Consider the following 60,551-nt stretch of genomic DNA (forward strand, 5'->3'; position numbering starts at 1 on the left):
TTTTGGATGCTGCAGACGGAGGGAATTGGCTCTTAGAGCTGCTCTGTGTGAGGTTCTTGATCTTTATACCCCAAATCCAGCAACTCACAGCACAAGCCACTAGAGATTTGTGTAGTTCTTTCTTGGGACAATATCAAACCCTGTTAAAGTCACGAATGGGGCCTACTTCCTTCCGCCTTCTCTTTTAAGCCTCCCGCCTTCTGCTTCTGTCCCGCCCCTTCCTCTCTTCTTCTTCGATGGCTCTCCTCTGTGGTGACAGCTTGTTCTGTTCGTTCTGACAGTTGATGGCTGCTCAGGCCTCCGGCTCCAAATGCATTCGCTTGTTCCCCGTCAGTCGTCTTCTTCAGCTCTGCGTAAGGCTGGAGCACCCAGTCGCAAGTAGCCATTGCGGCTGGGCATTCCGTCCTTACCCTCTGCTGGTGGAAGGCTTGGCAGTAGGCTTGAACGGACTAAACCCTGTCAGAGCAGAAAAAGGGCCTGCCTGGGAGCTCCTTTGGAGAGCTCAGCTCTCCAACTCAGGATCGGTGTCTGTTTCAACACAGGAGCTAGAAACCTTCTGTAACCCCTCCCCGACCCAGCTCAGTCAGAAGCCCAGCATTAAAGTATGTGGGGGAGAAAGGGCTCCGGTGAGCAGGGCTAGAGGAAACAGCCCTGGGCCTTCTGATATGAATCTGCGTGATCCCTCCTGCCCACTGGGAGCGGGGAATAGCACTTGCTGTCCGAAGGCACGTGGATCTCATCTTATCTTATCACCAATCAATTGAGGGCAGAGAGACATGTACAGGGAACAGAGGGGCCCTTGGTCAGATTCTGCACTCTTCTATCTCAGCTCTACTTCCCCTGTCCTCCTCCAGACCCTTGGTTGCAGATGACTCCCTTTCCACAAACTGATCCCTAATCTAGGTCTCAACCTCCCGTATCTGTCTTCTCAACCACAGGTTAGGGGAAGAAACCTATACCTCAACCTGGACCCAGACCTGGAGCAAGAGCCGGACCTGGGCCCAAGGGCATGTCAAGTAGGGCTTGCTGCTCAGGGTTAAACTGAGGGCTTCCCCAGAGAAGGACCCATTTCTGCAACCTCCAATTCAGCCCTCACCTGGAGGAATCGGCCTTTCACCATCCCCTTCTGTTTCCTCTTTCTTTTTCTCTTGCATATGCAGGAAGTCCTGGAGAAGATCTGCTGCCTGACCTCTACTTCCTCCCTTGGACTGAGCCAGGTCATGTCCTCCCTACCTTTCGTGGCTCGGAAGAACATGAAACTGGTCACGCATCCCCCAGGTTCAGGGTTTCTCCTGCCCAGGGAAAGACATGTTCCAGCCAAAAAAGCACACCCCCTGCAGTCTTTCATAGAGTCACTGGCCTGTTTGGGCCATGGTCCTTCCTTTAGGCCAGGCATGGAATGAGCCTGTAGTCCTCTTGCTGAGCTTCTTGTTTCCGCAGGATCAAAGGGACAGGGAATTCTGGATTTCTGGCTGCATTCAGTGGAGAAGCGGGCTTTGAAAGAGACAGTGGTGTGTTTTTCTCCCTCCTTTCCTCTATAGGTCACCTGCTTCATCTGAATGGCAACCTCCTCACTGGAGCGACAGTTCCCATTCCACCTACCTTGCTTGTAAGCAATGCCTGTGCAAAGTGACAAGAGGAACATCTTCTCCCTCAGCTTTCCTTATGGGCTGGTGGCTGCCCTCCGGCTCTTGGCAGCAGGCTGTAGGCAGCAACAATACCCCCCTGAGTGTGAAGGCCTTTCCGGCTGATGGACTGGTGAGGGAAGCTGGGTAACAGCTGCCCAAGTGTGGGATGGAGGTTAATGGAGGGAAAGCAGGGGAAGAGGGTCAGGGTTTTCCTCTGATGGGAAGGGACTTACTGTGGCCTGAGTCAAATTTGTTATCAACAGCTCTGGGGTGGGGGCCAAAAGCAGAGGACCTTCCCATGAAGGGAGGAATGTCCACTGATGGGCTCCTTCCAGTTAAGTTAATAGCAGTTCTGAGTTTCTTTTCCCTTTGTGCCCATAGAGGAGTCATTGTCATTCAAAGGATTCCCCTGAAGAAGTTGAACACACCTTGGAGGATGTCCGCAGCTTGAAGGAGGAGACCTGGGACCCAAGTCTCATTTCGAAGAGATGCCCTATTTTTCAGCTGTACAACCCTTCCTCAGAATACATGGCGGGAAGGCATCAGGTCTTTTCTGCTCATTTGTTTAAAACAGTGTTTGGTGGAAGCCTTGCAAGTTGGTGGCTACTGCAGATAGAAATGCTTCTCTTTTCTCACAATGGAGCGAAGGACCTATGGGGAAGCTGGTGCACTGCGGGGGTGAGACAAAATGTCACCTGATCAATTGAGGGCAGAGAGACCTGTCCAGGGAACAGAGGGGCCCTTGGTCGGATCCTGCACTGTTCTATCTCAGCTCTACTTCCCCTGTCCTCCTCCAGACCCTTGGTTGCAGATGACTCCCTTTCCACAAACTGACCCCTAATCTAGGTTTCAACCACCCGTATCTTCCTTCTCAAGCACAGGTCAGGGGAAGAAACCTATACCTCAACCTGGACCCGGAACTGGAGCAAGAGCTGGACCCGGACCCAAGGGCATGTCGAGTAGGGCTTGCCGCTCAGGGTTAAACTGAGGGCTTCCCCAGAGAAGGACCCATTTCTGCAACCTCCAATTCAGCCCTCACCTGGAAGAATCAGCCTTTCACCATCCCCTTCTGTTTCCTCTTCCTTTTTCTCTTGCGTATGCAGGAAGTCCTGGAGGAGATCTGCTGCCCGGCCTCTACTTCCTCCTGTGGACTGAGCCAGGTCATGTCCTCCCTACATTTTGTGGCCCGGAAGAACATGAAACTGGTCACGCACCGCCTCTTAGAGGAGTTAGGCAAGAGTGCGGGTCCTTCCTCCCTTGAAGTGCAAGGAAGTCCAACATCAGGCCGACCCTTCTGTATTTCTCCCTGTGGCACTGGGACAGGCAGAAGGGTCCAACCTGGTATCCTCCAGATTTTCTTTGCAGCATCTGAGGCGAGTTGCTCTGGGCTGTCATCACCTCGTCATACCACAGGGGGGATAAGGTCCTGTCCCTGCTCCTGGCCAAGGTGAAGGAGGGCCCTTGGATACCTCAAAGAGGAGAGGAACAGTCCACCCATCCTCTTCCTGCAGCTATGGTAAGGGGTAGAGCTTGGAAGGAGGTGGTCCTCTTGTACTCTTCCACCACATGAGTCTTCAGCTCCTCCTTCCTTGGAAGAGGAGGAAAAAGTCAATGGAAACCTTAACTGGGAGGCTACATGGGACCCATTCCTTTCAGGGAAAGGAAAAACAGCCTTTTTCTTGGTCTGTCCTAGGAGGCGGCAACCATTCGATGGGCAGCCTTGAAATACATCTGGCCTCTTCTGCAGCACCGGAAAGATCTTGAGGGGACAATAGCCATCTACACCCCCATTGCGGTGCTGATGCACGTGGAAGATCTTGAGAAGGAGGTGGCAAAGGTGAGGGCCCAGCTTGCCTGGGAAAGGAGGGTTGCAGCTTGGCTAGCTGACTCACTCGAGGAAAGCAGTAGAGGAATGGCACCAGCTTTTTTCTCTCCTCTTTTTCTGAAGGCAGCAAAGGTTACCCTGTAGCACCTGGCAGAGGCTCTCCACTGGGACCTTTGGGGCACCCTCCTGGCGAGGGGAACCTACAGCCTGCAGAAGCTTCTTCATCAGATCGCCAAGTGCCTGGTAAGAGCCCTTCTCTGTCTCCCATTCCCCTCTAGAGGTGAGAGTCATGGGTGGTGCATGCAGCCCTTGGCGGTCTACCACCTATGACTTTTCTGCTTCTTTTCCTAGATTCAGTCCCCCATCTTGGAGGGGCAGTTGGAAACAGAAGTGTTCACCTGCCTTTCATACTTTAAGAGCAAACGCTGGTGCCATTCTTCTACTGCTTTCCTTGAGTGAATCAGCTAGCCAAGCTGCAACAATCTTTTCCCAGTCAAGCCAGGCCCTCACCTTTGCCACCTCCTTCTCAAGATCTCAGGTTCTCTCCCTCCTTTCCCTGGAACGCCAGGAGAAGAGCAAAGAGGGGAGGGAGCTGCAGAGGGACCTTTCTTCTTCCTTGCAGCCATTGGCCACCAAATGGGAGCTGCTGCATCTGTGTGAGTTTGTCCCTCCACCCCACACCAAGGGTGTTCTGGAAACATCATGGAGGTCACAGATTCCATTTTCTTTCTTTTCCTTAAAGCTTCAGGACAGACCGCATGGGGAAAACAAGGCACCGAAGGTGTGAGCACTATGTGCTTGAGAGCTTTTTTTCCTGGCGTCTATGCAACACCTGGGCTATCTCAGAAGAGGACTTGCTGGGCCAGAAGGGCATTGCTAAACCAGAACTGCTGCTTGGATCTGTGAAGGGAAAAGGGGGAGGAACTCAGAGGCCCAAGAAGGAGAAGGAGGTTTCTCCTTCCCAGTGCCACTGCTTACTCCAGAGGCAGATGGTCCTCTCCTTCAGATGATATATTCTGCAGCCTGGCGCCATTCATGATGACATCTAGCAGGCAGAGCAGAATTTCGGGGAACCGTGCCTCTAGCACCACAGGGCACTCCTCAGCCCGGACAATCCTCCCTATGAGCCTTGTTGCTCTGGCCTGAGGAGAGAAGAAGAGTCTGCCTCACCCACAGAGCTCCTAAGGAAAGTTGCCGAATGCAGCCCACCCTGCCTCTTGGTAGCATCCCTCTCTCTGCCAAGACTCACTACCCAGAGGGCCTTCCTTCCTTCCCAAGCAGGATTCAAGAAGTGCCTTCTCGTTTGCCTGTTGGGAGCTGACAGACACAGGTGACACGATGGCATCTCCAAGAGGGAGACGTTGAAGTCTGGGCGTACAAGAGGACCACCTCCTTCCAAGCTCTACCCCTTACCGTAGCTGCGGGAAGAGGATGGCTGGAGTGTTCCTCTCCTCCTCGAGGCACCCAAGGGCCCTCCTCTCCTTGGTCTGGAGCAGTGACAGGACCGCATCCCCGCTGCAGCACGGAGAGGTGACGATGGCCCAGAATAGCTTGCCACAGGTGCTGGAAAGAAAATTGGAAGGAGACCAAGTCGGACCCTTCTGCCTGTCCCAGGTCCAAAGGGAGAAATATGGAAGGGTCAGCCTGATGGTGGACTTCCCTGGAACTCAAGGAGGAAGAACCCACACCCCTGCCTACCTCCACGGCAGCTCTAATAGGTGGTAGGTGACCAGCTCCATGTTCTTCCGGGCCAGGACTTCTAGGGAGTGCACGACCTGGCTCTGTCTGAGGTAGGGAGGAGAGTTCAGGCAGCAGATCTTATCCAGCACTTTCTACATACACAGGAGATGGAAGGGGATGGTGAAAGGCCAATTCCTCCAGGTGAGGGCTGAACTGGAGGTTGCAGGAATAGGACCTTCTCTGGGGAACCCTCAGTTTAACCCGGAGTGTCAAGCCTTACTTGACATTCCTGCAAGGAGGTTGACTGGGTCCGGGTCCCTGTTGTATTCGAGGTCTCTTGTTCTGGGGTGTGCTGTTGAGAGGAGAAATACAGGATGATTAGATCTAGATTAGGGGTCAGTTTATGGAACAGGAGTCATCTGAAACTCAGGTTCTGGAGCAGAACAGAGAAGTAGAGCTGAGATAGAACAGTGCAGGATCCGACGAAGGGCCCCTCTGTTCCCTGGACAGGTCCCGCCGCCATCACCTGGTCGGGTGACACTTTGTCTCACACCCGCAGTGCACCAGCTTCCCCGTAGGTCCTGTGCTCCACTGTGAGAAGGGAGGAGAGAAACATTTCTATCCGCAATAGCCACCATCTTGCAAGGCTTCCACCAAACACTGTTTTAAACAATCGAGCAGAAAAGACCTAATGTTTTCCAGCTGACTGTTCTGGGGAAGGGGTGGCAGTCCCTCAGCAGGTGTACAGGCCAAAATAAGGCACCTGTGTGAAATGAGACTGAGGTCCCAGGCCTCCTCCCGCAGGCTGCTGATGTCATCCAATGTGTCTTGGCCTTCTTCAGGGGAATCCTATGAATGACAATGACTCCTCTATGGCCACAAAGGGAAAAGTGCCTCAGAACTGCTATTTCCATGGGACTTGGGGGCTTCAGAACAAAGACAAGGCCTATCAAGTGCAGGATGCATGACCAGAACGGTGCTTCTCTTGCATGATGCATCTCCCGGTTTGAAGGAATCCCTCGCCCCACACCACACATCCCACAGAAGAGGAGGCTTTCTACTGTTAAAGCCCTGCCTGGAAGCAGCGGGGCATTGGAGAGGATGAAGCAGAAAGAGGAAAGGCGTGGACAGGGGGTCGCACCCATTTAGGCCACCAGTCAGGAACCTGCAAAGGGCCCTTCCTTACTGCTTTGCAGCGAATGAGCCAATTGCACGAGAACTTGGGTACCAATTTCAAGCCTATGTAAATTGCCCCAAGGGTCAGGTGTTCTCTCACCCCAGGTCCCCACAGCAGCCCTGCATGGTACCCGCAGGGTAGGAGAACTGAATTGAGGCCCCCCTCCCCAGGGCCCTCCCTAGCAGAAAACTGCTCGCCCTTCTTTACCCATGGGTTGGAAAAGATGTGGGCCTCCAATGCCTCCTCTGCAGCCTGTCCCTGTGTCTTTTCGGTCCTAGGAGAAATGACCCAAAAGAGGGCAGAATGGGAGGAGGGATCTGGTTCTTCCAAATCATCAGCCTGTGCGTGCCCCAAAGCCTTTGAACCCTTCCCCTTGGGGAAGCTGCCACAACATCTTCACCCACCGAGGTGCCGCCTACCTCGATGGATCGGGATTGTTTCCCACTTCATGTCCCCCAGGCTGCTGGTCTTGTCCGAGGGCAGGGGTTCTTCTGATGAATCCTAAAATTACAACCCAAACGTTCTTCAGCTGAATACAGGGCTAAGGAGGGTTAGTCCCTGTTCGGGAAAATAAGAGAGGATTTCAGGGGCTCACTTTCAGTTTGTTGAATGACAGCTGGCTAAGGGGGGCAACTCAAGGTCCGGGGCATCTGGCAACCGGATAGGAAAGAAGATTGTACCAAGTGGCAGGTGCAACTGTCCTCGGTTTCCCCACATGGAGCTTTCACTGGAAAGAGGAGTGGAGAGGACACTTTGCTTGCTCTCTGCCATCCCCTTTTCCAAACCCATCGGTGAGCTAAATCCCAGCCTTGCAGAGTTCCCCATCTATCTCGGCTGGCTGAAACCACCAGGCCTCTGGCAGCACTGGGCAATGCAAAGCAGCAGAGGGAGGATGAAGGAGAAACAGAGGGAGAAGGAGCACGCTTCCAGAGTGTGTCCGTGAATATCACCCCGGCCACCGCCACCGTTCCATCTGCTGACCTATCTTCAAAGCTGCAGAGACAGGGCTTCTGCCATTGCAAGAGTGAGGAGCTGGTCACAACTTACTAATGCAATGGAGACTTCCTCTATCATGTAGAGCCCCTACCTCTTCTGCTCTGGTTCGTCATCACTGGGGAGAGATTGAAGGGCCCAAAGATCAAGGCCAGCCCTGGGCCATTTTTCAAGAGTGGCCACATGGATGCTCTAAAAGCCTTTCAGCTGGCCTGCCAAGGGGGTTGACCTGGTAACTCTCCCTTTTATCAGAAGCAGGGTTAGAGAAAGAAAGGAGGTGAATCTCCCTGAGGTGGCTGCTGAGACTGTCTTTGATCCCTCCTCAGTCAGCCAAGCAGCAGCCCTTGCAACTGGGTGGGCCAGAGGGTAGGATAGGAGGGTTCTGGTTTTCCTTTTCCCAGCCCTCCCTTTTCCTTTTCTGCTGGGTCATTTTCAGTTAGGATTTGGACATTCAGAAACTTGCTTACTTTACTCTGCTTTAAGCATGCGCTCCCTGCCCAGGTGCCTTCATCGTCTGTCCCACCTTGGGCCCATATATGGCCCCTCATCCCATTGATTAAGGAGAGAAGAGAAAGGCTTCCTGTCCTGGGGTTGAGCATGCATCCCAGAGAAATCTATCCCTCCCCTCAGCAGACATTTCCCATAGCCTTTTTTCTCTGGGTGGTACTGGAGCCATCTTCTTGGGGGCTTCAGAATCCCTCAGCTGAGAGCAGGGACCTTGCCAAATCAGGAATGGACTCCACATCTTCCAGGCTGGGGGTCCTGGACCCCCCTGGACGTCCATCGAATCCTGCAAATGAGATTTGTTCGTATTAAGACATAAATGCAAAGCCCTCCGCATACCAACAGGTTAGCTAAAGCCTAGGGCGCAACTCCCACCGGCCGCGTAGCCAAACCCTCCCTACCCCTGAGGTAGAAGCAGTGACCCCTTAGTGGGATCTTTCCTGCTCCTTGATTCGTCCCTGTGCCTCTTGGGTCCTGGCCGGAGGAAGAAGGTGAGACGTGGAAGAACATCCAGGTTGCTCAGCCTCCCCTTTCCAAAACCAACCAGCCAGCCTGTCGGTCTTTTTTCTCGTGCAAGCCCCTGGTGAACGGGAAGCGGTCTAGGGAGGCTCGGGGTTCCTGCAGACTCTCACGGCCTGTCAATGGAGCCCCACCCAGCCGGGGGTTTGGGAGAAGACCTTGGTACCTGGCAGATGGCACAGGAAAGTCTTCCACCCTGGTGCCCACGTAGCAGGAAAATGGACACCTTTTCATGACCTTCTGCCAGGAGAGCGGAGCACAGAAAGAGACCTGAGCCAGGGAGAGGGAGTCTTTCTCCCCCACTCCCGGTTTCTGGTTTCCTGGCGGCCGAGAGCAAAAAAGGTGGGTGGTGTTCTTGTTGCCTGGAATTTTAGGGCTCATTATTAGCCTTTTAATAAAGGTGATATTAGCATTTTAGCATGGCATCCATGCCTTCTTTTGAGGCCCACTGTCACAGGCAGTTTATAGGCGGGCTCAGAACCTCGCTCCCTCGGCAACTGGGGAAATATCCCCAGGGGCCACTTTTTGAACCTGCCCAAGGATGGCGGCTCTCTTGGGGCCAGGTGTCATGCGCTGCCTCCCCCTGAATAACATTCAGACACTGTTTTGCGAATCAGGCTCTGGTTTATTGCAGGGCAGGTACAGCGTTGGTAGAAAAAAGCTGAGAGTGACAGGAGCGCGCCGGTGCGGGGTTTAAATACCCCGCGCCGGTCAGCGCCCCCTCGCTCACGGTCACGTCACCCCCCTTTGTCCCATGCGTTGCCCTGCCGGTGGGTGAGGGTTTCCGGGATCGCCCATCATCAGGTTTCCATTCTTCTGCTGATTGCTTTCAGCTGGGCGATCCCCGTTGTATTGCCGCTGATGGTTTGGGTGGCTCCGTGATTCCTTTGGCTATTGTTTGTTGGCCGTTAGTCGTTGTAGGTTGATGGCTACTTAACTTGTACCCCTTCACCTATTTCCTTGTCATTGTCATGAGTGCCATTGCGCTGATGACTTTAGCTCAACGGCACTCATGACACCAGGAGTGGCCGGGCAGCCCAGCGAGAACCCTGAGATGGGGAAAGGCCCTTCAGTATTCTGGGCGGGGGAACAATTGGGTCCATGTGCCCACAGAAGGAGCAACTCTCCGGTGGATCTGAGGCTCTTTCGAACCCAAATTGCCTCCTTTTCAGAAAGGTACCTGTAATCAAATCATAGGAAGCTGGCCTGCTAGCCATCCAAGTACCAACCGCGGGCGGCCTATCAATTTCCCATAGTGCCTGTGCACTCTTCAAAGTTCCCACAGGAGCTAAAAAAGCAATCCTGGTGTTACCTGGAATTTTAGGCTTCATTATTAGCATTTGAAAAAGGTGATTTTAGCATGGCAGTCTAGGCTTCTTTTCTAACTTTAGGAATACATACTTTTCTTCTGAGCCAAGGCCATTTCTTTTGGTATGTGAGAACTTCCCCTTTCAGAAACCAAACAATAGGGAGCATATTCAAAAAGTGCTTGAATACACTTGCATGTTTTAAAGATACAACCCCTGCTGGGAAAGGGAGTGAGGTAACTTGTAAATTTGCCACTTGTGGAATGGTATGTAGAATCAACGTTTTCTATTGTTCAATTCTCATATGTAATCAATGTTTCTATTGTTTGATTATTTGATTTCTGACGTATCGTTTGATACTGAATGTATCAAATACTGAATATATGTATCATTTGTTTCTTACCCTATAAAAAGAATTGACAACACTCCCACCCCGCAATAAATGCTTTTGCTTTGCCTGAATTACTTTGGGATTCATCTTTTCGGGTAGGCAAAAAGCCACCTTTGCAAAGGTAAAACTACTTTCTCCCCCAAATTCAGGGAATAGGTCTTCAGCTCCACCCCACTGGGGGTGCCTGAGTTTTTAAGGCAACACCGGGAGTCATGAGCGGGTTGTTCATCTACTGGCAAGTGGGCTTGGGGGATTCCTACGCTGCACTGTGTGAATCGCCAATTTCCCATGGCCGTCGCTTTGGGAATGCACCCTTCGACTCCCACCACCCAATGGCAGACCTTTGGAGGGTGGCAGCTTGCTCAGTCTCTGGGTGGGCAGCAGCATCAACAGCCCAGGGTCACTGACTACGTGGGCAGCCCTAGAAATATGCATTAGCAATAAACCATCAAGTTACAATCTATGTTACATCTGCACTGACACTGGAATCGAAAAACAAACACAAATATAGAACACTCTTTCATTGGTTCATACAATGAAATGAACCCAATGAATACAATGAACACATGGTTTCCTTAACAATAGTTTATTGAACAAATCACAGTTCCTTGATTCCATATTATGTGAAGCCATAAACTATGGTTAATAAATCACAAGCGATTGTATTCACGCAAAGTGCAAAATGAAAAATACCAGCAGTCCCAATATTACGTATATTTTGAATCAATGTGCTACTTGAAGAAAATCCCCAAAATATGAAAATTGGTTTGTAGTTATGATGTTTGCCATAATTATGAATGAATAATTGCTTTCATTTTGTTATGGGAAGTAATAACTCAGAAAGAAAAACATGCAGCTTGCAGAACACAAGAACCTTCTAAAAATATGGTTAAAGCTTATTCAGGAACAGATCTAATTGCTTAATAGGTTCAGCCTTAGGAAATACATATAGAATTGCAGAAGCCTATTTTGAAGTGGTAAAAATATACAAACCCTTCCATTATTTTTCCTAACAGGAAATGTATTTATTTGACAAGATTTAAAGTGATGTAGACCTTCCCCAGAGGTAAATTAGCAGCACAGATTTTACATTATTATTATTATTATTAACCGTTTTGTATGGTCACCCAGTTGAATGACCTCATTTCTAATATTAGTTGTAACAGTGGAATTTGTTTGCCAACCAGTAAACAATTGATTAAGATTTAGAAGGCACTGTTTATATGTCCTGTACAATCAGTCTCTTCTGATTTATCTCCCTTTCCATCTTTAGCAAAAGAATATTGGTTATTTTAGTGCTGAAGGCAGCTATACAAATGAAGGAGTTATTCAGCACAGACTGATGTAGAGAAGGAAATAACCTAGGTATCTAGAGTTTTGAGGCAGGCATAAAAAGGAAGGAGTCGGCGTTTAGCTGGGGACATGCTGACTTTAGCTTTAGCTAAAAAGAGGAGCTAATTTTTCATTTCATACATTTTATACCATATTTATACAGTATGTAGCTTTGGCTGTTTGATAGGTCTCTGTAGATCATACCAGCCCATCACACAGTGGCACGAATGCAGTCCCTGGACACCTTTTACGTATGTCTATGTAGACATTTTGAAGAGGTAATCCCAACAGATAACCGAAGGCGCTTAGTTCCACTATTGATGTTGTGTGAGTGCTGTAGTAGGCTGACCATATTTCCTTGAGACAAAAACGGGACACTGGGATGGCAAAACGGGGCAGGGCTGGGCAACGGGCTGGATCAGCAGGCAGGAACTTGCCGGTTTTCTTGGGCTGGGAATCATTGGATTCCTTCGTTTGCGAGAGGCAAGGCTGGGCTGGAGAGTCTAGTGAACGGTTGACCCCGACAAGCCGTTCCTCCTCTGGCTGTGCTGTTACGTTCTTTTCTTCCAGCCGTTTCAAGACAGGAGGCAATCAGCTCAGCCTTTTATCACCGCCTATCAGCTGATCCTGTTTTTTTCTTTTTAGGTTTCCCGACAGGTTGAGCTCTGCGGCTTTTTTCCAGATGTTTCTGCTGAGCTCCCCCTCCTTCCACTCAAAGTCAGACTGCATTCTGACAGGTTCACGGGAACTTTCAATTTTCTAAGTAAGGTTTTTAAGAAAACAGGACAAAATGGACATTTATATTAAAACGACGGACGGTTTGGAAATGTTAAAAAAATGGGATTGTCCCGTTCAAAACGGGACGTATGGTCAGCCTAAGCTGTAGGCGCTCCTAGAGTTAATGGCTGGTAGAATTAATGTTGGTAGTTGTGGACAACTACAACAGCCCTTATGATACTCACAGGTAACGAAGTTGGAATTAAGCAAGTCTTTCTGTTAAAGCCATTCAGAATACCAGAACTGGCTTGGATGTTGTCTACAGAGCAAGGGGCTGCTTGAACAGTTTGGGATTTGCTTAATTCTCTTCTCCCTATCATAATCCCAAGAAAAATCCCAACGCTTACATTATTTCCATTTTCAGGAGTATTTGATGAATTCCTTGAAACAGAAGTAGCAGCTGCTTCAAGGATGCTCCAACTCTTCCTTGGTTGATGCTACTATGAAGGGCACATTATTTGCACTGATGGCATTCACATAATGGGTCCGTTTTGTGAAACAGTAACACAAACACATTTGCAGTCTCTCCTGGATCTTTTGTTCTTGTTTTACTGCTTGGTCCTTGTTAATTCCCTGGAAAGGCAATATTACTCTCGGTTACTTTAACAGGCTTTAATCATTAATAAAGCCCTCTAAATTTCAGGAGAAGATCCAGTAGCTGTGCTGAATTGTATCCTTTGGAGAGACGTGGATAAAATCCCGTTGCTATTCCATACAGCCCCAACCAAAGTGCTCTTTTGTTGATACTTGCTTGCAGGATTTTGCAAAATAAAATTAAAATCCACCAGTTCTATCTGAAGTTGATTTATTGAGACACATACGTTAATTACTTTTAGGTAGCTCGATTAGGAAACGGTTAGAATAAGGAAAGAAAATAAAAGAGGGCATCTCAGGAAATGAGATGTGACCAATAGAATCCATCACTTTTGTGAGTGTTGTGTACATTCTTCCAGCTTTTAGGAACATCTCAGGTAACCTTTCCCTGAACCTGCATGGAAGCCAACCAATATTTTCCATATCCTTGTCTTCCAGCCCTGTGCAGGTGGCAATCAAGACTGGATCAGTGTGTGGAGGGAAATGACATTTGTCCACCACTCCCGTCTCCCAAACAATGCACAGTGCAGAAATGCTCATCAATGATGATGGTCTGGTGCTAAGGACAGTTCTTTTATTACTGCGTTTTTCTTACCTCGGTGCACTAATACCAGCAGCAGGGATTTCCAGAGAACCGCCGCCTGTTGTTGTCTTTCTCTTTCTCCCGTGTTCTCTTCCCACGCAAGTGTGCAAATGTCCGCAACCGCTCAGCTCTGTGCAGACCCAATCCATCGTCGATCATTCATCTGGCTCCCCTTCAGCCGCAGACGTGACCAACAGAAGGTGTTCCGCTCTCCTGTCGTGCGCGCAGGGGAAAGGTTTCGATAAGGCAGCAGGTGAAGCAGCCATTGCACCTTCTATGGCAAGGAAGGTCCCTCTGTGCGAGTTAAGCCCAGTCCGGAAGCTACCTGAAAGATCTACAAGTATCAAGGAGTATGCGACTCAGCTCTGGGGGGCACTTCAGAAACTCACAGGGCTCAACCGGGCTACCAAACTCTCGGTCAGAGTTTCTCAACCTTGGCATCTTTAAGACGCGTGGGCTTCCAGGGCTAGAATTCCCCAGCCAGCCATGCTGGGAGTTGAAGTCCGCGGGTCCTAAAGCTGCCAAGGTCGAGAAACACTGGCCTGGGTGGAGGGAGAGCCGTTTCGTTGACTCCGCAGGGCTTAAACGCTGAACGTAAAGCTCACAACCTAAGACTGAACCTTAAGACTCCCCCCTCTCTGATTTGTTGGATTATTTGGCCGCACCTCCTGAAACGTCTGCCTGCACAGACACCACCTTCCAAACATACAGTCAAAGCCTTGTTACTGTATATTAGATATCCAGGAGCCAGAAGCGTAAATTAGGGGCAGAGTCTTCTCAAATCACCTTAGTAACATAATTATTCAACTGATAAGTGATCTTTGTAAACAAACTTTGTAGTTCCTTCCCTTATCTTCCATTCGTACCATCTTCCAACTTATACCTGTCATGTACTTGTCAGCCCCCCATATTCCAACTTATTCTTAGGCATCCGTATCCCCCAGGAGAGCCTTGGAGCTCTTGAGGCAAGGAAGCCATTATCTTCCATGATATTTACAGCTTACACAGTTAGCTGAACACGTACATTCCTTATAAGAAGGATGCTGGTAAACTTCTGTCTCCACACTGTCTTTAAGCCTAGATCTTGCTGAACGACAACTCCAGCAAACCTCGCTAACCTGGTCGATCGTTAGGGATGCGCAAAGGTAGTTCTGCAAGGAATGGAGAGGGACACATGTCCATCCCTGCCCTAGGCCTTTCCCTGCCACACTACATCTTACTATAAGCAGGTTTAAGATTGGCTGGCAGTCCAAAGCCTAAATATAGTCCTAAACCTATATATTGCTATATAGCGATGTAGGAGGGGTTCAGAAAAATGGGCAAATGGATAGCTTCTTTTTGCTTTCTTTTGAAAAGATCCCCACGTAGCAGAGGGAAAGGGGATTGTTTTTAAACTCAGGCAAACATCTTCTAACCTTCATCCCTACCAGTGCTACCAGGGCTCCAGCAGACCAGTTCCTTTGTTCCTCTGCAGTTTCTTCTAGCTTCTTGCTCTCCACTTCTCTAAAAAAAGAATTTCTACTTTTCATTCCAGCTTTGAAACTCTATCATCACGTCCCTGTCCTCCCCTTTCTTTGATGAGGCTCTAACATTCTGTGTTCCAGCATTAAACTCATACTTAGATAAATCTTATTCAGGTCTTCAGATTATCTGTGTATACTGAACACGTGGAAAAGGCCAGCAGGAATGCTTATGACAAGCCCTGAGAGGGGGCAAATGTTGGAAGTCTTGGCGAATCCAGAATGCCTCATTAGCATGTGAATTAGCACATAAATTGAGTTGTTGCCACTCCCACTTCCTGTCTCTCTCTTTCCCTTTCTTCCACTGATCAAGCAGGCAGCATGGATGTTGCTCTCTTCATCAGGGCCATGTGCTTGGGCCTTGATGAGGGATTCTGCCCCTTTCTTTCACACACCTCTTGGCAGGTATAGGGCTGAGAGTTTAGGGCAAACTATGTAATTTAGAAAGGGAAGAAGAACAAAGGAACTTCATCTGTTTCACCAAGATGGATGTAGCAGAAGCAACAATAAAGTCAGTAAGAAATTACTTTACTTAGCTCAACCTAATGTGTCTAAGCGTGTGATTCTTTATGCTTGGGAGGGCTGAATGTGTAAGAGCAATAACCTGTGTTTCTCTGGCATGCTCGTTGAAGCTATCTAAGATAATTCTCTTTTTCTGTCCCAGCTTCTAAGCTGTGTTAAGCTCTGCTCCATTTCAGTGGTTCTAGCAGGCCACTGAATTGGCTTCACTGAGAAAATCATGACATGAGTTTATAGGTATTGACAGAGAATGGGTATCCTTCCAAAGTTGCACTTTTAAAATAATTGATTTATTTGCCATCATAAACTGGTGCAATATCCCTCTGTTAATTTTCAATATAATCCAAGATAATTCGAGAGAGCATGTGTATGTGTGTTTGTGTGTGTGTGTGTGCCAATTTACAAATTCCCACATTTCTTGGAAATTTCCCTAGTACCGAGGAACCAACCCTTGATTTTTATTTTTATTTTTGTTGCCCAATTTTCTTTAGAGTGGAGGAGCCAACGACCTGAGTTTGGAACTGGGCAGAACAAATGCAAATGGTAAACTGCTACGCTGCAGAGGACTTCTGATCGGGATTCCAAATACTCCGTCCTCCCGTCTCGTTTCTGGTTGTCCCCTAACAGTCAGGCAGCATTCTGGGCCCACTAAGCAAGCTCTATTGGGGGCATTTCTTCCCACTTTTTCCCCTTTCCGGAAGGGAATTTCTTCATATCTTGAGATGGTCCCAAATTGTGCCAAATTGTTACCATTTTGCTTACAAACACAGGCACTTTCTGTAAAGAGCATCAATGCAATGTAAGAGGAGGGCAGTGGAAAAGTGGCACGTGAAATGGATTCCTCCAACAGGGAGCACAGAATTCTCTTTAGTCTCATCTCCTTCTTAAGGATGCACTGTCTCTCCCCCTCAGATTTTTGCCCCCTGCTAACAAGTCAGTGCTTTGTGCCCAGTGAGGCTGTCTGTTTTTGCAGGGCTACTGGGAGGATGCTTCCCCTTGAGTCCTTTATTGTTTTCTGCATTTGGCCACTGTTGCCCGGCATCATGAGACTCTCTTCATGTGAACGGGTGGCTGTTTTGGCCCTGGGAGAATTGGTTAACTCTCAGTGTGGACATGTAGGTCCCTCGGGGCCTAAGCCAGTGTCTAAAAAGAAAAAACGAAAGCATCAAAGAAAGAAAGCATCAAAAACAGGAGTATTACTCTAAAGTGGACCCTATTTCAGGGGCAATTACTTGTTTTAAACGTTCTAAGCATTTACAGGTGCAGCCAATCTGCATGCAAGTCCTTGGAGCATGAGGCTTTTGCATGGCATGGCCTGCTAGGGTTGGTCTGAGAAATCATCCAGGGAGGGTCTTCAGCAGCCCAAGCTTTGGCCTTAAATGAACAGGGAGCAACTCTCTCTCAACACAGCCTTCCAGCCTGCAAAGAAATATTATTGGGAATGCTCTGCAGGATTTTCATGCCCTATCCTCTAAGCCCATCCTGAAAAATTGACAAAAATGGCTGATTAACAATAGAAAGGTTCAACCAGAATTAAGCTAATTGACCAGAAAGCTATGAAATAAACAAACAAACAAATATCCTAAATTTACAAATATAATCTGTTACCATTAGTTAAACCATAGTAACATTACTTCGACTAAAACAAACCGTTTAATCGCTAAAGCCCAAGAACAAAATTTCACTTTTTTTACCACAAGCAAGTACTCTAAAAGTGGTCGCCAAATAGATATAAATCCAGAAACAGAGTGTTCCCTTATTAGTGCTGTTAGTTTAGCCATTTGAGCCAAGTCCTTTAATTTAACAATCCAGTCTTCAACGGTAGGTATTTGTGGATCTTTCCAAAGTCAGTTTTCAAAAAGTCTTGCAGCCGTAATCATGTATAAAAGCAAAACTCCATGTTGTTTCTCTAACTCCTTCTCCATCAAGCCCAGAAGAAACATTTCTGGATTTTTCTGTATATTAACTTCAAGAATCTTTCGAAGAATGATACATATTTGATCCCAGAACCTTTTAGCCTTCTCGCAAGTCCACCAGAGACGACAGACGGTTCCTTCACCCTTACATTTATTCCAGATTCTCAGTATGGCACTCCTAGCAAAATGATCTTTAAAATCCTTGTTAACTTTAACTTTATCATACCATGAGTAGGCACGCCACCCGAATCTTAATTCACGTCCTTCAAGCTGTAGTAATTTCTTGTTCTCCAAAGTAAACTTTATCTATATCTGTACTGGAGAAAGTCGGAAGCCACTTTCTGTCTTTGTTTTCTGTCTATTGACACTTTTGTAGTTGTTTTCTTTTTTCTTTAGTTCTATTCTCTATCTTCTCTATACTTTCTACTTTGTATTTTAATTCTACTTTGAAACATAATAAAGCTCTTCAAAAAGAAACAAACAAATGCCCTAATTACTACATCCATTATCATCCGGGAACAAACCCCGACATTCTGACAAAGCCTAACTGTGCTCTTCCCCCTCTAGTGCTTGGGAAATTGGTAACACGCGAGGAAGTGTGAATGATCCAGATCTCATGTTTCCTTCTCAAATATGCATTCAAAACTCTCCTGTACGACATCAAGTTAGACGTTATTTTATCCGTCAAGGATATGGCCAGCCTCTAGGTAATGGCGACTGGACCTCTAAGATACAGAAGGGGAAGGTATCTTCCATAGAAAGTCCCCATCCGGTCTTCACTAAAAGATCGGCATTTGCTGATCTCAGAGGTACGTAAAAAGTGGGATTCTCGGCCTTCTCAATGATATCTAACCTGGAGGCTGGCTGGCTTGTGTTTTCAGGGCAGCATCTCTGCAATGCTTTGAAAGCTTAAGAGACAGCTCACCCTGGTAAGATGTAACTAGCTGATTTTACTGATTTCATATGGAATGGTGTCTTCCTTAATGCTCCTGTCTCCCCTCCATTTCCAAATAAACTTGTTTTTATATCTGAACATTTGGCTCTATGGTTTAAAAAAAAAGCCTGTTGCAAAGCATTGGCTCATTCTAAATGGCTGTACGAAATCATATCATAGAAGAAATCATAACCAAATGGCAATAACAACGTTTATGGACCATCCCTAATTCAGTTTTAATATATTTTGGAACTACAGCATGCTCAACTCACTATACTGTACGTATTTCAATGTCTTACTAGCAAATGTCAGCAGCAGTTACTAAAAACAAAGACGTCCCTCCCTCTATTGGGATGTGATGTGGCAGGTTTCTTGTCATAGGGCATATTTAAAATTTTCCTTGAGTAGTCACTAAGCAATGAAGAGGAGGCGGTGAATTATGAGTACTCCCAAATTTGTAAAGACTCCCTTTAAACAAAAACTTCCATTTCTTTCAAACTGGGCAAGTCTTTTTCTCCAAAATAGGAGCTCCTAACTATGCAAATCATCTCTGTAAATTCTCTAAATACCGTACTGTATGCAAGCAGCAGAAATCCAGATGATGACAGAACATAAGAAAGAACTCCTTGTGCCATCTAGTAGCTGCATGGATTTTTACATCCCAGATATGAGCACTGGTTTCAGACACTTAAACAAAAGCATTCGTTTGGCTATATCTTGGCTATATCTCCTGCACCCATTTCTCTGCCACCCAATGGCCCATCTCCTCAGAAGTCTCTGCTGTGCTTGCAAAGTACACCCACTTCCGTAGATTTTTTTTTGCCATGCCACTCAAGGGGAGTTGATTGTCTTTACAGCTCGGCCACAAACAAAGCAGACGCCCTCTGATTTTGCCTGAGATAAAGTGGACTATTGAACTGGACAAATTCAACCACTGATGTCAGCATCTGCCTCTAGTACAGCCTTTCTCAACCTTTTGACCCTGGAGGAACCCCTGAAATATTTTTCAGGCCAAGGGGAACCCCTGCACATTCAGCCTCAAATATCGGCCACAAGTTACAAAATGATTATATTCGTTTCATGTGTAGGCCTGTATATATGCACTAACAGTGTTCTTAAACTAAACATAAAGGATGAAACTTGCCTCTTTAATGTGAAGTTGCCCAAATTTGAAACGATTTTTAATATAAATCCTGATCTCCCAGGGAATCCCTCGGGTTCCATGAAACCCCCCTTGAGAAACCCTGAGACAAGGCCTGGAGTTGTCTAAGCTGTGGTGAATTCATCCTTGATTGACTGGGTGGTCCCAGTGTCTTGCGTCCTGTCCTCAGGAGGCCATAGCTAGACTAATCCAATCTCTACAACCTTTCCGTTTGGATAAGAAGGTGGAGAAGGTGGTGGGACTGCACTCCAGAAGGCCCCGGAAGAATTGGATGATCTGGGCCCTTTTCAGCTAGCTTTCAGGCCCAAGTATAGTGCTGAGGCAGCATTGACTGAACTTGTGAAAGACCTCTGGTAGGACCAGAACAAGCGCAACCCTGCTGGCCAAGGATTGATTAGTTTCAAACGCATACTGTAAGTCTTTCACCCCAAATGGGGAAACCTCCTGGTGTTTAATTTTTCTTTCCTGTTAGGCTTCTTTTGAAAGGAGAGGCAGCCAGGCCAGAGCAGGCAAAGGACCAGATGCAGCAGGCTTTGAGTCACAGAGGCGAGAGGACGGCAGGTTTTGTCGTGGCACCCCCCACTCCTGCCATTACTCTGCATCTCTGATGAGCAACGGTGGCCTTTGTGGGCTTCCTACACGACGACCAATGTGCAGGCTGGCCAGCCGAGAGGGGAGGTGGCTTTGAATGACATCGGAGAGGCCGCCCTGCCCCTCTTTTATGCCCCCCAAGCTCTGTCGCCTCTTTCAGACCCCAGGCCCCCATGCTGGGGAAAAGAAGGGAGTTCTCCCCTGAGCGGACAGGACTCGGACCCTGCTAAGTGGCGGGCAAGAGATACCAGGCTGTGCGGGCCCGAAGGGGAAAGTGTATCAATAGGTGGAACTAAGTGGTAGAGTCAGGAGGACAAAGTTGGTAACACAGAGGAAGGACTGAGATTGAGGAAGCACACCCTCTGCTGGATGTACAGCCTTTGGCCCTGGGAGTAGTTCGTTTTTATCCAACAAATTTGTTAGAACAGGAGGCTGTATGTGGGAGTTGTGACCTAATAAAGATGTTTCGGGTAAATGAACCTCCGACTCATTATTATTAGAAGAGAGTTTGAAACAGAAAGGAAGGTCAGATTGCCCAAGAGGCCCAGCAGAGAAGCAAGTCGGCCTCTCTGCCCCTCTCGGTGCTTTGTGCCACGCGTGACTGTGCTTACGCGCTGCTCACGAACAGGCAGCTTCCCACAGAAAAGGCAGAGGCCAAAGGCTACCAAGAGAGTCGGCCACAGGGCTGCCAGCCACTCCTGGCCAGGAGACAGCAGCCATTCTTGGGAAGGTACAAAAGATGTCCAATGGGGAAGTTTCCCCGGTTGCCGAGGGAACGAGACTCAGCTCACCTCTGGAGCCACAGGCCAGCCCCCAGGCTGCCCACTCCCATTGTGGATTGGCCTGCCAGCTGGCAGACACTCCTCTGGGCCTCTCTTGCGGGTTGCCAATCCTTGCACCACCAATCTCGTTCCCTGCAGAGCCATCCAGCCTCTGCTATGGCGCTAGGACGGCTGTTCAGAGTAAGCGAGGCCCCCTCGGCCGCCTAGAAACCGGGAAGGGGGAGAAAGTCAAGGCCCCGACTCTCTCTCCCTGGCTCAGGCCTCTTTCTCTGCTCCCCTCTCCTCACAGAACTTTTTGAAGAGGTGTCCATTTTCCTGTTTTGAGAGCAACAGGGTACCAAGTACCAAGTCCTTCTCCCAAACCCCAGACTCAGCGGGGCACCATTGACGAGCCACAAGAGTCTGCCGGAGCCCCCAGCCCCCCCAAGACACTTCCTGTCCATAAGGGGCTTGCAGGGGGAAAAAGCACCAACAGGCTGGCTGGCCAGTTTGGAAAGAGGAGGCAGAGCTAGCTGGATGTTCTTCCATGTCTCATTTCCTTCCTCCGGTCAGGTCCCAAGAGACACAAGAGAATGGTCAAGGAGCAGGAAAGCTCTCACGATGGGGTCACTGCTTCTACCTCAGGGGTAAGGAGGGTTTGGCAACGTGGCTGGTGGGAGTTCACGCCTCAAGCCTTGGGAGGCGGAGAGGAATTCTCGCCTGTGAGGCCCGGCCAGGCTGGCAAACTGCAGGACAAGAGACCCTTGGATTCCTGGAAAGAGCTTTACGGCTTGGAGGGCGAGGCAACAACCTTTGGAGGGCCTTTCCAAGCAATCCTCCTGCCCCACTCATGTAATTCTCCCTGATGCAATGAAGGCGCAGCTGCTCTGAACCTCCTCCTGATACTGACTCCCCTTCCTGGGTTGAGGAGCCTCTTCTTCCATGGTCCTGCTTCTTCCTCCTCCATTTTCCCCACCATCTGGAAAGGGCATTCTAGTGTAGGGACTGGCAGTGGACCCATCTGCCTCTACTCTGGCCTCTGTGCCTGGCTTCTCCCCTGCCTCCAGTGCAAGATTCCAGATGGGTGGTTGGTAAAATAGCTGCCAGATGTCAGGTCACGGCTGGTGGAGGGACATCCATTGACAAAATGGTGATTGAGGAAGGGGCTGAGTGCCTAAGCGTCATTCTTTTCCTGACCCCCTCCAAGGCAAAAAGGGGGAGGGATGCGACTTCCAAATAGTGCAAAGTCTTTGTGAAAAGTTGCCAAGCGCCCAGCCATGAGCATAGCCTGTTTGGAGAATGGCCGGTGCTTATTCTGGAAGCAACATCCCCTTAACGTAAAGCTTCTGGAGGCCTCTTCCCAAGGGGCTGAACCTTGCACCCTAGGCTTTAGCCTGAAGCCAATTTAGTGGCCTGCTAGAACCACTGAAATGGAGCAGAGCGTATAAGACAGCTGAGAAGCTGGCACAGAAAAAGAAAAATTATCTTACATAGCTTCAGTGAGCACATCAGAGAGACACAGGTTATTGATCTTACACATTCAGCCCTCCCAAGCATAAAGAATCACATGGTCCCCTGTCCCCAGTGCAAAATTCTGGGGGTAATATTTACAGACACACTCTGGAAGCATGCTCCTGCTCCCTCTGTTTCTCCTTCATCCTCCCTCTGCTGCTTTGCATCGCCCAGTGCTGCCAGAGGCCTGGTGGTTTCAACCAGCCGAGATAGATGGGGAACTCTGCAAGGCTGGGATTTAGCTCACCAATGGGTTTGCAAAAGGGGATGGCAAAGAGAGAGCAAAGTGTCCTCTCCACTCCTCTTTCCAGTGAAAGCTCCATGTGGGTAAACCGAGGACAGTTGCACCTGCCACTTGGTGCAATTTTCTTTCCAAACTGGTTGCCAGATGCCCCAGACCTTGAGTTGCCTCCCTTAGTCAGTATGGCCAGCCCTCATTCAACAATCTGAAACCGAGAACCTTAAATCCTCTCTTATTTTCTCAAGTGGGGACTAACCCCCTTTAGCCCTGTATTCATCTGAAGAACATTTGGGTTGTAATTTTAGGATTCATCAGAAGAACCGCTGCCCTCGGACAAGACCAGCAGCCTGGGGGATGTGAAGTGGGGAACGAGTCCCAATCCATTGAGGTAGGCGGCACCTCAGAGGGTGAAGATGTTGTGGCAGCTTCCCCAAGGGGAAGGGTTCAAAGGCTTTGGGGCCTGCACAGGCTGATGATTTGTTTCCAAGAGGCTGGGATACCAGATCCCTCTTCCCATTCTGCCCTCTTTTGGGTCATTTCTCCTAGGACCGAAAAGACACAGGGACTGGCTGCAGAGTCGTCATTGGAGGCCCACATCTCTTCCAGCCCATGGGTAAAGAAGGGCGAGCAGTTTTCTGTTGGGGAGGGCCCTGGGGAGGGGGGCCTCAATTCAGTTCTCCTACCCTGCGGGTACCATGCAGGGCTGCTGTGGGGACCTGGGGTAAGAGAACACCTGACCCTTGGGGCAATTTACAGAGGCTCGAAATGGGTACCCAAGCTCCTGTGTGATTGTCTCATTTGCTGCAATGCAGCAGGGAAGGGCTCTTTGCAGCTGACTGGTGACCTAAATGGGTGCGAACCCCTGCCCAGGCCTTTCCTCTTTCTGCTTCATCCTCTCCAGCGCCCCGCTGCTTCCAGGCAGGGCTTTAACAGTAGAAAGCCTCCTTTTCTGGGGGATGGGTGGTGTGGGGCGAGGGATTCCTCCAACCCGGGAGATGCGCCATGCAGCAGGAGCACCGTTTTGGTCATGCATCCTGCACTCGATAGGCCTTCTCTTTGTTCTAGAGCCCCCAAGTCCCATGGAAATAGCAGTTCTGAGGCACTTTTCCCTTTGTGGCCACAGAGGACTCTTCGTCATTCACAGGAGTCCCCTGAAGACCAAGACACACTGGATGATGTCAGCAGCCTGCAGGACAGGGGCTGGGACCCCAATTTCCGTTCAAACAGGTGCCCTGTTTTCGCCTGTACAACTGCTGAGTGACTGCCAACCCTTCCCCAGAACACAGGGCTGAAAAGCATGAGGTCTTTTCTGCTTATTTATTTAAATCAGCGTTTGGGGGAAGCCTTGCAAGATGGTGGCTATTGCGGATAGAAATGCTTCTCTTTTCTCTTCTCACAATGGAGTGGAGGACCTACGGGGAAGCTGGTGCACTGTATGAGAAAAAATGTCACCCAACCAGGTGATGACGGAGGGACGTGTCCAGGGAACAGAGGGGCCCTTGGCCAGATCCTACACTGTTCTTTCTCAGCTCTACTTCTCTGTTCTCTTCAAGAACCTGAGTTTCAGATGACTGCCTTTCCACAAACAGACCCCTAATCTAGGTCTAATCATCCGGTATCTCTCCTCTCAACATCAGGTCAGGGGAAGAAAGGTACACTTCAACCTGACCTGGACCAAGAGCTGGTGCAGGACTCAGACTCGGACCCGTACCCGGTCAACCACCTCGTGGGCATGTCGACTAAGGCTTGTCACTCAGGGTGAAACTGAGGGCTTCCCCAGAGAAGGAGCTATTCCTGCAACCTCTAATTCAGACCTCACCTGGAAGAATCAGCCCTCCACCATCACTTCCGTTTCCTCTTCCTTTCTCCCTTGCGTATGCAGAAAGCGCTGGATAAGATCTGCCGCCTGGCCTCCACTTCCTCCGTTGGACTGAGCCACGTTGTGCCCTCCCTACATGTTGTGACCCGGAAGAACATGAAACTGGTCACGCACCGCCTCTTAGAGCTGCCATGGAGGTAGGCAGGGATCCAGGTTCTTCCTTCCTTGAGTTGCAGGGAAGTCCAACATCAGGCCGACTTCTGTACTTCTCCCTGTGGACCTGGGACAGGCAGAAGGGTCTGACGTGGTTGCCACCTGATTTTCTTTCCAGCACCTGCAGCGAGCTGCTCTGGGCTGTCATCACCTCATCATACCGCAGCAGGGATGAGGTCCTGTCCCTGCTCCTGGCGAAGGTGAAGGAGGTCCCTTGGCTGCCTCAAGGAGGAGAGGAACACTCCAGCCATCCTCTTCCCACAGCTACGGTAAGGGGTAATGCTCGGAAGGAGGTGGTCTCTTGTACTCACAGACTTCAACGTCTCCCTCTTGGAGATGCCATCGTGTCACCTGTGTCTGTGGGCTCCCAACAGGCAAACGAGAAGGCACTTCTTGAATCCTGCTTGGGAAGGAAGGAAGGCCCTTTGGGTAGTGAGTCTTGGCAGAGAGAGCAATGCTACCAAGAGGCAGGGTGGGCTGCGTTTGGCAACTTTCCTTAGGAGCTCTGTGGGTGAGGCAGACTCTCCTTCTCTCCTCAGGCCAGAGCAACGAAGCTCATAGGGAGGATTGTCCGGGCTGAGGAGTGCCCCATGGTGCTAGAGGCATGGTTCCCTGAAATTCCGCTCTGCCTGGTAGATATCATCATCAAAGGTGCCAGGCTGCAGAATACATCGTATGAAGGAGAGGACCATCTGCCTCTGGAGTAAGCAGCGGCACTGGGAAGGAGAAACCTTCTCCTTCTTGGGCTTCTGAGTTCCTCCCCCTTTTCCCTTCACAGATCCAAGCAGCAGTTCTGGTTTAGCAATGCCCTTCTGGCCCAGCAAGTCCTCTTCTGAGATAGCCCGGGTGTTGCATAGACCCCTGGAAAAAAAGCCCTCAAGCACATAGTGCTCCCAGCTTGGGTGCCTTGCTTCTCCCATGAGGTCTGTCCTGAAGCTTTAAGGAAAAGAAAGAAAATGGAATCTGTGACCTCCATGATGTTTCCAGAACACCCTTGGTGTGGGGTGGAGGGACAAACTCACACAGATGCAGCAGCTCCCATTTGGTGGCCAATGGCTGCAAGGAAGAAGAAAGGTCCCTCTGCAGCTTCCTCCCCTCTGTGCTCTTCTCATGGCATTCCAGGGAAAGGAGGGAGAGAACCTGCGCAGGGAAGCAAAGGATTTCTTTTGCCCCTCAGACTACAGGATCGTTCCTTGGTGACTCTGGCCTTCCTTCCTCTGCAGGGAGACAGTTGACATCATCCAGGTGGTGCTGGCCAGGGAGGCACACCTGCCCCTGAACAAGACCTGCAGGGAGATGTTGTGCCGCCCCAGCTGCTGCCTCCATGGCATGGCCATGCTGGTGTGGGCAAAGGGCAGTTTTCTCCCCAAAGAGAACCTTTCTTTGGCTCTTCAAGGCCCACCTGGCCTGTCCGTCTGTTGGCTTTTTCTCAAAAGAGCTTTGGTGTGTTGCAGGGCCCTCGTGGAGACCTCCTGTCTGCCATGTGCAGCCTCCAGAGACATCTGAGCTCTGTCCTGGAGAAGGAAGAGGCAAAGGAGCATTCAGCTGCAGCAGTGGCCTTCTTTGTTGAGGTGGAAAAATCCTTTGATTGGGCTGTTGTTTGCTGCTTGGTTGATTGCCTGAGTTAATAGTTCCTTGATTATGGTGTATTGTGCTGTTTGCTGGTTCATCTGGTGTTAATCCTAGTGTTGATTTTTACATATCTGGGTGTTGACTGCTGGCAAGGGAGTGTACTGGTCTTTTGGCTTTCAACCAAGCAGCAAACAACAGCCCAGTCAAGGAACTCCCAAGGAGAGAACAACACCCCTACCAACACAAGCAGGGCAAGCCACGGTATATAAACTGAGAGCAAGGCCCACTCCCCCTTCGCATTGAAGATGTTGCCTAGTCTGGCAATGAAACGTCTGCAAGAAAACAAGGCTCAGAGAGCACCAAGGACTCCACAGTTCAACCCTGAGCTACAAATATTCGCTTCAATTGGAATCATCTTTTTGCCAAACTTGAGAAATGTGAATTTGAGAAGATGACTACTGATTTCTTGGGTCACTGCATTTCTTCAGATGGCGTCACCATGGACCCTGATAAAGTAAAAGCACTTCTGACTTGGCAACCTCCACACAGACCTAAAGATTTAGTTCAGCGTTTGCTTGGCTTCATCAATTATAGAAATTTTATACTGGGCTTTGCAGATCTCGCTACACCTTTGATTCATCTATTGTGCAAGAAAACACCTTTCATTTGGGATGAAGATGCATAGCAGGCTTTTGGAGCTTAAAGACAACTTGTGCATCAAAACCCATCCAGACCATGCACGACCCTTCATTGTAGAAACTGATGCTTCCGATGTGGCCATAGGGGTGCTGCTACCACAAGCTGGCCAGCATTCAACCAGTTTGATCCCATGTGTGTACTAGTCACGGAAACTTACAACATCCTAACAGAATTAGAGATCAGGAAAACCTGTAAAGCGTAGATACAGGTAGTCCTTGTGGTAGATACAGGTAGTCCATGCTTAATGACTGGTCGCTTAACGACCAAAGTTACAACAGCCTTGGAGTGGGTGCTTTACAGCCTGTAAAGCACTTCTGGTCATTGTGAAATGTCACACCACCCCCGTGATCATGTGATGGAATTTCTGGTGCTTGGCAACCAGCTTACATTTACGACCGGTTGCCAAGCGCTCTGCGATCATTTGATCACCATTTGCAATCTTCTGTGCCGGCTCCCCAAGAAAGTCAATGGGGAAGCCAAGAAGGAAGGTTGGAAGTGGAGTGGATGGAGGGGAGGAGAAATCCTTCGTGGGGCTGCAGGAACACAGCTAAAATCTTCAGGATTTGACCTCTGTTCCTGCAGCCTGCCGAAGGGTTTCCCCTCCCCTCCTTGTATGGAGGGGAAATCTGTTTCATGGGGCTGCAAGAACGAAGCTCAAATCTTCAGGATTTGAGCTCCCTCCCTTCAGCCTGCCAAAGGGTTTCCCCTCCCCTCCATGTACAGAGGAGAAATCCTTCATGGTGCTGCAGGAACAAAGAAATGTTCAGGATATGAGTTGTGTTCCTGCAGCCAGCCAAAAGGTTTCCCCTCCCCTCCGCTTCCAACCTTCCCTCTTGGCTTCCCCAGTGACTTTTGGGGAAGCCGGCAGAGATAGCAAATGAAGATGACATGATCATGGGACGCTTGGCAACTGGTCGTAAATGCGAGCCAGTTGCTAAGGACACAAAATGCAGTCACTTGACCACAGGGAGTATGTGTGACCTTTTGCAATGGGTGGAAGTACTTTACAAGCAGGTAAGGCACCCCCTCTAAGGCTGTCATAACTTTGAATGGCTATTAAGCAACCAGTGGTTAAGCGAGGTCTTCCTGTATCTACCGTTTACATGGTTTACCTGACCATGGTTTCAGATTGTGGCCCACAATTCACTGCTAGGTTTTGGCAAGAACCTTTCTAAGGTCTAGGGGTTCAGATCTACTGATGTTCTGCGCATCACTGGAGTCAGATGGATCGGATGAACGGGATTGTGCAGCAATATCTCAAATGTTTTGTTATCTCTACCAGCAAGACAACTGGGGAGACCTCCTAGCACAGGCAGAGTTTACTTATAATAACGCTCAACTTACCTCCAGCCAAATGGTGCCATTCATGGCTAACTATAGCTTCCACCCCCGATCCTTTCCACTGACTTCACCAGCTTCTTCTGTTCTAGCCTCGGATGAGCTCTTGCAGGAACTACAAGCAATTCAAGTTTTCTTCTGTGGTGTTCTTCAAAGCCACGCACCCAACCATAAGGGCCTCAGAGCTATTCAAGTGACCTAAGCATAGGCCAGACTGGAGCCTGAAGGTAGCAGAAAAAGAGACCTGACCCAGGGAGTCGGGGCCTGTGACTTTCTCCCCCCGTTTGTTTCTTGGCGGCTGAGAGGGCCTCGCTTACTCTGAGCCGCCTGTGTAGTGCCATAGCAGAGGCTGGATGGCCCTACTGGAAAAGACATGGTTGGCGCTGTTGTGGCCTGGAAATTTAGGCTTCATTATTAGCATTTTTAAAAGGTGATATTTGCACGGCAGTCTAGACCTCCTTATTAACTTTAGGAAAACAAATGAGCCAAGGCCATTTCTTTTGGTATGTGAGAATTTGCCTTTTCAGCAGCTAAACAATAGGGAGCGTATTCTAGAAGTCCTTAAATACACTTGCAAGTTTTAAAGATGCAAACCTGGGTGGGAAAGGGATTGATGTAACTTGTAAATTTGCCATTTGTGGAATGTTATCTAGAATCAGTGTTTTCTATTGTTCAATTCTCACATGTAATCAATGTTTTTATTGTTTGGTTAATTGCTTTCTGACGTATCACATATACCAAATGTATGTATTATTTGTTTCTGTGCCCTATAAAAGGATTTGAAAGGAATTACTGTGTGATTCGTCTTTTCGGGTAGGCAAAAAGCCACTTTGCAAAGTTAGTCTCTCTCCCAAATTCAGGGACCAAGTTTTCATCAGCTCCACGCCACACTCGGGGTGCCTGAGTTTCCAGGCAACAGTTGCTGGCCAGGCTCCTCATGGTCAAAACTGCTTTTCTCACAAAGTGATCTCCTATGGATTGATAGTTTACCTGGAGCCACTAACACTTGAATATTAGGAGACCCCTCCTCCACTTCAGCTGTTTACCTATGTAGTTCTTGGTAGCCTTAATTAAGTCACTTAATTCAACTTAAATTGGTAATGAGCAGTACAAACTGCCTACTTTAGCAACTGTAAGTTCAATTCCAGGTAGAGCATTTGAATCATAAAGAATAACATTCTACTACCTATGATTGGTAAGCCTCAAATAGGACAAAACCAGTGATCTGGTCTGCCTCCTGTCGTCTAGGCTGCTTCATAGATTTGACCATTTAACCATTCATATATTTTAGATTCAGTTTCTTATAGAGTTTTGAATATTACGAAAAGGCAACCTGAAGACGAATTCATATGCTTTGGTGTTTGTTTCACATTATTATCATCGAATTCATTCATAAGCAAAAGGCAAGCAAAGAGCCAATTCTGTTTATTATCTATTTTTATTTTTATACAAACAATAGGAGGGAACAAAACAGATGCTATGGCAAAGTCAACATTCAATCCATTTCAAAATTAGAAATCCACGCATTATTCCATCCCAATCACCCAGCAATCATAACTAGCATAAGGCCCCTACTGCCCAAAGTCACCCCATTCAAGCACTGCGTAGTTTATCTAGGATAGCACAGTTATCGTATTTTCAGATTAAAAGATTTTGTTTTCCTTTCTTATCAAAGTTTCCATCTTAAACTTAACAAGATGAAATTAAGTCCTGTACGAAAAAAAAAAGTTACTCAGCCCTGCAGTGCACAGAACTGTTGAAATACAGCCAATATGTGATGATCCAATTCTGCTGTAAATAGAAGGTTCTCCAAGGTCACCATGTACTGTTGGATGATCTGATGATGCTACAGACAGAAAGAAGCATTTCTGTGAAGCTTGGAAATGGTCTTGACTTAGCACATTAAACAAAAAGCATTGTATCTTTTTTAAAGTGATAATCTCTTCTTTGTATTTGCCACTTGTGGCTTAGTATTGCAGTTTCGGTATGTACGATAGCTACAGCACAACGATACTGACAACGCTATGTGCGACTCAAGTCAACCAGACTAAAAACAGAACCAGGATTTCAACTGTTACAAGAGTGAACAATCTTAATTATGAACTCCAACGCCATGTACACGCAGGAGGTTTTCAACATGCCAACTGCTTTTACACAGAAGTGAAAGGTTAAATGTCATTGTAAAATATTATCTCCTTAACACCTGTTAGGGTACCACTTCCAGAGCAGTCGACAATGAAAACAATCACATCAATAAAAGCACTGTCTAAAATAAGCAGAACTCGTAAGATTCATACTTTTAAATCCAGCAATCCATCTCCAGCTACAAACCTGTACAAATAAAAAGTCTTTACTTGACAAGCTTTGTTTGACGGGACTTTCCATAACCATGCCAGCACCACTCTCCAGTGGCCACTTACCTAATTTTAGATGAGAGGACATGAATCTTGTGCTTACTACTTAGTTACTTACTTAAAATCTCCAGTGAAAGACCAAGGGTTGGGAGGCATATTTGATAAAAGCCAGTCCTGATACATAAAGGCTTTAGAGACAATGATCACAGTTGTACCCAGAATTCAATGGCAGGAAGTATGGCTGCTTAAATACCAGCAAAACAAGATCACTAAGGTTCTAAGGAAGGAAAAGTCTTAAGTGCCCAGTATCAATCTAGAAAGTGCCGTGACTTAATTAGTAACAGGCACAACATGCCAATGATGGACACATAATTATAGTCTGAAACATACATGATAGATTCATCTCCGGGAGGTATTCACTGGCTCCTCTTCCGTATCTGAATATGGAGCAAACTTAGATAGGTTGTACCAGGATAATCTCGTTTTTAAATAACCACATGAGTTCTGACACCTGTAAGACTTACCTGTAAGAAGATTTGCTGCAGCCTCTCTATACAGTTCTTGTACCAAGGTGTAATTACATCAGTCCCTCCTGTTTCACATCGTACCAGATGCTCTGTTAGGATCATAATGAAACGCTGGAAGGAATAAACCAAGTGAAATTGTTGGCTTTGGATACCTAGACGTTCCTTTTGAGTATAGGTTAAAAGACATGTGCAAAACGGCCTCTCTGAATTAAGTAGGGCATAATCTAGCACAGAACAGCAACGTCAGCAAACGTGGAACCAGCTGCTATTTCCAAGAACTTGCTCTCAAAAGCACAGAATTTTAATTTAGAAACGTATGAAGCTGAAACACTTGTTCCAGAATTTTGCAATCAGCCATGCTAATATTCTAATATTGCCCTTTTCACTGGTCCATGACTATGTCTGCTTTTACCTGGAATATCACAAGGAAGAGGTTTTTTTGTTCGCTTTGAGCCGATTCAACTTTTTCTTGCAAGCGTTCAATCTGCTCTTCGAGGGGCCAGTTTTCCCTCTCATTGCTTCGGGCATCATCACGCTGGAGGGAAAGAGTTGAAATGTCAATAGGAAGCACAAATGTGCAGAAAGCAAACACAGGGTAAAAGACTCTTAAGAGGAGGCGGAGGAGGAGGAGGAGGTTAACGAGATCCCCTCAGTTGTTGAAAGTTTGTATCTGCAATTTGAAATCAATTAGAGACATAATTTAGCAGATTTGCGAAATTGGTTAAAGCTATTCAAGACTGAAAACGCAACTAAAAGAAAAAGGCACTGCTGCATAATTTGTCAAAAAATAGCACGCAACACAGTTTTCTAGTAGAAGTTAAACAGGCATGATTCAGAAAGTCACTTCTTTGTATAGAGTGGTTTGGTTCCTCGGCTGTTGTTTCAGATTATGCTGATGTATTGTTTTTAAACATTGTAAGTCTCTACTGAGAGACAGAAATCAGCGATATGCAGTAAATCAGTCATACTCAACCAAATAGGGGAGTTGATCACGTTTTATCAAGCATCGTGTCCATGCCATGGGGATTTAAGAAGTTAAAGTTATCCAGCAGTACAAAGTATTCAAAGGCAAGACTGCCTGAGCCATGGGCGCTACAGATTGATAGCCGTCACCAGCTTTCGGTCCTGCTGCCCATCTCTGACTAGCTCGGCAACGCAAAGCAAATCTTAGGTTCTTGTAGCTGATGAAATGTGCTTCAAGCCATATTTCTTCATACAGGCATGGAAAAAAGTTACCTACTCTTTTGTGCTGCTTGGCTAATTTTTCCTTGGCTTCTTCTAGCTCCTTTTGGATCATCATCACATGCTTGTTCATCTTACGAATGGTAGAATGTAAGATCTCCCAAATATAAAATCTAGCAATAAAAGAAGCAAAGAACACCCTGGTGTTCACAGAAAACACTCTGATCTTTGTCAGTAATAAGGCTGATGCACACTTGTAAACGTGGGTTCTTCTCAGCATAATGAATAAAATGGCCCAAAACACAAGGACAATTACACAGCTTGCACCTCCTACTCCTCCCTCTGAAGAGGAATTGCAGAATCAGAATTCTCTAGGACTGTAAAAGAAGCATGCAAGTTTCATAAAGATACACAAAAGACTGCTTGTTCTCAGCAATTATTTTTAACTTAAGCAGGATCCCCCTTATCAAGACTTTATAAGAAATTTATCAAACTTTTACTAGAGATTTTCGAAGCTCAACCCAAAGATGTTTTTTTTAAAGGTTATGTGGTGGTTTACGTTTATTTACCTTGTAAAATCATGAGCTAGCTCTGGAGAGAAAATCCAGTTTGCCACTGCAGCACAGTCCACAATCTGTGTGCGAATCATCTTATCCACCAGTACAGCAATCATCTGAACAATGAGGGAAATGCAGAAATCTTTCTCAGTTAATCAGAAGTGTGTGGTGTCATCTGGGCACAACAGTCACCCCAGAAACTCACAGACCAAGTTCCTGGTAAACTGAATCTACAGCAGGTCCCCCAAAGCACGCCCCTCCCTACAGGATCAGTGCCTAAACTGTCCAGACCACAGTTACCTCTGTTAGGAGGGCCATTTATCGTAACTCCCCCACCAGGAATTACAGATGCCGTTACGTTCACAGACTCTGGGGAAGTCTGAACAACAGAGGACCTTTAAATCCTCCCCTTTTTCTCACAGCAAAGCAGAGAACAGGGGAAGAGGGAAAAACAAGCTCACAGACTGCATCTCTCTACCAGTATCGGAGCAGGAAGACCATTCCGAGAGACACGAAGGTCACATTGGAATATCCCTCCTGCTAAAAGGCACAGAGATTTCTGTCAGCATTTCTGTCTATCCTTTCCTCTGACTGAGCAGAGAGGACGCCTGTCCCCTGCTCTGGGAGGAGAGTAAGAACTGCATCTATATCGACGCAAATGTCTTCTCCAGTGTTCGTCATATGAAAGAACAGATTCAAAAAGAAGAAGGTTTCAGGTTCTGCTCAACACCATAAACTAAATCTAACTCAATGGAGATTTAAATTCAGGAGGGAACACACCTCAACTGGAACACACAAGCAGGGGCCTGTCTGGGGGAGGGAGGGGGGAGGGAGGACTCTATAAATATTCACTCTTACCTGAGGATGATTCTTCCATACTTCATACATAACTCTGAGAATGTGGAGCTTCCCTTCATCATTTTCAGCCAGAGTTTTGAGGACTTCTCGAAATCTTGTTGGAGCAGAAATGAAATAATCAAAGGATGTTAAGAAACACAACACATCATTCATTCTTATAGATCAGTCCTTATGCAACCTTGTGATTCAACTTGGATCGAAATGGCAGCACTGATAGGGAGGGGAGAGTGAAAGAGAAGTGGACTGGTCTGTCTCCCAAGAGCCTTCTGAACTCTGGATTTCTAGACTAGGAGAGTGTCATCATGTTGACAAAGAGCTCTGTAGCACAGCAGTTGTTCCTGCTACCTTGGCTGGCTACAAATTTAGCCTGTGGGTAATCAGCAACTGAATTATGCATCAAATCTCTTCCTCAAAATCAATACCCACGTTAGACCTCTCTCTCCCCCTCTCTGTAGGTGAGACAGAGATAGGAGAGATCTATTACCAAAACAACGAGGCAAAAAACACGGCTTAAGCCCAAGTCACTCAGAAGGTATGCAAAAAAGACTCAGACAGGCACCTCCTTCATTCACAGGAGGAGAAGAGGTAAAACACAGACTTGCAAGATTCTGTTACTATAACCAATCTTAACAAAGGTAGTTTATTCTTCCAGTTGAGTTGATTTCTTGGCCTGGTCTACATCGTGGGGCTGACATTCTCTCATTGTATAATTGGACCCAGTCATCAGCTTTTTCTTCAGAGAGCTTGTTTTTAATTTTGCCTGTGTCCAGGCTCCATCCAGCACTGCACAATCTAATGCACAAAGGGTTCTTCTTGTCCAGCAGCAAGGTTTTTGACTTTCCCCCTCCCCGGGCCTCCACTGGTCATTCTTGTTAGTCTGTATCTTGGGGCCTAAATGTACACAGGGACAATGTTCTGCTGTGGATCACGAGGTGAGAAAGGACTGAGGAACTTCTTGTTGTGACTGAGATTCAAGACTCATCGGGATGGATGGATGGATGGACAGAGAGAGAGAGAGAGAGAGATATCAGGGATCAGAGACTATACAGGAATCAGCCTATTCTAAATGGCAAGTTAGATAATTTTTAAAACAGTCATTAAATAAAAATCCTTTTTGCTTCTGCCCTCTTTTTCATAACGTTACAAGTCAAATAAAAATAAAATGGCAACAATATGAAAGTACTGACAGTTTAATGATACTTAATGATAAATACTTACTTTCCCAGAGCACTGAAAGAGTGACTGAAAGACTTTGAGGCTAAGTGCAATAGTGCCTGGACAAAAACCTCGATTTTTAAAGGATTGAATGAGAAGCCTTCATCTGGAAAACAAAGTTACAAATAAATCTGAATCCCTGTAAGCAATGTGAGCATTCAGTGAAGGCTGAGAAGGACTGAGAATTTTTACTTTTCTTTTCTTAAAAAAAAATTAAAGTGGTGAGGACTTTTCTTACAATTACACTAATACAAATGAAATCGTATATATAAAATGAATGGATTTCAGACACATACTAAGGTCTATGGATAAAACTGAATTTTAGCTCATGGATGAAGTCAATTCTCAGTTTATTTTAATAGCTATATGGTAGCTGGTATTTGAAAAATCGTGGCTTTTCCCACAATCTCCTAGTCTCAATCTCCTACTTCATCCGAAACGTTCTTCTTCCTACCTGAGTTGCAGTTTCCCCCTTTTCCCACGCGGCTTCTGTAGTGTGATTCTTTTTAAAGTACCGTAAAACTGAAGGCACATTTGCTTCTGCTTGTGTGTGTGTATGGAGGGGCGTTGGACATCAACAGCCCCAGATAAGTAACATTCTGCTGAGCCAGCACAAATTCTTGTGTGAAAATAGGAATTGGAGCCATGTACCAGATTTAACTGAAACCTAGCTAACTTCTCTGAGGTTCTGCAATCTTTCCATAACTAGAAATTAGGAATGGGACATGGTAAGTATCAGAAGGGCTTACCATCATCATCATCCTGATTAGGATTGGGCACCTCCTTCAGAATGGTGAAGATTTCATCATTACTTGCTTTATTTTTAATGGCAATGCTTAAACAGAGTGCAACATTGTATCCGGGAAGAGATTCTACACACAAAGATAGAAGCAAAGTTACCATCTTTGAAAATTGGGCACTTTTTAAATACAAAGTTCACACTGTAACAGCACATTAAATCCTTTTCCCCAGAAACCAACCATTTCAGAAAATCTTCAGGACCCAATATAAATGATTGCATGCAAGAGACTAGAAGGCATTACATACAAGGCATTACATTGAGGAGTGTTTCAGAAGAGAAGAGGCCGCACCTTTAAGCAATGTCCCCTTATGTCATCTTGCCCACTGGGGCTTCGGATGGTCCTTGGGTGACACTATGTTCCTCATACCTGCACATGGCTACAGCAGCTTTCTTTAGATGGATTTACTATTGCCTCCCCCCACCCCACTCCCAAGTTAATAGAGTTGTTGGCCTCCAACATAAACAAATGCTTCTTGTCACAAACAGCCCAACTATTTTTTTAAAGCATAAATTATATAAGTATCATCCTCTACATACTGTTACTTTCATCTCCATATTTATAAATACATGTTGGATTTGCAGGAGTCAGGACTGAAAAACTAGCAGGAACAATATCTATTATTCGCTGATGGTAGGAAAGCCTGAAAAAAGAAAAAAGAAAAAAGATTTTGCAGAAGGTTGCTCTTGCCACAGACTAGAACTACAGGCATAACCCAACCAATCATTCATAACTTGGTATTCAGTAAAAGGCACATTCATTTATTTGTTTGTTTGTCAAATTTTGCCACCACCCATCTCCCCTGAAGTACCCCAAAGCCAGTGCCTGTACCCTGAACCTGAATGTTCAGAAAAAGTTCCTCGTAAGAACTAGGGCTGTGCCCATGCTATAACAGACAAACATAGGGAAAAGATAGGGCTTCCTCAGAATTGCAGTGCTTTTTTCTTTCCTTTTCTTCGTTTGAAGAAAGCTTGTTGCCAATTTCTGTGCTTAAAAAAGGAAGGACAACAAACTCTATTGAACTTTCAGAAGTGGAAAAGGTGAAAAGAGTTATTCAAGGTTTTAATTTTCCTGTAGCATACAGTCAACTCAACAGATACAAAGGCATGAACAGCAATTTGATATAAAAGCTCCCCTTACTGTCTTCACAGTACGTCATTTTAAAAAATGTATCCTCAATGGATATCTGCGCAGGGAGAGAACTGGAAGGGAAAGTCTTATAGTAGTTGAAAGTGAGTGTAAGTTAGCTGAATTGGAGAAGTAATGCCAGGTTTTCTGGGAAACAGCAGTGAGGCTGAAGGAAACAAAGGGGCAAGAAAGAAGCGTGAGGTGACAGCTTGCATAGCAAAAAAGGCATCTGACCTGGTCAGATGCCTTTTTTGCTGTGCAAGCTGTCACCTCACGCTTCTTTCTTGCCCCTTTGTTTGGGGCAAGAGGCTGAGATCAAAGGACTGAAGAAGTTCTCTGCACATGAGATCAGAGGGTGAGGGGCTTTAGCGTGTGTCAGATTGCAGAGGAAGAACATAAACAGTGGGAGTGTAACTGGGCATTTCAGTTGAATTGCTGCCATTTGCTTGAGACTTGCAACTGCCATGGCTGGGTTTATCCACCTGAGTTACTGCCATATAATTGTCTGCACTTCTCTCCTAAGGAGGAGACATGATACCCATGCATGACTCAGTGTGAGCGGCGAGGAAGATCCTGCTGGGAGAACTGGTTAATGTTCTAGAGCACTGTTTCTCAACCTTGGCACTTGAAGATGTGTGGACTTCAACTCCCAGAATTCCCCAGCCAGAGACTGTGCTTAAAGATTAGGAAATTGGAGGACAGTGAGAAAAGGGGACTGTCAAAAGAAGAAATGGTGGGAGAAAGGAAGAACATAAGAGGCTGTTTTTGGACAGCAAGATTTGAAGTAAAGAAGAGACAGACCTTCCTAAGTGAGACCCGGAGAAGATTATTGGAATGGAGCCAATGTTGTGAGAAGCTGAGTACCATCCTGCCTGCTAGTTCCAGGTGAGAGCAGGGACTGTTGGGAATGGGGTATTGTATTGTTGGTTAGAACAGGACTGATTGCTGTGGAGATGAATTAAGGAATGTGGGTGGTAAAGTAGCTATCAAATGGCCATTTTGACTCTGTTAAGCATACCTTAGAAGCTGGAAGTAAGAATTTAGAGAGAGGGAGGTGAAAACACGCATATAAAATGGACAATGTTCCTTGTAGGCAGGATCAGGGGATGGGGAGGGTGGAATCAGATGGCAGGAGGGCATAAAGAATGGAGATCAGGGTAGTGACAGAGTGATAAGCTGAATGCAGTTGAAATGGGTTGCTCGAGGAGTGTATATGGGGCAAAACAAGAAGAAATAGGGTCACAAATGTCTGGATGCTGAATGAATGTAGACGGAGTACAAAGTAGAATGAATACAAAACTACCAATTACAAAAGAAGCATGTTGAGGTGGTCTGGACATAGAGAGAGAACGAATGAGGACAGAATTGCAGAAGAAATATAGGAAGGAAAAGGGAATGTGTCAACAAGAACGGAAAGACTGAGAAATTGCAGCTGAATGAGGGAGGAGACAAGCTGAGAGATCAAAAGCAGTCTCTGTGATACAGTGAATGTTGGTGTAAACAGGGTTTGGAACCTTTCCCCTTCTTTTTATTTCCTCCTGTCTTTAATTTCTTTTGCTTACTCTTTTTCGGTTCTTGCACAACACTGCTTACCCTGGACAGAAACAGCATGACGTGCACAAATTCTGATCTCTCTCACTCACCTCATGCATTTTTCCAGTACTTCTCGTACAAACTTAGGCCTGGGTTTGTCAAGATCCTCAGAAAGACAATCTGACCTATACACAAAAAAGATAAAGAAAGACTTATAAGAATACGTGGCAACTAGGTAGCTTTCACGTTTGTAAGATAGCTCTCTAGAGATTTATAGCATCACAGTTTCTAGGATACTATGGAAATATAGGACTGGAGTTTGACTTATAATCCACAATAATTGCTTGTAAAAAGGTGTCTTCAATTATTTAAAGGGGTCAGAAAATATATGAAAAGAAACTATTCTGCAGGATTTTCCACCACTTAGGATACCCTTTGGGGGGAGATGGGCGGTGATATAAATTTAAATAATAAATAAATAAATAACCAGTATTCCTCTGACTGCCAGCCTATCTATTTTTCTAACCATCCATCAATTCACCCAATCATCTATCCATCTACGTATCCGTCCATTATATGCCAAAACATTCCATAACAGTTTACAATACAAACAGCAATAACATATGTAAAAACAATATACTGAAATAACGTAAAGCAACACGAAATCAAACATTCATTAAAAAGGTCAGAGGAGAGAAAGAAAATAATTTTTCAGCATTTATACAGGAAAAGCCTGGGTAAAGAGGTGAATTTCCAACACGTGTGTAAAATATGACACTCTGGGGCACGGAGGCCACTACACAGGAGGCCCCCCTTGAACAGCTGCCACATGGCATTATGCAGCCCTCAATGTATGTGGTAAGACCTCCCTGATGATCTCAGTGACCAGGCACATCAAGACTTAGTGGAGGTAATTGAACAGGTATTCTGGTCCCAAATGGCTTTGGGCCTCGGAGGTCATAACCAAAGCCTGTCGCAGAAGGTAACTGGCACCACTGCAGCTTCAGCAAAGATGTGCATGGTCAAGTGCCCCAAACAGCAATCTCTCAGCAGCATTTAGACCAACGGTGGCAACCAGATCAAGTGCAAGGGTAGCATTAGAGTAGTTTAAACATGAGGTCCCAGCACATGAACATCTATAGCTGGTTGAATGTGGTGGACTCCTGGGTTTTTCCAACCCCATACCTGAGACCGTTACTGGCAGCCAGTCAGGAAGAAAGCTGGGCAGCAGATGAGTTAGGAAGACGTGGTCTGTCTTACTAAAGAGCACCAAGGAAAGAGCCCCAGAGCTTGCCCGAGATCAGAGGGGTTTTCTGAGGAGCGACATGGCCTTCCTATGGATCAAAGCAAGGCTCAACTCCAGAGCTGGGCCTGATGCTGCAGGACAATGAGGTTAGCACAGCTAAGTCCATGCCATCCAGCTCAGCCACCCATTTCCCAATATTACAAGCCAGCTGGGCTCTTTCATCCAGGGATTAATGAGGTCCTAGGGTGAACTGAAATGGCACATGGCACCGATATCACGAGGGAGAGAAATCAGAAGCCATGCCTTCCAGGAAAATGTGGAGTGCTGCTATATAAGCACTGCAGAATACTCCAAAACACATCTTTGTGTTTGAACAGAGGCACTGCACAGTCCTAACAAGCATAACCCAAACCAACTAGATGGCTGCCAGAAATGAAAATTTACACAAACACATACACAAGTAGTGCATACACGTATACCGGAACCAAACACTTACCAATCTTCCCAACTCCAACGGAACTCAAAATTACTAAGATGATGGGAAAACCAATTAATAAACCTTGATGGGGGAAAAAGAATCTGTAAATTTTACGTATCAAAATCATTTCATTTTGCAATGCTATTATCAACATTATGTCCAGATAGGTAGACAGACAGACAGACAGACAGACCAAGGCAACTCGGAGAGAAGTTAGCCAGCTGGTGGAACTACAGAAGGGCGTGGAGATTAAGGATAAGACTTGGCTACTGAAAAAATACAAAGGCCTGACTCCATCTGAAGCCCTGGAGACTGGGGCCCACAGCACTGGCTACCAGGCTAAGGAGATGCACTAGAGAAGCAGAGGCCAAGAAGATAAATGCCCTGTTCACCAAAGAACCATCCAAGGTGTACTCCCAACTGCAGTGCAACAACACAGTAACAGCAGAGCCACCAACAGCAGAAACTGAGCAGTACTGGAAGAACATATGGGAGAAAGAGAAGACACATAACACCAGTGCAAAGTGGCTGCAGGACCTCAGAGCAGACCACAGAAATCTCCCAGAGTAGGAACCAGTCACCATCACAGTAGCAGACGTCCAACAGTGGGTCAAGAACATGAAGAGCTGGACAGTACCTGGCCCAGACATGATCCACACCTACTGGCTAAAGAAACTGACAGCAGCGCGTGAACGCCTAGCAGCACAGATGAGCCAGCTGCTGGCAGCAGGCTCCCACCCAGACTGGCTAACACAAGGTAGGACAGTGCTGATCATGGAAGACCCCAACAAGGGAACAACACCATCCAAATACCGACCAATAACCTGCCTCCCCACAACATGGAAAGTCCTATCAGGCATCATAACCACCAAGCTGCAGGACCATATAGGTCAGTGCATGAGCACAGCTCAGAAGGGCACCGGGAATAACACCAGAGGCTCCAAACACCAGTTGCTCATAGAGAGAGCAGTCACCCGAGACTCAAGGTCTAGACAGACCAATCTGAGGACAGCCTGGATTGATTACAGGAAGGCCTATGACTCAATGCCACATACATGGATCTGTGAATGCCTGGCACTATACAAAGTCAACAGGACACTCAGGACCTTCCTCAAGGACTCAATGGGACTGTGGAACGCAACACTAGAAGTCAACTCAAGGCAGCTTGCACAAGTGGTCATCAAGTGCGGCATATACCAAGGTGATGCACTGTCCCCGCTGCTGTTCTGCATGGGCTTGAACCCCCTCATCCAGATTATCACAAGAACTGGATACAAGTTCAAGAGTGGAACTATCATCAGCCATCTCCTCTATATGGATGACATCAAACTGTATGCTAAGAGTGAATGAGACATCGACTCACTGATCCACCTGATACGAATCTACATTGAGGACATTGGGATGTCATTCAGACTGGAGAAGTGTGGCCAGATGGTAGTAAAGAGAGGGAAAGTACTTAAGACTGATAAGGTGGAACTACCAGCAGGCCACATAGCAGACATACAGACCAGCTACAAGTACCTTGCGATCCCACAGACGCATGGGAACCATGATGAGGAGGCAAGGAAGACAGCAACATCCAAATACCACCAAAGGATAAGACAGGTCCTGAAGAGCCAGCTCAATGGGAAGAACAAGATCCACGCCATCAACATGTATGCCCTGCCAGTCATCAGATACCTTGCTGGTATAGTGAATTGGCCAAAGGAGGACATGGAGGCTGCTGATGTGAAGACCTGGAAGCTCCTCACAATATACCGAGGCTTCCACCCCAAGTCCAACACCCAGAGACTGTACACCAAGCAGAAAGAGGGAGGGTGGGGTCTAGTGAATGTCAAAGCCACTGTCCTGGATGAGACCCAGATCATCTAGGAGCACATCAGTAAGATGGCACCCAAAGATGAGCTGTTGAGAGAATGCCGGAGGCAGCAGCAGACATGGAAGGGAGATCAAGCAGAGGAATTGCCTTGGCAAGACAAGATCCTGCATAGGATGTAACATTGACAGATAGCTGAGGTGGCTGACATTGAGAAATCCTACCAGTGGCTGGAAAGGGCTGGACTAAGACAGCACTGAGGCACTGATCAGAGCAGCACAAAAACAGGCACTAAGCACCAGATCCATAGAAACAGGGGTCTACCACACTAGACAGGACCCTAGGTGCAGACTGTGCAGAGAGGTCTCAGAGATAGTCCAACATAGTGGCAGGGTGTAAGATGCAGGCAGGAACGGCATACACTGAACGGTGCAGCCAAGTAGCTGGCATTGTGTACAGGAACATCTGCACTCCCAAGTCCAGATGGGAGATTCCACAGAAGGTTGTGGAGAATGACAGGGCTAAGATCCTGTGGGACTTCCAGATCCAGACAGACAGGCAGGTACTGACCAATCAATCAGACATCGTGGGAGTAGAAAAGGACCAGAAGACAGCGGTGGTCATAGATGTAGCGGTGCCAAGTGACAGCAACATCAGGAAGAAGGAGTATGAGAAGCTGGAGAAGTACCAGGGCGTGAAGGAGGAATTAGAGAGGATGTGGAAAGTGAAGGCCAAAGTGGCCCCAGTGGTGGTAGGGGCACTTGGGGCTGTGACTCCCAAGCTGGGAGAGGGGCTCCAACACCAGAGCTCTCTGTGCAGAAGAGTGCAGTGCTAGGAACAGCTAAGATACTGCGCAGAACCCTCAAACTCCCAGGCCTCTGGTAGAGGACCCGAGGTTGAGGAAGACACATACCACCTATAGGGGTGAGAACAGAATTTTATATTTTTAAATAAAAGAACTGACTGCCAAGTCTGAGGAGATGCAAACTCTTAGAAACCGGAGGACAGAAAATGTCCAATCATTTACAGTAACTGAATCTTCTGAAGAGCCATCTCAGAGGCGCCTGCATGCTTTGCAAATGCTTTGACAGAGATGCTGTGAAACAATTCCGACCTGAAAGAGGGGTGGCTGCATTCAAGAGCTGCTGCACTCAGACGCAGCATATTCCAAAGCACCTTTTTGGAATCATTTGCAAAGAATGCACAGCCTTACACCTAATAATAATCGGGTAGCTCTCTTCTAGATCTGAATAATATGAATTTTTTATCAGCAATCTAACTTTGCAGTCAGCACTAACTAGTTGATTATGAATGTGATAGGGAAGCTTCAGATGATAATACTGGAAGAAATAATTTATTTGATACTAATTATTTTTTATTATATTTTTTTTCAAATATATGTTTACAAGATTATAAAGAATATATGATGCAGGTAATAGAAAGAAAAAAACCAGTAAAACAATAAAATAGGGGCAGATAGTTATATCTTGAATAATAACAAGTCTAAAATAGCATATGGCTAATATAGTCTACCACATGATTAAAAACTTAATATATTTTATATCCCATTTATAGTCAAAACATGCCTCGATTGAACTTAAAAATGATTTGATTAGCAGAATTGAAATCAGTAACAGAACACTGGTAAACCTATAAATAATGAACAATACATTGGAAGAATACTGTAACTGATATGTAGATTATATGTTGAATTAAAATATAACTCTAAACCCTAAATTTTGGATGTGGCACAATTTCATGTGCAGAATTATAATCTAGAAATAGTTTCCAAATAAGATTGAATTGTATATCATATTTACTTTTTAAATATGAAGTTATTCTGAACATTGAAGCACATTCCCACAGTTTGGTTAGCCATTCTTCCATAGAGGGGATCATTCTCTTAAAAAGTACAGAAAATCCTTGCAGCTGTTAACGTTTACAATACTAGTTCAGTATACTTTGAACAAATGTATGGTTCGGTAAGTTTACTGAAAATATCTCAGCATGAAATGAAATTACACTTTTCAAAATGTGTTCCATTCTGCAGTGAATTAATTTCCAATGTTGTTGGGCACTGCAACACTGCTACCACGTACGGAAATAGGGATCTACTTATTGCATTTCTAGCAATTCGCAGAAAGGAATTATTTATTTTAGCAATCATGGCTGGAGTAATATACCAGTGGTAAAATACCAATTCTATCTAAGTATAATACTTGAGGTAGATCTGATAGTCCTTTTCCACTGAAATTACTACTCTTCCATTTCCATGACTTCATTGAAATTTTGCATCCATTTAGCTATACAGTCTTTGACTTGCTCAGATTCTCAGTCATGTTTCACCAAAAGACTATAAATCGTGCCTAACAAACGTTCAGCATTATGAGTTATAAGGTTTTCAAATTCAGTTAAAGTTTTCTGTTTCTTAATTTGGTACCATGACACCAAACCATTACCAATTCAATTATTATTGAATTGAAAAAAAGGAAAAGTGCATATACATTTTCAAACAGAAGTCAGTAACAATTGCCTCAGTTTATGCTGCGGATGACAATAAGTTAAACAATTATTAATACATCATTAGCAAATAGTTTTAATTGTTTCTTGTACAGCTAGTTTGACTCCTGGGATTCTATTTCCTTGACCTATTTGGATTGGCAATAGTTCTAATGCTAGTAAAAATAAAGAAAGAGGTGACAACCTTGACTTATTCACTTTGGTATAGTATACTGCTGTGAAGTAAGACCATTCACAATAAATTTAGCTTTTTGTTCTTTATAAATACTCTGTATCCATGCCCAAAAAAAAAAAAAAAAAATTAGGGCCAGAGCCTATTTCAATCCATTTCAGATTGTCAAAGGCAATTCACGGACAATCTGGTTTTAGAATATAATGTTTAGAGTATTTCTGATTGTATATCTCATATATTTCTGGTCAGGATGCATAATCTAAATTTAAAAAACCACTTAGCCTTTTAACAAGAATTGCTGTGAATTTAAACTTGTTTTATAATAGTAGCTCATTAAGACTCCATTTATTCAGTCTAGGGACTTCTCTATTCAACTTTACAATTACTGAGCTACCATCTGCGGATATTGACGATGCTACGTTTGTGTAAAAAAAATCAGTCAACAAGGAATTGGAAATCCAAGAGAGATAACAATGTCATATAATCTGAAACATTTTAAGTAAGTTTACTCATGTTTCTTGTTGATAAAATTCACTTATTTAGAAGAGGGGATACAACACCATTCATATCACCAAGAACTAAAATATTACCCCCGGCAATCTCAAAGGAGTTGTCTTATTGTCATCTGCAGCATAAACTGAGGCAATTGTTACTGACTTCTGTTTGAAAATGTATATGCACTTTTTCTTTTTTTCAATTCAATAATAATTAAAAGAGAGAAGTGACCTTAAAATATGAAGGCATGTAAAAGCAGAGGTGTTCATAACTATCAGAGATTTAGCTGAGGCGAAGTAGCCCAAGTCACTAACTCCTCAGAAAATTTAGGTGAGAATGTCCTTACTTACCTATCTACGCAGATAGTATTCATTGTATCTAAGCGCATGTACAACATTTCTGTACCTTGGGCAAGCTGTTATTTTTCAATTAAGGTTTAAAAATAGTTCATGTTATAATTTTTAATTACAATATGCCTGAAAGCAGAACATTCCTTTTGTGATCAAAAGGTGTTAACTGCTACAAGAGACTTTTGGGAAAAAGGATACAACTTGAGGTAAAGATCCAGGCTGAAGTTTGCAAAGTTCAATAAAAAGTGTGGTATACATGACTTCGGTGTGAGGCGGAACAGGAAGCTGAAACAGCTCAGAAAAAATGACCTGGGGAAAATACGAAAGCGATACGAAACATAAACTTGCAACAGTAGAGGCGTGGAGATTATTTCACTGTCAGAAAAAGCCGTTGTTGAAATGCCCTATTCCAGTCCCACAATGGGCTTTCTAAGCCTACCAGAAATGGTCCAATCTCAAAACAGGCCATTCCAAGCTCCACTCTGAGATGAAGAGCTATCATCAGAGAGGAAGACCACTGGCACTAGGTAAGGAAAAATGACAGGATAAATACAGTGTTTACCTCAACAACGTGGTAATTCAGAGGGATCTTGTTGTTTCCTGGATAGCTTGTTAATTGGGCAGCGCTACGGAAAAAGACAGGTATGTGACTCAGAATAAAAAGGCCAGGCAGGAAGCAGGCAGGCACCTTGCAAAAATCATACTTTCTGTTGTGTGTGCCGGGACCACACCGTCAAAGAGCTCCTTTCCCTGCTGGGGCTGTCTTCCTCCGGCTTCATCAGCAGGTCTTGGGGAGTAGCTGCCAAAGGCTCTGTGACTCTGCCCTGCCCGTCCCTCTTGGGAAGGACGGGTGAAGAAACAGATCTGACAGAGCTAGATCTAGCCATTAACAAATAGGGAAATTGCTATTCACAGCATCTGACATGATTCAGAAACGGATGGATGTAAATCTGCAGTTTTACAGTATTAATTTGGCACACAAAGACACAGTTTTAAAGAACACTTCTCAATATAGGCAAAACAGATCAGTATCTTTGTTCCAGGCTGTTCTCCTCCACAAATACTCAAATTTTGTATTTGATGGCTACTGGCAGCTTAATTGGACCCATTTAATTTTCCAGATAGGCATGTCTTCTCTCTCTCTACCTGACAGCAGTGCAACACAGCCAGTTATGAATGCAGACTTCCTACCATCAGCTTCGCTGGACTTTTCTCAAAAGTTATGATGGTTATTGCTCAAAGGAGTTTGCCACCTTGGAGGCCTTGGCCTCAAATTCAGGAGGTGTTCTATACTCAGCATTTTTCTCCAACCGCCTCCTTGTCAGCTGGAAATTTCTTCTTCTAGCTTTTTTGTGTTCTTGTTATGAAAGTGTTTCTCCCATATAGTATACTTTAAAGTGTATTTTAAGATATTCACTTTACTGAATAATTTAATAAGCATTGCAATTGCAAAAGAGCAAAGAAACAGGGGCAAAAGACCAACACCTGTAACCAATTTGTACTTTTACCGTATTGCAAACTATAATTAAAAATATCTCAAATTACAACAGAATTTCAGCCAGTGCATCCAATCTGCTTGGAAATTCTGACAATGATTTACCCGTATGTATTTAAAAAATGCTTTGTCTGCTTTTCACTAATAATAATCCGAAGGAGGGCATCCAAGGGGGAAGCTGAATTACATGCACATGGAGGCAAAGGGCCCTACCATGTCTTCCTCTCTTTCCAAAAGGATCTGATGATGCAGTGAAGGTTTTCTTCGATCACAAATCGTTCCACAGAGTGGCTCCCAGGCATAACTGGGCCCTGACAAAAGAAACGACAGGGGTTAATTTAATAGAGGAGCTTGATTGTGGGGATTTAACATTTATAATGTACTTTTCAGCATATAGAAAGTTCAGCTGCCTCACTCTGGTTTTCACTGCCATAGAAGAAGAAAGAAGAAAGAAGAAGAAAGAAGAAAGGAACAGGCCAGAAGCCAGCGAGCTGGAAACTACTTCTAGAAGCCCAGGGATGCTTAGTATTTTCTTTCAGAAGCAGCCTTTTCAAACGGACAGCGCCACCAGAAGCAATGGTGCACGGGGCAGAGGGAGCCCTTAGGAAGGGAAGCAAACCCTGAGCTATTTCAGCCTTTCTAAACAACGCCAAGCAACATGCTGGGTCTCGGCTAGTGTTAGACGAAGTAACGGCCCAAACCGAAAGGTCAGGAGGCAAAGGAACAGACCATCTGGACACCGCCAAAGACAGAGACACTTCATTTCCCAGAAGACGGAGCATTACACGGCTGCCGCCCCACCGCACTAACTCACTTCGGGATCATCGGTGTAGTCAAACATTCGGAAAGTGACTCTCGGCATCGGGTACACGGAGTCCGCTGTGTGGGGCGGGGGCGCAAAAGGAGGCAGGTTGTGCTGCAGCGCTTCACAAAGCACGCTGTCAAAAGCGAGGTACGGCCTCGGAACGTGCCTCTCTTGCCAGTGATCCTTCTTCATCTTCTGGATCTGGGCCCAGAGGCAATCCAAGTACTGGAAAGCAAAAGCATCCATCAGACACGTTCGTCTTTGGCAGGCGAGGACATTCCCGAACCCAGACTGGGGTGTGCTGTGGGAAGTCCCCTTCCCAATTTTCTCAGAAGGCAGCTCGGGGGGAAATGCAGAATACAGAAAAAGGCAGGACAAGCCATTGACAGGACTTTCTCACTGGAACAGGGGCAGCTTCATGGAGCCAACACTAGAATTCGGCATTTGCAGTAACCTTTCTTCAGATGGGCGTGAGGACAGGAATTCAAAATCCTAATTATAGTCACCTCTTCTTGTGGATGTGGTTTATCAGCAGACCAGACTTGTAGCATGGGCACGTGAGTCTTCTGACGCCGTCTGCCGTAAAAGAACACAACCATTTTAAGGACTGCTAATGACTGATTTGTACTTCAGCTCAGAAAGAGTCTGAAGGAAACAGCACGTTATTCAAACCAGCGAGTACTTCTCAGTGGGCAGGAGGCACTCCCTTGAAAGAAGTAAGCGCCTGGCTTTAAAAGGGTGTATGCGCTTTCAGTGACCAGATTCCAACTAGGTTTTGGGGACATCTGGCTCTGCCACCATGTAGCAGGCATTTCTTTTCATAGAAAGTCGCTCGAAGAATCATACAGCCACAAGGCTGATGTAAATCTCTTGCCAGCTCCGTGATCGCTCCAGATCCTTTCTTAAGCAGCACGACCTGCCTACTGTTTTCCAGGACTTCCCACCCGTTGGTCCCGGTCCTGCCTTCAGGGTCAATGGATGAGGCCTACAAGGTTCTGTGTTCATACTCTGGTAACACATAATGACGCAAAGCAACATTCATTTTCTTACTTCAGATAGTTTTCAACAGTGGACAAGATCTGCTCCATTTCAGTATCCTTTTTCTCATAGAGCTCCTTCCCCACCCAAGGTAAGGATGACAGGAACGCGTACACATACCAGTCACACCGCACCTGTTGGTAAAGAACAGAGACAATACACAGTCAGAGAATACTTCTAGTTCTTGCTATAAGACTATAGGCAAAATCCGGTCAAAGACCTGAATCTCACGTGAAGCACCATTTCTGCTTCCAGAACGCTAACTCTACGTTACAGTGCTTCAGGTGCAAAGCTGCAAGAGCAGAGATCCCTAGGCGTACAAGTCTCTGCACATAAATGGTCGGTTTTGTGACGGCCAAAAGAATCCTGCGCCGTACACAGGGGAGTATGTACTGAATCTGCACGAAGCAATAAAAAAAAATATAGGACAAGAAAGCCAAACAATTTTCCTTACACTGTGCTGATGCTCTATTATTTACATCAGCTTTTTCAAGGAGCTATTTCACATGCTGCTTCTGATTGTATTTAAGATATATACTTACTTTCTGGAGTAAATGAAATCAGGCTTGGCCTGGCAAACATCTGTCAGGCATCGGCACCAATTTGTATGATTAAAACACTTCCCATAAATTTAAATCCTAGAAATGTTTAAGGAGCTACATTCCCATGCAGACTTTCAGTCTGAGAAAGAAACGGTAAGGGCCCCGTTTGCCCTTCCATATCACGGGCAGGAACATTTTGTTTTGTCCTACTTATGTTCCCTCTGAAAGCCACGGGTGACAGGGACAAGGGCACCGGAAGATACATGGCCAAACGTTTCAGCTTACTGTTTAGGCTTCTGTTGTAGTACAAGGCGAGCAGAGGCTTACCACATTTACAAACATGTTACAAAAATGTCAACAACCACAATGCCAAATTCCAGCAAGTTACTTCTCTACCCATGCAACAAAAGTATTGTTGTTTACCTGAGGTACATCCTCCTCCTGCGTCACACTAACAAAATTCTCAAACATGGCTACCATCGAGGGTGCAGCTATTACGTGACAATTCACAAGATCAGAAAGAAAGCGCACCTGGAGAAAGAGAACATTCAGCTAATTCCCAATCAAGGTAAAACAGTGAGCTCTTCAAATTCACTGAAAACCAAACTAAGTAAAGACTCTAAGGTATGAAAACAACTTACTAAATATACAGCTTCGTTGTACATGTTGACTTTCAAACATTCTTTCAGCTGACGTACCATCGCTTCTACAAACTCCCCACCAAAATTGTAGTTCCTGGCATTCAGCAATCCAACAAGAGTTGTGTAAATGGTCATCTTCTGTGGTAACAGACGTGCACTGATTTTTTTTTCATAAGAGAGAGAGAAAGTAGTATCAAACACTAACTCTGATCACAACCATCATATCATTACTCCTATTTGTGGCTAATTCAAGCTATTGGGATGCATACCTTTTGAGAAGAAGCAGTGTATCACATTAAAAATAAAGGTACTGTGAGAGCCAATTCAGTCTTCATCCAATGTTAATACTGCGGTTCCCACTGGGAAATCAAACTTAATTGTATATAATTATATAAAATCCTCCACTGTGTTGGTGTTGTCCCCCAATCCCATAATTAGTTTAGCTTCAGACTGAGAAGGCAATATGTTCCTTGCAAAGCAGGGCATTAGTTGAAAGGAGAAGATATAATAAGCAACAACTCAGGCAAACATGTAGTCCTTTCTTTGAGCTCTTATGAAAATTCCAGAGTAAGCTGGCACTGTGAATCGGGTCTCAACGTATGGCTGCAAAAAACAAGTTAAATTAAAAGAATTGTATTGCAGTTACTGGGCCTGAATGATCAGCGATAGAGAACTATTCTGACACTGCTGCTCCTGTCCACTCTCCTTCCTAGTAAGTTACCTTGCTAATTATCCCATATTCTCTCCAAGTTTAAAAAATTCTTTAAACAGGAAAAAAATATGCAGGTATACAATATACACAATGAAGTGTTTTGGAAAAGTTACCTTTCTCAAAAGCAATTATTTAAAAGCATTTAATGAAGGTAATGCATTACCACCTAGATCCATAAATCTTTTGCATACGTACACTGTACAAAGGAGTCTCAGTATTTTGCTTTTGTAGTTTGGTAGATCTGCCTCCAAAACTCCAGCCAAGCCTTCTATTCTACTTTCCAAGGAGAATAAACTCTGAAGGGATAAGATATTAAAAAGTCATTATCTGATCATGATATATTACCACGATTTTTCTCATTAAAATGTCCTGTCAATATGACAGTTAAGGCAGCTCTTAAAACTACTAATCAAAAGACAGTCTGCTGCCATTCTCTATTCTCCTTTCTTCCATAATGAATTTCTTATGGTAACACATATAACACAAAGGAAAAAAAAAACAGTGAGAAAATATAAGGAGGTTAAAAATAGATGATGACATCAACGTGATCTTCCTAAAATGCTAAATGAGGTACTGTCATTCTACAAAAGCCTCATGTGGAAGGATGCCTCTTCAGTCCGAAATCTGGTATTAATGGTTCTGTGTCAAACATTAAATTTTAAAATCCTCCACAACTGAAAGAAGCCAGCAATTAAATACAGATGCAAGCAACATTTAGGAGAGGCACTGGTAACCTCAGGGCCCATCTGGCCCTTGTCTGATCCAGAGGAGGTCCATTATTTTGTGGCTGGGAGCTGCACATTTTAAAAAAAAGATTTTCTTTCCCTCCATGGACTGGGGGTCACCTCAGCTTAAGTTTATGAAGCTATTGCCCCAGTTGGAAGGGCCTCTTGCAAGGAGTTAGTTCAGAACTCTGCCATAACACATGTCTCAGGCAGGCTGAGAGCAAGGAGGGAGTAAAAGAAAAGGAAGCATATCCCTTCAACTCTCTTCTTGACATATTGCCCCTTAGGGAATATGCCATCTGACCAATAAATAAATACACATTTATAGGGGATTGTGTACATGTTTTTCCTAGTTCCAATGCCAATGGTTAAGAGGAAATCAGGCAGACCCAAAGTTAGCCCTCTCCTCTTTTGTTGTGGAAAATGGCTTCATCTTTACCATGTCTGAACACCACCCTGCAGCGATGCTGGCTCTGAACGATGGGAGATAAAGATTCCTTTTAGTTGGGATATGATCAGCTGATGATCATACTTCAACTTTGGTGAAGAGGAAACTCAAGTTACCATTAATCGTGGTAAAAAGTGATCCAAGCGTAACTCCTTAAATTCTGTAGCCTAAATTCAAAGTAATAAAGATTTCCCACATCAAGGGAATATAAAGAAATCAATACAATTAGCACAGGTTTTAACAATAGTGATGACAAAGAACAATACCTGCAGTGCCATGGAACTGAACCATCTAATATTCATACAACTGCAGCGCTATCCATTATTTTTACGTATTTCTAAAACAAGAGCAATTCCACTGCATAGCAAAAAAAAATGGAAGAAATGAAATTTCCTAATTGTAATTTCATTTACACTCTTGTTAACGTGACCTTGTAGTTTAATGTTACTTGCTTAAGGAATGAGTTCATTGTGTTTCAGCAAAATGACCTCATGGCAGTTTTAATAAAACACTTCAATAAATTAAAAAATTCAGTTACATTAAATAAAACAGCAGATTGGGACTTATTTGCTATTCTGATATTACCCCCTATTTCATTTTTTGCCTACTTGAGACATACAGTATTTAGTTTTAGGTTGATCAACAAGTAGACATCATTTTCATTTTCTGTCCCAGTAGTCAATGCTCCTTGTCATATTCTGTTTCCCCCTTTTTACAGGCTGTTTTAAGTTAGTTACTATCCTCTACTGAAGCAAAGCCTTATAATTATTCAGACTTTACGTAGATAAAGGGCATGTAAGTAGGGATTCAGGTATAGCGAGCACTGACAGGACTGCGGTCCAATAAGGCCACAGAGTAATAAATATCCACGTGGCTGAGAGCTTCCAGACTGAAAGAACTCTAATCAGCCCAATGAGAACAGCTTGATCAGCTTAGCAGCCACATAATGTTTTCTTACTATTAATTAGAAAACTGGAAAATCAAGGAGAGTGGAGTAGCATGCTAAAACACAGCATGAGAAATTGATCAAGTATTAGAAACAGTAACAACACTGCAACATATTACTGCAGGTACCATTTACATAAATGAGTATATGAAATGTTAGGGTCCAACTGTACAAGGATAGTAAAAAGATTCCACATTAAAGAATACCTTCCCGTGTTTCTCAAAATTATCAGAATAGATTTTCTGATGGATAGTACATGAAGTAGAAACTGCTTTTAAAAATATACTAAAAATGGAACGTACACTGTAGCGTTCCCATTTCTAAATATATATTTATCTCATTTGTATTTCAGTATTTATGTTATTGTGACACAGGGAAACCACAGAAATATGAAGCTGCTAGTCTTTCATACCTTTTCTCCCACTTTGCATATTAAGGATTCCAATCGCTCTGCAATAGACACTTTCCTTTTCTTGCATGGTTGTCCTATTTCAGTGAGACAAAATAGAAACACTGTTTCCAGGAGCGAAAAAGTTCCAGTAAGGTGTGAGACACTGTCTCAACTGTAGTAGTAAGCTTCAAAAAGGTTGCACTTATATTTACATGTTTCCACAATTTATTCCAGTGAAATGCCATATTATATGATGCTGCACTGAAATGATCCCATTGTTTAGCTAGAAAAAAAGAACTTTTTATTCACAGCTCAGTTCCATGTTTTCTCCTTTTAAATTATATTTATTTGGAATCTGGTTAGAATAAATTGATAAATAATTAATAATAACAAAGTGTGCTTTTTCCCTCCCCGTCCATCTTTTTATCTTTTTTGACATAGCTGAAAACAAGGACCACCTTGTTCTTTTTTTTTAACTGACCTATAGTCTGTACCAGAATTATGACAGTTGCAGAATTCCACCCATTTTGTGCCAGTCATATAACCTAACACACTCCAAAGAAAAAGGGGATTCTGGGTAGTGGGGGCAGTAGGGGACAATTAAGCAAGCAAATATAGGCTAAGAAACAATTCATGTCTACCTATCATATGGCTTAATGCTAGGAAAGGAGGAGCCAAAACCCAGTCAAGCTGAGGTGAAAATGGAAGAAAATCTAAACCTATGTAACACTTTTTAAAGATCTCTGTTTACAGGAAAGCATCAGGGAATATGAAAGAAATCAAATGACTTTTCCTTTCAAGTTCCAGCAGCTAAATAGGGCATGTAAAATTTTAATCGACCTAGCCGCTTGGAAATGAAAATGCCAGCTGCCAAGATCCTTTAGTCTTCCACTGCATCTGGATAACTTACTCAAACCCACTACCAACTTCTGTGGAAGCCCAAGTGAATCACATGGATTCTATCCACATTTCGTCTAGAACCTAATGGTGTCAATAGTAATAGCTTAATACATTGCTATAAAACAGTAACAAGCTATTTTATGTGGAGTCCTAGGTGCTCTCTGAGCCTTGTTTTCTTGCAGACGTTTCATTGCCAGACTAGGCAACATCTTCAGTGCAAAAAGGGAGCTGGCCTTGCTCTCTGTTTATATACTGTGGCTTGCCCTGCTTGTGTTGGTAGGGGTGTTATTCTCTCCTTGGGAGTTCTTTGGTTGGGCTATTGTTTGCTGCTTGGTTGATTGCCTGAGTTAATGGTTCCTTGATTAGGGTGTATTGTGCTGTTTGATGGTTCATCTGGTGTTAATCCTAGTGTTGATTTTTGCCTATCTGGGTGTTGATTGCTGGCAAGGGAATGTACTGGTCTTTTGGCTTTTCTATTGTCTCTTTTGAATGGTATGTAAAACATTGTTTACCTCTATGTGTCTGTTGATGGCTGCTTTGTCTGAGTGCCAGGCTTCCAGGAATTCTCTGGCATTTTTGGATTTGGCTTGATTTAGGATGCTCAGTTTCCCAGTTGAAACTATGGTTGAGTCTGTCCATGTGTTGTGAGATTAAGGAGTTCTCATCGTGTCTTCTGACTGCTAGTTGGTGTTCATGGATGTGCTCTGCTAGTCTTCTGCCTATCTGTCCTACATAGTGGCTGTTACAGTCTTTGCATTGTATGTTGTAAATAACTCCTGTTTTTTCTTCTTGGGCTATTGGGTCTTTTGGGTTGCTTATTATGTTTTGAAGAGTTTTAGTTGGTTTATGTGCTACGGTGATGCCATGTGGTTGTAACAGTCTGTTGGTGGTTTCTGAGACGTTTCTGATGTATGACAGTGTTAGCCTTTTCATAGTTTCCATTGGTTGGGTTGTAGTGGGTTGGGTGGTGAGGCACTTTTTGATAAAGTTGAGTGGGTATCCATTTTGTTGGAAGATGCTGTGCAGATGTTTTTTTCTTTTTTCTGGTGTTCTGGGTTGCTGTGGTATCCTAAACCAAGCCAAATCCAAAAAGGCCAGAGAATTCCTGGAAGCCTGGCACTCAGACAAAGCAGCCATCAACAGACACATAGAGGTAAACAACATTTACATACCATTCAAAAGAGACAATAGTAAAGCCAAAAGATCAGTACACTCCCTTGCCAGCAGTCAACACCCAGATATGTAAAAATCAACACTAGGATTAACACCAGATGAACCATCAAACAGCACAATACACCCTAATCAAGGAACCATTAACTCAGGCAATCAACCAAGCAGCAAACAACAGCCCAATCAAAGAACTCCCAAGGAGAGAGCAACACCCCTACCAACACAAGCAGGGCAAGCCACAGTATATAAACTGAGAGCAAGGCCTGCTCCCTCTTTGCACTGAAGATTGATTGATAAATAAATAAATACATACATACATTTATTCACTGCCCATCTCCACCTCATGGGGGACTCTGGGCAGTTTACAATAAAATGTTGCCTAGTCTGGCAATGAAACATCTGCAAGAAAACAACAAGGCTCAGAGAGCACCAAGGACTCCACGGTTCAACCCTGAGCTACAAATATTTGCTTCAAAGCTATTTTATGTTAAAAAGAATAAAAGAAACACAATAGCTTTCTTATAGCATGTATAATTTGAATAAATAAGGAATTGCTGATCACAAGAAGTCCTCTACATTTGAAGAAGTCTTCAGCAGCATAGCCCAGAAATTTTCCTACCTTATTTACTATGGCTAACAAAGGATTTGTTAGAAGACCTGGTAACAGATCTTCTGTTACCTAAGAGACCTGGAAGAATTTGAAGACCTGGATCTGCTGCCTTGCTTGGGATGGGGAGGGTAACAGCTCCACTTGGGGGTGGTTGGTGCCATAGCACCCCTATTGATTGTGATTCCATCTCCTCTTGGATTTTACATTTATTATCTTATTTATATTTATATTTTTAGATTGTAATTTAGGTTTATATGTTTTTATGATTACTTTTATTGCAAACCACCCAGAGTCCCCCATTGGGGGGAGATGGACAGTGATATAAATTTAAATAATAAAAATAATTAAATTTTGGTACATCCTTCCAGAAGAAAGTTTTGCGGTACGCTGGGTTCTGAGAAAGCTTGCTTGTGTTTAACATTGCCTCCAAGCAAACTGAAATTTGTCCAAGAGGAACTTAGCATTCATTGTATTTGTTGCCACTATTCCTCCAAAGAGTGTATGATTTGCTAAACTGATTATTAGAATTGTTACAGCAGGTTCAAGAGTAACTTCAATAGAACTTTTATCTGTTTACAATTGGTCAGGTGTTCACTGAGCAAGCATTCACAATCAATAGACAAATATTTCTGCTTCATGTTTCCTGATATAAAAGGGAAGTAACACTTTTATGCAAAGATTTATAAATATTTCTTATATTTCTGTTTCTTGGTTACATAGAATAAAGGCTTGTCTGCTCAAGGGCTGTAACTTAGAATTGGTTCTCAAAGAGCAACGAAGATATTTTCCCTACACTTTGGCAACATCTCCACAGCTTGGGAAGGTTGGGGATAATTCACTGTCTGCCTCTACAGTCAGAAGCTAAGTTTCTTGGTTATCTCATTATTTATGAATTCTGTTATATGCACAGATTATATACCACGAATATCTAATCACATGAAATACTTTATGCATTTCCTCCTTACATAAGGGGGAAGAGATGCTGACATATAATATTTGGCCAAACAGAGCTGAACTTAGTATCAACTTATTCATGAGATGCCCTGAAGGTATCTACATAAAATTCTGCCTTGTCTATTGAGTCTGCTGTCTTTGTATGGCTGGTTAAGTGGGAGAAGACTAAACCAAACTTTTGAAAGAGTGCCTGTGTATTCAGAGTTTTAAAAATATGCAAAATTAAAGTGTGGACAGTTATACCTGTGAGACTAACATACAATATATTGTTGTAACAATGTATAACAATGTACATCTGCCAAAGGGGAAGCATTTTTCAGATTAATGGATTCCCTATGCCCATTCGTCTGAGCAGATCTGGGGTGGTCATGAAGAAAAGTATAAAACTCCTGTGTGTGCACAAAACCTGTGAATCTAAAACAGGGTCCCATAAAAATGATAATTTTAAAAATTAGTTACAGGTTGTGAACCTGTGAAACTCTTTCATTGCTACAAGGCACAGCTCAATTTCTAGCAGGAGAAAAAGACCCTGGAATATGGGGTGGAGCTGTTCATTATTACATCATTAGGCATAACATACAGATGCCAACCGCAAATACATTAGTCAAGTTTGGCTAGTTCACATCAAACTAACATTCTTCAGGTTATTCTCCCTAACAACTGGGAGAGAAGTTTATATGTAATTGATTAGAACACTATCTAAAAAAAAATATTTCTCTTAGGCAATTTTTTTCCTCCAAAGTTTTCTAGAATACTCACATTACTAATCCCAGGCTCCAAAATTTATAACAACAACAACAACTTTCGTTCCTAATCTCATGAGGAAACCTGCAGTGGATTCCTCTATGCAGGAACACTGATATCTATTTGCACCTATAACCATTCCAGAAAAAATGAAACTGGGATGCGATAAGGTGGAAATTTCAGGTAGCAGAAGTAAGAAAGGCCCCCCTTTTAAGGCTTTTCTAAGCAATTCCAGAGAAAAGTCATCCACATCCACCTACTAGACTGCCACCAAATTTCATTCTTACATTCATCTCTGTTTCTGATGTTACAAAATTAGCCTGGGTACAAAGACTGTCAAAGGCCTCATATGGCTATTTTTGAGCAGTGTGCAAATGTAACCCCAGCTGAAAACCCACTCCTCCTCCTCCTCTAAGATTAATGTAACACCACAAGGAACCTAAACGGAACACAGAGAGATGCCAGTGGCGAAATCTTGAACGCGCTGAAAACTCCAGATTCAGGAGCCCTGGCATCTCTACTTAATGAGGATCTCCTGGGACAACGCGAGGAGAGCTTTTTTCCTCTGACTTGGCCAAACTCCTGCCGATTCAAACACAGAAGACCAGCTGGCCGGACCGACACTCCGGCTGCTTTCTGGCTCTGTCAGCAGGTAGGATGGAGGCGATGGGAAATCCACCATGATTGGTTTTACCGCACTTCCCCCCCCCCCTCGAAGCGCATCCGGAGAGCTCCGAGGAGTTCCGGAGCGGCAACGGCACGGGGGCAAGGAGAAGGCGGCCTTGCAGCGATCTCCCCCTCCACTTCCGCTCACCGTCGTTCTCGTCCCTGTGCCGCCTGCGCGACATGGCTCGACCCTCCCTCCGGCTCGGCGGACGGCCTCAGGGCGCTCTCGGGGCGAAGGGGGGCAGCCGGCGCCACGGCCCGATGACAGTAGCAACCGACGCTCGGCGCGCTCGCCGGAAACCTCCGACGCGCAGACGCCTCCTCAGAGAGAGAGAGAGAGAGAGAGACAGACAGACACACACACACAGCGAGGCAGCGAGGTGCTCGCGCGCCCGCTTCTCCCTGCCCTTCGTTCCTTCCGGCCCACTGGCAGGCTCTTCCGGGGGCCTCTGGCGGGGGACCAGAGAGGAGCTCCAGGGGTGGGACGGGATGTGGCCGGAGCTGTTCCGGGGCAGGTCAAGGCCAAGGGACGGTCTACCACTTGGGAAGCTTCTTGAGATACGAAAAAAACCCCAACCTGCCAGCCCCGCCCCGCCCAGCAGCCGACGCACCTTTGTTGTGGTGCCTCTTTAGGGGAAAACAAGCACAGGTCCCCCGACAATGTAGGTTCCTGATGTTTTCCTTTTCTAAAGAAAGGACGTGGGGATAGCTACACAAGCGGGAACAAACCCAGCGTCAATCCCCGATACTTCGCGCTGGGATTCCTTATTATGGGGTGATAATTACACCCTGTAAGGCTGTTTTGTTAATTATTCCATAGGGAATCTTCTCATGATCGTTGTGATCCTCACCTCAATATTCATTCTGCAGTGAATGCCTGATTTCGAAGAAGGGCGGAATATAAATGTTAGATATCTTCCTCGTTAAAAATACATAAACGGTTGTGGGCACGGTTGAGAGACGGGATCACACGTTGCATTACTTTATAATTTGTCTTGAGCTTATGTGTTTTGAAAGGTTTTATATGTTTTAACTATATGTCATTTGAGTTTAGCGTTTGTGCTTTGTAGAGCGCAATCTGTGGCATAAGTGTGTTGGGTAAAGCTATGCTATTGTAGTTTATTTGGGAAACGGTTAGGAAACCATGGTGTAGCTTGAATAGGTCAAAGTGAAGAACTATTATGGTTGCAATTTTGGATATGCTTGTTTGGAGAGTCCATTTTGACACAATGGCTGGGATCACCGCTTGCCAAGCAGAAGAACGCTGCCACCTTTGCCTGTTCCTCCTCAATTTGTATGCTCCAGTTTCCTTCTGGCTTGCCATGTCTTTCTGACCAAACTAAGTCTGCCATTTGAATTTTCTGAAAGTGGAACTTGTACTCAAAGTTTGTCATCAGTTGCAAGCTCTATGCAATTCCAAGGAGTGTTAAAAGCCATCAGTGCAAAATCTTCCAATATCATTCCTGCCTAGAAGCTGAAAGAAAGGCCCAGTTCACCACAATGTATTATTATGCAGTTGTTTTCTCAGATCGGTGTTAAAGTATGTTACAAACCTAAAGAAAGTTTCCTATGTCTCCAATAATTAGTTCATTTGAATCCCTAAGAGCCATGTTGTTTTATATCCTAAATGTTCTATCTCTACCTCATATTCTGTATAACCACTTGATTTTCCATATTTTTATTTGGCCAGTTCTATATTGATCATAAAAGATACATAATCAGGGTTATCAATCGAGATACATCCTTAGAGCAGTGCATACCTGTTTTTCCATCTCTCAACCATATCTTGTGTAAATTCTTTGTTTATTTTACTTACTTCAGATGGATTTTTCTTAAAAATTGGGTTAAGTATTTATAACAATTTTGTGTATTTTCAATTTCTATCCATTGTTTTGATTGGTCTTTCAAACAGAATAGATGGTATGCCTGGTTGTTCAGCTTGATAGTATAATTTTAGATATGGAAACACACAACCCCTCCCTATTTCTGAGAAGTATAGAGAATTTTTCTACTGATTCTTGGTGGATTTTTTTTTAATTGAAACAGTGGTTTTTTTGGCATTTTTAGTGTTGGTAATTGACATTTAAAGACTGGTATCAAGTTTATAAGTTATTTTTCCTTTACTTTTTTCAATCTGTTCACTAGCGATCTTGATTTTTTACTATCAAATTAATAATTAATTAAACTTGAATGCTGCCCAACTCTCAACCACTCTGGGCGGATCACAACCATCAAAGAAATTACAATAAAATATTCAAAAAAATGTAATTTTTTGCTCTAGAAATTAAAGCTGGCTGCAGATTTTTTTTTTTTAGTCTCTAAAACATTGAATTCTTTTCTTTTCTCCTCCCCTCCCCATTGTTCATGTATATTTTGGGAGCTTACCTTATTGTATTTTGCTAATAACTACTTGATTTCTAAATCTA

The 60,551-nt window shown here is 44.9% G+C and overlaps 1 protein-coding gene across 2 annotated transcripts; it reads right to left on the bottom strand.

Annotated features, from left to right (window-relative positions):
- Positions 1-29,542: 29,542 nt before the first annotated feature.
- Positions 29,543-58,425, bottom strand: NCBP1 (nuclear cap binding protein subunit 1). Of its 2 annotated transcripts, XM_063294794.1 has the most exons (23): positions 58,274-58,413; positions 53,103-53,176; positions 50,767-50,867; positions 49,860-50,016; positions 49,642-49,749; positions 48,689-48,810; positions 48,145-48,214; positions 47,648-47,863; positions 47,047-47,144; positions 45,901-45,964; positions 45,537-45,647; positions 45,339-45,403; positions 40,004-40,066; positions 38,372-38,446; positions 36,140-36,243; positions 35,550-35,672; positions 34,804-34,906; positions 33,586-33,679; positions 32,740-32,843; positions 32,229-32,343; positions 31,401-31,523; positions 30,986-31,099; positions 29,543-29,953 (listed from the first exon to the last, which is right to left on the bottom strand). In XM_063294794.1, exons 1-23 carry the CDS (start codon positions 58,305-58,307, stop codon positions 29,840-29,842), a joined length of 2,352 nt encoding a protein of 783 aa, XP_063150864.1. In that variant the 5' UTR covers positions 58,308-58,413; the 3' UTR covers positions 29,543-29,839. The 2 variants fall into 2 exon arrangements, with proteins under 2 accessions (XP_063150864.1, XP_063150865.1); XM_063294795.1 differs by lacking the exons at positions 29,543-29,953; positions 32,229-32,343 and having other exon boundaries at positions 58,274-58,425.
- Positions 58,426-60,551: the final 2,126 nt, after the last annotated feature.

Source organism: Candoia aspera, chromosome 2 (genome assembly GCF_035149785.1).
Source record: "Candoia aspera isolate rCanAsp1 chromosome 2, rCanAsp1.hap2, whole genome shotgun sequence".
In the NCBI taxonomy this organism is placed as follows: domain Eukaryota; kingdom Metazoa; phylum Chordata; class Lepidosauria; order Squamata; family Boidae; genus Candoia; species Candoia aspera.

Excerpts from the sequence above, each read along its gene's own strand:
- NCBP1 (XM_063294794.1), bottom strand. The coding sequence starts at position 58,307 with ATGTCGCGCAGGCGGCACAGGGACGAGAACGACG. Across the intron at positions 50,017-50,766 it reads CTGAGACTCCTTTGTACAGT|TGCACGTCTGTTACCACAGA; the intron begins GTACGTATGCAA and ends AAAAAAAATCAG. Across the intron at positions 47,145-47,647 it reads ACTACACCGATGATCCCGAA|GGCCCAGTTATGCCTGGGAG; the intron begins GTGAGTTAGTGC and ends TTCTTTTGTCAG.